The following is a 71177-nucleotide window of genomic DNA, read 5'->3' as shown; positions in this document are numbered from 1 at the left end:
GGTCCGGAGAGGAGCCGGAGAGACGCGCTGATGTCTGCAGATAGCAGCGAGTTTGTTCCAACAGGGACTTAAAATCTGAATTAGCTCAGAGGAAGGGATGCGCGTAAAGTGTCCAAATGGATGCGGAGTCAAAGGGTCAGGACTCGTTTCTTTAGGAAGGACTATTGCGCCTTTAATGCGCGCCTGGCTGAGAAGCAGACCGTCTCCTGTCAGACTTTCTTCTTCCACCTTCTCGCCTGAATCAGGACGAACGAGCTTCTGGAGCGGTTTCAGTGGGAGATGATCCCGCGTGTTTGCTCTCAGCCTTAGCTGCTGCCTCACACCAGGACATGAGTGCGGGTGTAATTATACAAGAATGGGTTTTTTTGGAGGAAACAACTGTTCTCAGGCCGGAGGAACAATTAGGCGCAGAGGGGGAAAAACAGCAATTGATGCTTTTCTCCTCCCCCCCCAAAAAAAACCTCCGCGATCGTTGTTCCAGCAAATAAGTTGTCAGGGGAACAGAAAGTTTTGGGGGTGAGGTGAGAACCCTGCGTGGGATTTTTTTTTGTTAGCCCTCATTTGACGCGTAATGGCTAATTAACAGCGCCAACTGGGCCGCACGACGACCGGCTCCTGTTTTTAAACCAAGTTGGATCTCTGACTGAAGTCTGACCTGATCACTCACTCATCGAATTCATCACACGGCTAAAAGTTGTGAAGGAAATCTGAAATAAACGCTTGATTTTGGCTGACAAACAGTTTAAAAAACTAAAAAAATATGGAATTTGAATTATTTTTAAACGAAGAAAAGAGAAAACAGCAAAAACTTGATTTAAATCCAACTTCTAAAACGCAATTTTTGCGTTTTAGAAGTTGGATTTAAATCAAGTTTTTGCTGTTTTCTCTTTTCTTCATTTCGCTTCAGAAATGACTCAAATAATTATTCCAGAACTTGCTTTCCATTTGATTTTTGGGGATCATTGAGCGTATTGAATCAACAGCCAATCACTGCAGGAGAATTACGTGACAAACACTGGATTCATAGCCCGACCAGAACATGCCGAACACCTCTGTCAGAACTGTACTGCGTCTTCTGCGGTGCGTAAAATCCCTTTCAGACACAAACATTCCCTCTAAACTCCAGTTTGTCAGATTTCCTTTCTGGATATTCATCACAGGATCGCCGGAGTCGTTCTCTGGTCCAGGATCAGAACTGTCACCTGTGAGAATCAGGTCGCTGTGGGCTGAAATAACACCCTTAAACTGAAATAATAGGCTACAGGACGCGACCCTCCCTCCCTCACTCCCTCCCTCCCTCCCTCCTCATCGGGCTCTCCCTCTCTTACAATTCCCCCGTCCATTTTCCTCATCGGGATAAATGGTGAAACTTGTAGCAATAATACCCCCTTCTTTCACACAAACGCCTCCCCGCTGCCATCACCTTCCAGCCCGGCTGCCCCTGAAGCCTCGCGGCTGGTGGTGGTGATGGTGGCGGTGGTGGTGGTGGGGGGATCTCGGAGAGCCTTTCTCCGGGAACAAAAAAAGCCTCCTGAAGGGGAACAAAAGTGACCACATTTTTCCTCCGTGTCCCCTTCTCCGCGCAGAATAACCCGCTGCCTGTCCTTCAAATGGGAATATTAGGACGTCAATCTCACGGCCCCTGTGCGCTTTTGTCTTTGCTGAGTGCCCGGCTCTGCCTACCACACACCTTTTGTCCGACAATCCAATAAGAGCCATTATTCCCCGCGCCTCGGCCCGGCTGCAGCTCGCTCTTTTAGGTGCTTAATCGCGTCCTTTAAAGGACCTCAAATGGAGAATAACTTCCTCCTTTCACGTCGCCTGGCACCGGGACAAAGAGTTCCTGTGGCCCCGGCCTCTTCCAGCAGCTCTCCCCTCAACATGTTCATGAGCAGAAATTTGCCCCCGTGCATGTGATTCATTTTATGGGCACAGTGGGAGCAATAATAGGCTATACTATATAATTACTCTTTCTTTTCCTTTTACAGGGGAAATGCTGTTTCAGTATTTATTATGCATTTCGAGTACTGAAAGTTTAACATCGAAAAGAAAACGTAGAAAACGTTTTGTTGTTTGTTTTGTTTTTGATACAGAATCAAACGCACCTTTTCTAATTTCTCTGATTTATTTGAATAGATGTGAAATAGACTAAAACAATTCTCTGTTGAACCAAAAAAAAAAAAAAAAAAAATGTTTTAAAGCAATTCAAATCTCTCCACAGTCTAAAAATATACCAGGTTAAAAACAAACATTTTTAAAAAAAAATCGAGTTCAGATTTGGAGAAATGCGCCAAACTCTGTGCTTCATTTCTCCTCCGCGCTTCAGTCCCACAGGTGCCGAACTGGAGCACCAACAATGTAGTTTCACACTGTCACTGTTCGGATGTCATCCAGCCTTTTTACGCACGCCAACATCGGCTCTGACACACCTGAAGAACCGGAAGTATGAGTGAAATTTCACCTCATCCGGCAGCTGAATCCAAACTCTCTCCGTTATATAAGAAAATACTGTGTTCTGGGGCGTTTGGACCGAGTTAACACACACACTTCTATACGGATGTGGTTGACCCAAATAAAAAGAGCTCCATAAAAAAAAAAAAAGAGAGAGAGAGAGAAAAAGAGAGACTAGTTCTGTCGTGAGGGAGGCTACCAGGCCCGGATCCCCTGCAGGGAGCCCTGGCAGGATGTGACCGCTGTCCCTTGGTGTGTTTGGGCCTGTGGGGAGCCGCCGAGGCCGCTCACGTTCCCCAAGTTCATGTTCATGAAGGCGTTGGAGGTGCTGGACGGAGGCAGGGCGGGGATGCTGGTGTACGTGCAGCTGTAGTTGGTGTTGTACGCGGGGTTGTTGTATGTGTAGGCTTGGTATCCGTTATAACTGTACGGGTTGGAGCCGTACGGAGCAGCGGCCGCGTAGCTCTGCGCGCCGCCCAGACACGGCTTCCCATCGCGGACCAGCACCGGCACGGCGACGCGCCGAGGCGGGGGAGGGTGGTGCTGCCCCGCCGCCTCCAGAGACTTGTCCTGCCGCTGCCGTTTGCACTTGTAGCGGCGGTTCTGGAACCAGATCTTCACCTGGTTCGAGGTGAGTTTGAGGGTGGTCGCCAGGTGCTCGCGCTCAGGGGCGGACAGGTAGCGCTGTTGCTTGAAGCGCCGCTCCAGCTCGAAGACCTGCGCCTGGGAGAAGAGCACCCGGGGCCTCCGCCGGCTCCTCTGCTTCTGCACCGGCCGCTCCGAGTCGCCCTGCCCGCCTTCCACCGCCTCCTCCCGGGACACCAGCCCGCAGCTCTCTGGGTGAGATAAGAAGGTCACATAAAGTCACAAAAAAAACCTACAAATATTGTTTTTTTTTACGCGTAGAAAAGAAACACTGTGCCAAATCTTTCACTCCACAATAAAAAGATAATATAATATGATAATATATCTGTCCGCTGCAAGAAACCAGACAACAGTCAGAACACGAGACTTTCCCTTCAAGATTTCCTTAAAAACTACAAAATGTTTTGAGCGAGAACCAACAAAACTCTCAGGAATTATTCCAAAAGTAAGAAAATAAGATATAAAAACAGAAGAGAGGCGGATGTAAAAAAAAGATACAACAACATATTTTTTCTACACAGTTTCAGTTTTGGTGCCTTTCTGAATTCAGAGCTCGAGATTTGAACTGTTTCAGTGATGGATGATCTCCTGCAGCGTGTCTCTGCCTCTCTCTGTTTATCGGCGCTACTTCGCGGTGTCATTTATTCCTTTTACAAGCCTCTTTAAACTAATTGTCGGTTTATGGTCCACACATCATAACAGACTCGGCAGAACAGGGACGCGCAGCTGAACCACTACAGAGTGTTTGACATTTACAGACTTCACTGGATCCGTCTCAGGCCCAGAACGCTGACTTCCACCATTTGATAGCTCTTTATTGGGATAAACGTGTGTGAAGGTTGGAGCAGGACCACGACAGGCCTCCGAGGACGGATACGGTCCAAAACCCAACCTGTTCACACTCTGTTCAACTCTAATTACACGTTCTAGTTTTTGCACAATTTATATTTGGAGCTCTGGGAGCGTTTCTTTGTAAATATTTGAGGATTATTATAATTTTAAAAATAAAACCCTGGAATAATGAGCCAACAGAACAGAAACTGACATGAAGCATGTTTTTCTTTTTTTTCCCAGCTGGCTCACGTTGTGTTTGACGCTTAAATAACCCCCAAAAAACATATTACATGTCTGTTAATCGGCTGTAAATAATTAGATTCTTAATAGATTAGAATAATAAACTACCTTGTGTGTAACAGTAGAGACATGTCCACAGCTGAGCCGTGACTGCAGCTCGGTTCAGTTGTTTTTGTTGCTAAACATGCAAATTATTTTGAAGCCACTTAAAATGCGAGACTGAACATTTAAATCAGCTGCTTGTATTCATGTTTTATGCTGAATCTCTCTGATATTTTCACTGTAAATCGCTGGAATTGTGTGTTTTTCTGTGATAATTATTGTTACACGTGTCCTTTGTTGCCTTTTGTCTGGCCTGTAGCAGCTCAACTCACTGCTCTCCTGCTCCTCCAGCTCGGCGGCTTCCAGCTTGGCTCCCTGCAGCCCGGGATGCACGTACATGTCCGGGGACAGGCTGGTCTCCCCGCGGTCCTCCTCCCGCACCGCCAGCGCGCTGAGGTACGCCAGGTTGTCCTCTCCGTCCGAGAAGGAGGGACTGTCCCGGGCCCCGGCGAGCATGCAGGACGGCGGGGTTTGGAAGTGCTGCTGGGGAGGAGAGCCGGCCAGCTGCTGCTGAGTGTGCGGCCGGTGCTGGAGCTCCAGGGCTCCGGACTGCTGCTGCTGCTGCTCCAGCTTGAGGATATCCTTGACAGAAAACGGCGTGGAGGTGAGCGGGCTCTGCAGCATCATGTCATCCAGCTCCTGCTGTGCAGCACCAAGGAAATGAAGCCCGCCGAGTAACATGCACACCCCTTCTCCTTTCCCACTCTCTACCTAACAAATAATTGAGCTTAATAGCCCCTTCTTTGGTAATTGGAGGTGCGTTAAGCCTCTGGAATCCCTCATCGCCGTAAATCGCCCGAAAAGATGGGTATTAGTCCCGGTTTTGTCCATGCAGGTCTCCTCTCTGACAGATATAATGTCGGGCTTTGTAAGTGGAGTTTGGACCGGGGCGAAGGAGCGCCTCTGCCTCCTCTGATGTCAGGGGGAGGGGTGTGTGTGTGAAATGGAAAGTCCGTGTGGGCTGGAAGGGTTTGGGAGAGAGAGAGAGAGAGAGGGAGAGAGAGACGGGGAGAGGGGAGGTGGAGCGTGTGACGTGTGTTCATGTACCCGGTTTGTTTTGTGTGAATATGGTGGACAGAGAAATCCGCTGAGGCCCTTCTGCTCCTCCACTGTCCTCCGCGTTTATCCAACTGTACTCACTGTGCCTCCTTCTAACGCATCTTTACGCACAGACGTGATTAAATGAAGCTCGGTGAAACCTTCACTCTGACAGAAAATATGTGGCCTGCACATTAACTTTTCTTAAACACGTTATGAGCAGTTTTCATTACCCCAGAGTCGGTCCCTAGTCGTTGGGGTTCTTGTGTTGGTTCGTGCGTAAATCTGTGCGCTCTTTGGAGAGCAGGCGCTCCATGCTGGCTGAAAAGAACAGTGGAGCGTCAAGGTCAACGGTCAGGTCAAGAGATCATAGAGTCAGGTGGGGGGGGTGAAACTACTTTGCCTTGTAGTTTTACTGAATGGTGGTTTCCATCATCACGCTCTGACCATCAGGACAAAACAAGTGCGGCTGATGAAGAGACGTGAGAATCTCCACAGCTCCACGTTTCTCCGGCCTTTAGTCGAGAGGTTTTAATTTGGCTTAAAGTGGTCAAATTCATTTAGAAAATACGGGAAATGTTGGATTTTCTAACTGCTGCCCCCATTCTTAATCTGAGAGCAGATTATAACATTTCCAAACACACCAGAAGAATCATTTCATTTCATTTTACGCAACAGCAAAGTCATTAAAATGTCCTTCCGGGCTTCCATATATCTGGAACACACACTATTTACTTTATGAATCGTCTTTCACTGTGACTCCATGTTGGACTCGACCCTCCTGTTCGGTTCCTGCAGCCCGGCCCGTCCGGCAGCAGCTGCTCTCGGTGTCTCTCCGTCCTCTTTATCGCGGGTGTTGTATTAATAACCGCCCTGGGCCGATAAGAAGGGCCCCCCGGGGCAATTAAGATTCCTCCAGGAAAACTGACTGACGTTTTTAGCTCGGTGTAATCTGCTCCTATCAGCTCCCCTTTCCGTTTTTTCCAGCGGGACCTCCTCGCCTCTGTCACCCGGCTGCCTGCGCTCCTCCTGCGGGCTTCTGTCCAAATTACAGCCTCGGAAAGTTTGACTTCAAGAAATCAATTTTAAACACAGAGAAATACACACATTTCGTATTTTATTACTTTTATTAAGACACTTTCAGACACTCACCAGCTGAATGATTCAACTAAACTTTCTGATTGTTTTCACAAAATCACAACATTTCTTGCACTCATTTCTCTTCTTTCATTAAAAACACTCGATCACACTGAATCTCTTCTCTCCATCGGCTCAATCTGTTGTCAATGTGATTCATAATATAACAGCTTTATTTCAATTCATCATCTTTACGACTAAAAACGTGTGTGTTTTTTTTTAAGTCAGCAGATTCTAAACTCCTCTTCGTGCTGTTAAACCTGCACAACTCTCAGCAGGATGACAGGATGTGACCCTCTGCTGGGATGTAGATTTCTGTTTGTGGTTGTTTTGTTGTGGACGTTCAACCAAACTCCAGCCGGATAAAGAAACATGTTCAACTGATGTGGAAATAAGAGATGAAATGAGTGGAGGAGGTTTAAAGGTCAGTGCAGAGACTGAGACTGTCATCTTCAGTAAGTTTGACATCAGATATCTTTTACAAAACTTTTTTTTTTCCTCTGAAACTTTTTGTCAGCACGACGAAACCTCAAAAACAGAAGTTAGTGTTGCACAAACTGTTTAAAGTTCGCGATCGATCACCTCTTGTGTTGGGATGTGAGGTGGAACGCTACGGAGGCCTTGAGAGGCCAATTAGAAGGGGAACACAATTTTAAAAGTCTGGTGTTGAATTTTCTAAATCCAAGAGATAATACTATTATATAATATGTTGATATTCTTTAAATTTCTGTAGAACTTTTCTGCCAATTCTGCTCAGATTATAAAAATAAAAACAATTAGGCATCCTGTTTATTTAAAACACATTTTTATTGAACAAAAAGTAAAAAATATTTCACGTTTTCTCATCTTTTCCACCTGAACCTCGTGATATAGAGCGCCAACAATCATTAAACTAAGCAGCTTTCATTCTGTTTTCACGCTCGAACAGATGATAGAGTCGCAGATTTTAAAGCTTTCTGTCAACACAACTAAATCACTTACGTGTTAAAAAGATCGTGACGTGGGTTCAGAGCTTTCAGCTCCAAATGACCCAAAGTGAAATGAAAACCTGAACTCAGTTTAAACTCCTCCGTCGTCTTTTGTGTTCTTCTTCTTCGGTTTTAAAGTCAAATCCTCAAATTTGGAAATAAGGTTGCCCAGTTTACACACACACATAAATCTGCAGTTTTCATTTTCATCATCCTTTTGTGTTTTGAGTCTTTTAAGAACAGAATTGTCGGTGTGTAAAGGGGCAACAGAGGCGGCTGTGGCTCAGGGGCAGAGTCAGCATCTTGTAACTTGAAGGTTGCTGGTTTGATTCCCTTGGTCTGCATGTCGATGTGTCCTTGGGCAAGATACTGAACCCCAAACCAGCTCCTGGTGTGCTGGTGTGCCACCGCCATCAGTGCAGGAATGTATGTGTGAATTACTGTTATTTGTTTGGACAGAAATGTGAAATATTAGATGTATCTTTAGACTGAAAAAACAGAAGTGGATCCAGTTGTGAGGCCTCTGTCTGTCCCTCCTGTGTGTCCCAGCAGGTAGTAAATATCCTGATGTGCACTTTCTTTCTATGGAAGCCGCAGACAGACAGATATACGTGCGTCCGTCTCTGCAGACTCCCCGGCGACTCTCCCCGATTCACGCTATATCATCATCAGCGCGTCCTCGTAAAAAAGTGCCAAACAAGGCGGGATAGTGTTTAGACTGGCACCCGGCCGCCTCCATTTACTTTAAATAAGCATTAAATCCAACGACGCCAGACTGAGCGCTGTGTGTCACGTGGAGCAACGCTCCGAAGCAGCTATTGGAAAGAAATTACAACTGTTTTGGTTTAAAGTTTAGTGACCGAGAGTTTGGTTTTTGTTTTCTGGTTGGACAGTTATTCCCGGACGAGACGTCCAAACTGAAGGTTCAGGAGTCTCCAGGAGTCCTTGAAAGGCTCCCAGGATTGATTTACAGGTTTTCTATAAACTGATCAATGTACAAGTTGTAAAGTCAGAGTTAGAACAGTGTGTAACTAAAGTGGCCTGTAAAGACGGACTAGTGAGTAGATGAGTCTCCGTGTTCAACCTCTGTAGTCTCATTCAGACACTCGTTAGCAACCGCTAACTGTTTTTAACACATGAAGAGCTTCATTAAAAACTGAAATAATTAAACTGTGGGACATTTGATGATGGAGTTTATGTCGTAGAACAAATAAATACCAGTTAACAGAAAATCAGGTAAGAAAGCAGATGTTTGCGGTCTCAGGACTGCAGAGCTGGACTCGTGTTTATAACAACGATGCTCACAGCTGATGGACGTGTTCCGACCATCCTGCTGCTGCTGCCATCATTCACCCTGACACAGACTCCAAAGATGCTCTACGTGATTTTTTGTATATTAATAACTTCATATATGTTCTGTAATTTGTGTAGCATGAAGACTTTCAATGTGTTATACAACTCTGTGTTTTATGATGACTAATAAATCACCTTGTAGCCTTTAAAACTTGACTTTTCTGACGGTAGGTCGAGGTGACAGCGGGGCCTTACCGGCGACAGGGATGGCAAGCCAGTGACCACAGTTCAAGACTGCGTTTCAACGTATGTGTGTGTGTATGTGCGAAACTACTGGACATCATTAAGGAGCGCTCGCGACAACTTCCTGCTGCGTTTACAGCAACGAAAAAAAGGCTTTTTAATCCAAAACGTGATATTTTTCTAACCCTAACAAAGACTTTTGTGTCTAATTAATCCAGATCATGAAAGTCACTCAAGTCAAAGTCAAGATTATTTGCCTCTCCATCTCTCAACCCTTCTATCTCAGTTTTTAATTTGGTTTATTTTCAATAGAATTCATAAAAACATAAAAAAGTTAGTTGACATTTTCTTTTCTTAGAAATGTCTCCAATAATCTAATTTAACTTACAGGAAGATCGACTTTTTAAAAACATGGCGATACACATCAGCATCCAACAACATGTTCAAGAGATTTAATATGACCTCATGGGCAACTTCTACTTTTTAAAGGTGCAATATGTAGAAATTTTAGCTAAAAACCTAAAGAATTTACTCAGATCATTATCAGAATGTGAAGAACAGTTCTGACGTTATGATTTCTATGTGCTTTGTGTTGCAGCGATGTCGACTCCAGCTAGCTCTGGCCCATCACGGCACAAGCTTCCTGCACCAGCACCTCCTGGCCTCCCAGTCGGGACCGTTAGCTGCACGGCTAACTGAGCTAACTCGTACTGGCAGCCACAGTTAGCAGCAGTTAGCGGTCACTCTAGTGATACAGTGCTCCCGATTTTCTTTCCAAATCGTAAATATTGTAAAGTCAAGACGTCACCTGAGAGTGCTTAAGAACCGTCCTTTAAAGGATGATGCGTTGTATAATGAAGCTAACAGAGTCGCATGAGGAATTAACAACTCACAAAAAAAGCAAAACAAAACAATAAAAAACAACACAAGAAGAAGAAGAAGAAGAAGAGAATTACTGGCTCACTTCCTGCCTGTTTTCTTCGTCACTCTCCAACATCCAAACATCAGAGAGTCATTCTCCACTTGCAGGCTCGTAGACTCGTGTTCATATTTGTGTGTTTTGTATTTTTTCCCTGACAGATTTCAGAATTGTTTCCACCTTCAGCCTCTTTTAGCTCCTTGTTTTGTTTTGACAACACATGTGGATACAATCTCGCCCGTCTCGAGCAGGAAGGCAGCTGCTTTTTAAGAGCGAATGTTGAATATTCTGATGACCAGACGTCTAAGAACCTCTGAGGTGTTTTGTCACGGTGTGTGGAGCGATGCAGGGAAACCTGTAGAGGACTGTGAGCTTCATCCAACTGACTGCAGAGTGCCACTCAGATAAACATCCATCAGGGGGAGGAGGAGGGGAGGAGGGAGGAGGAGGAGGAGGAGGAGGAGGAGGAGGAGGAGGAGGAGGAGGAGGAGGGTTTCCAGCTCTACAACCTGCCCGGTGCTGACAGAGCTGGAAGGAAAGACTGTGACCTTTTGTGGAGCTTCTGTTTGGGCCTTTATCTTCCACACAACCTGAGATTAGACAGTCAGTGACGAGCTAGCAGGAGTCTGAAGGGTTAAAGTACTTTAATACAGTACTTTATTTATAAAGTACTGTATCAAAGTACTGAGCTCTACTTCTGCTGACATTTACAACAACCACCAACTTTTTGTTGAGAGAGAAAAACTTCTCTTTTTGAATTTTGACCTCATGTTGCAAAATGGACTTCAGAGTCCGAAAGAGAATAAAAATCTTCATATAATTCTTATAATGTTAAAGTGATGAAGAGGATAATAAACAGAATATCACAACAAACGCTGATCAGAGGCACTTTTTCTCTGATTAAAAGCTGAAGATGAAATAATAACTTTAGTATTTCCAAGAAAGTATGTTGTTTTTGGGTAGTCGGAGGTTTTAAGGCCTTTGTGTGTGTGTGTGTGTGTGTGTGTGTGTGTGTGTGTGTGTGTGTGTGTGTGTGTGTGTGTGTGTCCCTGACGGGGGCAACAATAGGAAATGCTACACCTCTTGTCTGCTGTCATTTGCGGCCCAGCAGAGGCGCCAGGCGGCTCTGAATGGTTGGATGGAGAGAGAGGAGAGATAATCTCAGCCAGTGTGTGTGTGTGTGTGTGTGTGTGTGTGTGTGTGTGTGTGTGTGTGTGTGTGCGTGTGTGTAGTGTGTGTGACGTATGAACGACCGTCAGCCACCTAAAGAAACACTCAAACTTTATTAGGACATTAAACGTAACACACACACACTTGTGATGTGTATGTTAGAACAAACACACATTATCGTGGTGACGAAATACAAAGTCGGAATAAATTATTGAGAAAATAAAAGCCAGAAAACTTTTAAATCTCAAAAAAGTTTCATATATAAGAAAAATATGAATTAAGCCGACATACATCCGGGTTTTTTTTAAATACATGTTAAATATTATTTTGTAATGTAATTAAACAAACGACATGTGTTAATAGTTAAATCCGTCTGCTGAATTAAAGATGTCGGTTTTTTAAAGCACCATTTATTTAGAAAAATGTTCAAGTCACATTTAATTGTGAAGTTTTGGTAAATTTAACTTTTTCTTTTTACGCATTTTTTCTCATATTTCCAACATGCGATAAAAACATAATTCTGTTTTACGCTCTGAGATAAACACACGTGTGGTTCAAACAAACTAATTTATATTTTTCAGACTTTAAATTAATCGTGATCCCGCTTTCACGTGAACAGTTTACACCAGAATAATCACAGAAATAAGGAATTTAATTTACTTTCGTCGATCGTTAAAATGTTTTTTTTCCCAACAAATAAATTCCTGTTTTATTTTCTATATTTTGACATAAAGATTCTACATAGAAGAAAAATAAAACTGATTGTTATTATATTATAAAAGCTTTTCAGCGCAAAACATTTCATTTATTTTAAGAGAGTTCTGACGGAAACACTGAAATAATAAAACTAAACTCTCGTTTAAAACATAAATCATAAACTTATAAGATTTATTATAATATTTCACACGAGTAAAATTGACGTTAACATAAAATAAAAATAAAATATATTAAAAAAAACACCATGATTCTTCCTCAGAGCCGCTCCTCCTCTTCTCTCCGGCGGCCGTGCGTAAAAGGTCGCGCGTCCCGGTGACCAGTGGGGTTAAATGCTCGCTCGTGCACGGGTTCAATCACGCGTGCGTGCGTGTGTGCGTGCGTGATTGGTGTGTTTAGATAGCAGAGGCCTGCAGCCAGTAATAGCTCCATTAAGCAGAGTGGGAAGACGCTATCTCAGTGATCCGTAACGTCCACGTCCGCCCCGGCAGGACGCGACCGGCGGCCACACACACACACACACACGCACACACACACACACCTCCAACAACTGAAGAAAACAAAAACAAAACAAAAATAATGGGGCCTGGATTTATCCTGTTACCATAGAAACAGACTAATATGTAGATTAAATTCAGTCTGAACACTTTTCTGTTTGTCCGACGTTGATGCGTAAAAACCCGCAAAACCCGCACAAGAAGCTGAACAGAGAGCAGCTCCAGCTCGGTGCGGACGACAGGCCTCCGCTCCTCATTCAGACCTCTGCGACGTTACATTTTTGGGGACAGGCCTCTACATCTCACACACACACACACACACACACACACACACACACACACACACACACACACACAACCCTCCAAATACACCGCATGACGCAACCCGGCTCTGTTTATGAACCCGCCCGGCCTGCTGTATAAATTGTGGCGTTGAATGGTTTACCTAATGGGACTTCTGTTTCTCGTTTTCTGTCACCCGGCACGCCAGAGTCCGCTGACAAACGACCGACTTTTACCGGCAGAGGAATTCCTGATTTATGTGGGAAATGAAACGAGGACGAAGCGGTGTGTGTGTGTGTGTGTGTGTGTGTGTGTGTGTGTGTGTGTGTGTGTGTGCTTTTTGTTTTTTGTTTTTTTTTTCTTAACCGTGCAAATAAAGTAAATGATCTCCACCCCTGCGCGCATTAAGGCCGGGAGACTTGTATATAAACGCGCCAGAGGAGAGCAGGCGATGTCTTCAGAGTGATAGATGCGTGTTTTGTTATTTTGTTTCTCATATTGTGGCGCGATGGAGGAGGAATAAACTCGAGCTGGACGCGGCGGAGTTGAGCCCCACCGCCCCTGCGCATCGACTCCTAAAGCCTCCACTTCCATTGTTATTACTGCGGAGGAAACAAGTCGTTACAGCCGCCGCGCTCTGATTAATGACCGTGTTGTTTCTCAACTCAAGTAGAAAGTTCCAGAGAAGCTTGTTGCTCCTAATTTGATGAGAGAATCGCGCAGAGGCGTCTCCAGGAGTGGAAACAAAAAACAAAAGAACAAATGAGCTTTCAGCCTTATCACACCGCAGGGATTAATTTTCTCAGAGCTTTCGAGGACTGGAGCGTTTTTATGATGAATAATTTCCCCTGATAAACGCAGGCGGTGTGATGATGTGACTCCCGTCTCCTCCGAGCAGAAGTCGGTCTGTCTGTGTATAAACTTGGGGGCATTAGTGCCTCCAGGGTGGAGACAGACCACTCCATCACGGCGCAGACAGTCCGGATTCCCCTCCTGCACCATTAGAGCCCCCCTTTTTTCTATCTCTCTCTCTCTCCTTTATCAGCTCTCTATCTCCTAAACAGCGTCCAGCCTGGCTGCTTTACAACCTGCAGAGGGTTTCTACCATCAATCACTGCGGGGCAGGCTGAGCGCTGCCAGGCCCCCGGACCGGAGTTCTCCTGTCCGGGTGTCAGGTCGCTTCTCTGGTGCGTCTCACCCCGAAACACCGAGAGACTCAGCGAGGAAGCAACACACGCGTAAAGACAAAGAAAAGAAAGACTTTAAGAAAATGAGTCTTACTTTAACTTATTTTTTTTAGACAAAAAAACGGAAAAAGAGACGAAACAATCTTTTAAAAATGGAATCATAAAACTTTTCATCCACAGAAACCGACTCAATTTCGACTGAAGCTCTTAAAATCTTTTTTTAAAATCAGTTTTCAAACAATATGAATTAAAATACCCACATGAGCAGCAGAAGATGTGGCTGAGAGGTGAAAACGACCCTGAAAGATGAATTTGTTATTTGTTTTGTTCTTGGATACATTTCCGTCTAACATCACATTATTCACGAGATTCTCCATGAGCTCATCTCAGGGAGGCAGACTGTAAATGTTTAAGGCCAAAGAAGGACAAAAGAAGAAGACATTAAACCACTTTGTGTTTTTTTTTTAAGTTAAACACAGGCAGCTGAAGCGCGTTGTGCTTTCTTTATCTTTGATCCATTATCCCTCAGAAGAAATGCTTTTAAACTGAGCAGCTTCAACTTTGTAGCTTTTTTTTCTCCCTTGGTTTCCGATATCAAACATCCAAAGAGGAACACTGAAGGCGTCTGTGGACGAGCAGAATTCCTCCTCGTCCTCTTTATGATTTGCCCTCCAAAGCCGAAAAAAACATTACATGAAGAGGGATATATGTTCTCCAGCCTGGACACCACCCACCCCCGCCCACCCCCTCTCCTCCCGAACGGCTCTGCTGCCCTACAGGAACTCACTTGTTCAGAAAACGCAGAGAAAGTTCCCACTCACACGACCTCTGTCAGCCCTGATGAATTAACTCTGAATGAAGGCGGAAAAGATTCCCTCAAACTATTAAACCGCAGCCTGCAGAGACAGAAACAGAAGCGAACCGTCGATTCATTTTATTTTTTACAAACGCTTCCTGTGAAATAAGAACGTGTCTGAGGTTAAAGGTCTCCAAGTCATCTTAGCATCACACTCAACTCCAAAATCTCATTTTAACCTTTTACTTCCTTTATTTTAATTGTTAAATTGGAAAAAAAAAGAAATGTTTTTCAAATACTCAAAATAAAAGAGCGTCTGTGTGTCTTTCTTATTTCGCGCTTGATTCGCTTTTACGCACGGGTTTGGGATTTTACGCACAGGTACTGAGTATCTACCAGTGCGCGTAAACGTCAAATAATGCGCGTCCTCGTTGACCTGCCAGTCACCCCGCCTCCGCCGGAGGACGCAGAGCCGAGCTGCGGCGTGCTGCTGCCGGTCCCCGAGCGGCACTCCGTGTTTAGGCGGAGGAAGGGCCTGTTTCCTGGATCAGGCTAAACACGGGCCTCCGGAGCGCCGCGCTCAGGCGGGACCGGCCCGCTTCTGGCCGGACGGACACCGGCAATAGATCACTTCGACCACCGGGGCCCCCGGAGGCCGGGCGGGCAGAGGCTCACAGCTGGGAAGCCTCCAGACCAGAAGGGGGGTCAAGGGCCCCCTGCACCGCCGCTGCTCGGGAGTTTGTCATCCTTACGCCCGCGGGATGACAGCAGGGCGGACGGGTGGAGGATGTTTATTGCTGCTTCTCAGGGAAGCTTCCTGCAATTAACTTTCACTTTCACTTCCAGAGTGAAGACATTTACAAGGTCTCACCACAAACTGAGCGCAGGTCCCTGGATCAGTGTTCATACAGCAGGTTTGTCTCTGACACATGAGGTGTCTGAGCTCAGATCAGTGATTTATAGTTCCACCACAGCACAGTGAACAGTGATGCGTCAAAGAGGCTTTACTGTAACTTCATTTACCACCAGAACTGTAAATCTGCTCAGTGTCGTTTTGTTTTAAGGTTTGTGTTTTGAGAGAAAGTTGTAAATGAAGTTGTTCGTGATGACATCATCACGTTCTCATCACCTGGGGTAGGATGACCTGTGAGGATGATGAGTAAGAAGCTGCATGTTATCTGACAAACTGCCTCCAGTGACGTCGCTCAGTGGCAGTTTGGATGCAATATACAGATATGAGGGAGTGAAGACATCGATGCTGTCACAATCACACACAGGAAGGATCCAAATACGAGACACACAGGCGATGAGAGGCTCAAACTTCTTCAAGAAACAGCACAATGAGCCAGATCAACTTCTGAGGACCACAGGGAACGAGTTAGGATCCCAGGGAGCACATCAGGGCTGGAGAACAGGCACTGGATCAACACAGGCTAAAGTCCAAACTAAACTAAGGAGGGGATGAGATGCAGGCGGAGAGACACACTGAGAACAGGGCGGTGCTACTGAGGCTGATGGGAGAGAAGCGTGTGTGTGTGTGTGTGTGTGTGTGTGTGTGTGTGTGTGTGTGTGTGTGTGTGTGTGTGTGGAGGGGGATCAGGCTGGGCCGGAGCACAGGAACACAGGACGGAACCAGAACACCGAACACAGATCCTTGGTTTGTAGAAATGTCAGCATTTATTCAGGCGGATGTGTCGAGGCTTTCGACAGATCTCGAAACACAGAGAGAGGGAAACATTTTTGTAATTTACATGAACTGACCCTTTAAAATCATCTTCAGTACACACAAGCAGGAAGTTTGTTTTTGCTCAACGGGTTCGGATCATTAAGGAACCTCATCTGGTTCATGTGAACGTCTCCAATCTGCGTCGACTCATCAGCTCCTCAAGCTATTTGAGAGGTGTGTGTTTACATATGTGTGTGTGTCTGTACCTGTGTGGGTGTGTGTGTGTGTGTCTGTACCTGTGTGTGTGTGTGTGTGTGTGTATCAGGTGCTCTCGGGTCGAGTTTCCTCTGAGCTGAACTTGATGCTGTAACTCAGTCCAGTGAATCAGTTAATGAGCCTGTTGGACATGTAATTAGCCAAAGAGACGTGTAATGATGCTGGCAGCCCTCCATCTGACACCTGTGAGGATGTTTAGCAGCATGCTGAAACTCTGTTTTACTGTGAAGCTCCAGAAATGTTTGTGGACTACACTATGACACTTCACCTGACTTTATATCATCATGGAGGTGAGGAGAGGATGACTCCATAAATCAGCTCAGAAATCCTCAAAAAAAAAGTCACTCTTTAAATGCGCAGAACTTGCCTTAGAAACATCATGTTTTTAAGTTTTATTCAGTATCACAGTAACCCAGTGATAGGTGTCTGTACATCCACAGGTTCACTGCAAACAGGAAGTGCTAATAGATAATTCGGCTGAGTTTAAAAGCCTTTTCTTTGGTTGTTTTTCTGTTTTAGAACAAGTCTTAAGATACTTCAGTTGTCCTTTAATGTTAACACTGCACACATGGCTCCATCAGAGTTCATTACATTTGACACTGTAGTTCTGTATGTATGTAGAAAGTCATGTGAAGGGATATCTGTCAGGCTCTACATACATGTGGCGTGTGTCATATATGTGCATACACACTATGCCGTGTGTGTGTGCGTGTGTGCGTGCGTGTGTGTGTGTGTGTGTTTGTGTGTGTGTCTTCATCAGGCAGCAGGTTGTGTGTGACCTCGTCGACCTGCGCTGGATTAAACAGCTAATATATCTGTGGAATGATTCTGCAGGTCTAATCATAGCAGAAGTAAGGTGTCTGCACACACACACACACACACACACACACACACACAGCCTTGACAGGAGCCAGTAGTCTTGCAGTGCCGATGGTTTGATTGACATGTTTGTCAGTGCCCAGTGGGCGGGGCTTAATGCTCACACACGCACACACACACACACATTCTCCATGGCGTGTTTTTTTGTCCACACCCTGAAATAGTCCTCGGCCCAACAGAGAAAGAATGACACACTCACTCACACACACACACTCGAACACAAACCTCTGCAATGCAGTAGTGCTCACGTCATGTACAGGCCTGTCCTCTGCTGTGTGTGTGTGTGTGTGTGTGTGTGTGTGTGTGTGTGTGTGTGTGTGTGTGTGTGTGTGCGTCGGCCACAGAAGATCAGAGAGCTGGAATCATGACAGCGTTTCTCTCTCTAACCCATCTGAGCGGCGACAGGAATGTGTCGGCCATGTTACGAGAATAAAACCTTTCTGCCAGGGAAGGTTTTTTTTAAATGTGTGTTCACCAGCAGCGAAGCGAGTTTGACTGCAGGATGTTTCGTCCAGACCGACAGACACATTGAGGATGTTTGTCTGTGTGTGTGAATTCAGGTCAACCTCTGACTCCACTCAGCACTCACCAGAGACTCCGGTTCTCTTGCTTCTCTCTGTTAAGTCACATTCATGAAGTAAAGAATAAAGTCCATTTTCCCCTCCAGCTCCAGTCAGCACTCAGAGCAGAAACGCCCGACAATGGCGATCACCTCCGCTGATCACCGCTGCAGTCAGGCTGATAAACAGGATTGAAGACATGTTTTAGGGGCCGTCCAGATGAGGACGCTCTTTTGTGAAATCGCACATGTATTGCATCGTTTTGGCCGACCGTCCATACGGATCCTGGAAACACTCTTTTTTGAAAACGGGTCTCAGAGTGTAAAAATCCGAAAACGCAGCCCTCCCGTTTTCATGTGGACGGCGAATCCGCATACTTTCCAAAACGATGACGCCATCGCCCCACCCCGCGACGTCTCATAACAACAACAACAACAATGGCGGACTACATGCTCGTGTTCGTGCTGCAGAAGATATTGAGCCTTTCTTGCAACTTACTCGCCTTGTAGTTGAGTGTGAGTCGCAGCAGCAGTTCGACCCCATTAACGGTCCACACGAACGATTCTGGTTTCCTTGCACTAGCCATTTTCATCTTCTTCTTGTTGTGTTCGGTTTCTCCGTCTACTGTCTGTTTGTATACAGAGCGAAAGCTTTCTGCGCATGCTCCCTCTCTTCTTCTCTGTTTTTTGTGAATGTCAAGCGCCACCTATAGGCCTGGAATATGAACTACAGCGTTTTCGGTCGTTTTCGTGGATCCGTATGGACGCAAAACAATGCCGAGAAAGACGGAGGGAAAAAAGATTGTTTTCGTCCCTGTCAAGGTCAAGGTAAACTTTATTATCCCACAAGTGGGAAACTCATGTGGTCACCATTGCACATTACAAACAACAACAGGACAGACCAAATAACAAGAACATGAAAAGACATGACAGGCATGTGGACAGCCCCTTAATCCCAGAGGATCAAGAGTCATCTCTGGGCTCTCCTCCCGAAGGATCAGAACAGAATCTGTCGTGACTGACTGAAGACAAATGGAAGAATTTGCCATTTGCAGCTCCTCTTGTGTTAAAACAATCTGCACCACCGAACTTGAGCATCAAATTCACTTCAAAGATCAAAACGCAGCATGTGAGACTGGATGAAATGAAATTCCTCGCTTGATCTCAAGAGCAGCAGCAGCACAAACGCTCCGACTGCTATCAACACTGCAGCACACACACCTGCTGTGTGTCTGCTGGATCCTCGGGGAGTCCTGCGGTTTCCCACATCCTGCGACAGCTGAGCTCCCAGGTGCCCCGAGCTCGGTCCAGGAGAGCAGGAAGTGTGGGGACATTTGTTTTACTCCCCCCTCCCCCGGCAGGAGCGTCAACAGGGAAATGGGCCATTAAACGGGAGGAAGAGCCGAGAGAGGCCGACACAGAGGACGGAGGAGTTCAGGTTTAATGTAGTAACGTTTAATTGATTCCCAACGAGGGAAGTGTGTACATGTCAGGGGTCGAGGTCAGATCCAGAACAGCAATCCAGGAAAAAGGAAGACGTTCCTCACCTCCTCAGCAGGTTGGGAGCATGCTGTCTCTGGAAAGTCTTGACATGATGAGTTTAAAGTCGACGCTGACCTCGACTACAAGGAAAGAAAACTTCTATTTAAACTCTAAGTTGCCTGCCGACCTCTTACCTGATGATAAACGCCTCTTTTGAGCGTCTATGCCCGTCCCGTGGCCTGAAACAGCGAACGGCCAACAAGCGATCAGTAAGACGGGACAACAACTCGCTCTACGTTCTTGCTCCCTCCTGAGCCACTCACGTATCAGACACCGGATGATTGACACATCATGTAGCCAATGAGATTTCAATATGCAGTTTGTATGAGTTTTTTTTAAAGGACATGAACATGAAAATGGAAATTAAGCAATTTTAACGCAGAATTCCAACACATATCTTTAGATTTTGGGAAGAAATATACTGGAAATAAATCTGTTTGGCAACAATTTCATAATGAATAATGTTGTAAAACTTAACTTACTACGTTTGTATTCGCCTCTTAACACTTTACTTTTACATGTGCGATGTCACATCTATTCAACCTTAGAAGCCTTCAGCTGTTACAAACGAAGACACCAGTGATAGAATTTCATAATAATCGCGCTGAATCCAGTTTGTTCATGAAATTCTTTCCCTAAAACAAAAACTCTGCTTTTCTTTTTTACACAAACGTATTTGAAACACAAAAAACTGACTCAAAATGACAACAGTAGTTTTTAAAATCAGTTTATTACCAGACAACAGGTGCTGAAGTCGACTGCAGACGTGTCGGGTGAGAGTAAAGCTCAGCATGTGTGACTCTCACTTGCGGTTTTCATTTCAGGCTATTGAGGGCAAACTAGTGTTTACGGTGACTCCGGCTTCTTTACAGAGGATGAGTTAAGTTCCCAGTTTATCACTCATTATTCCACACTGAAAGAAACGCTAATCCCCGATTCACCGTCACTGTCATTCAGGATTTTAATGGAAAATCCTCATTGATCTGAGCATAAAGACGAGAACTAAGCTCCAAACGCTCATCACTTATGAACTCAGCTGCGACTGTGTGGTGAGCAGCCGTGTGAGTGTTTTGGGACATGAGAGAATAAATAGCAGTGATGTGACTCTGGAGCTGTTGGCTGGTTCTGGATTATTTTTTTGTATGTTTATGTTTCAACGACGTGTTTTCGCTGAATATCTGTGTATCAACTGGTGATATTAGGTTTGTTAGGAATATTTATTCAACATGATACTTTTAAAAAGTAGTTGATTGTTCAAATCCCGTGCAAATCCTCCTGCTTTCTGGGAGCTGTGGCTGAATGAGAAGGTTATATTGTGAGGATTTTAATTGTATAAAAGAGCTCAGAGAGTTTAAAGGCTCAGTATGTAATTTCTGCTCTCACTAACAGAAGATGCAGGTAGTGTCCTCATCGTTAACCAGCCACTGTAACTGAGGAAAATGTCTCTCCGTGTCTCAGATTAAGTTTTATTCATGTTTCATTTATTTCTCGTTTGCCTACATTACCCACAATGCACCTAAGCCACTGAGTGACATATCTGGGGGCAGTTTAAAGGGATATTCCAGTGTAAGTTTAATCCATGGTCTAAATCACCGTGAAACTGTGTTAGACTCCCTCTCAAGAGATCAAGTTAGCAGACCGCTAATTTACGGAGTTTTATCAACCTCAGAAACGACCGCACGACAACAATACACTGCAGTAAATGGATCCAAATATAAACCGCCACCAAAAAGCCACAAATAATGCTCAGAACAGCACCAAACTTCAGCAACAGTACAAATAGGGTCTCAGCACATAGTCCGGGGCATCTAACCTCCGCTAGCTTAGCTGGATTTCTACTGAAGAGCTGACTAAATTTACCACTCTTCTGCAGCAGCTTCCTGTTGACGGGAAGTCCCGACGAGTCGATTACCGAGTGCAGTAGAGTTCCGCGACTCATGGATGAAAATGTATGATTATGACTCCATGGAAAAGCAATCAAAGTTCATATGTGTCTTACCTGCCAGTTTATAACAGTTATTATCGAGAGCGGACAGGGAAAAGAACGGAATTGAGCATTTCTAACCGCACTCGGTAATCGTCGCGTCGGGACTTCCCCGACCCGGAAGCTGATGGAGGAGAGTTGAAATCTGTTTTTAGCTTCACAATAGAAATCCAGCTAAGCTAGCGGAGGTTAGATGCCCCGGACTATGTGCTGAGACCCTATTTGTACTGTTGCTGAAGTTTGGTGCTGTTCTGAGCATTATTTGTGGCTTTTTGGTGGCGGTTTATATTTGGATCCGTTTACTGCAGTGTATTGTTGTCGTGCGGTCGTTTCTGAGGTTGATAAAACTCCGTAAATTAGCGGTCTGCTAACTTGATCTCTCGAGAGGGAGTCTAACACAGTTTCACGGTGATTTAGACCATGGATTAAACTTACACCGGAATATCCCTTTAAGTTTTATTCATGTTTCATTTATTTCTCGTTTGCCTACATTACCCACAATGCACCCACGCCACTGAATGACATATCTCTGGGCAGTTTAACAGATTATACGCAGCTTCCACATGTTATGTACTCCCTTTCTTCATATCTGTAGCTCTCCTGTGAGACCTGTAAACACACTTCAATGTGTTAAATTGGTGGAGTCGCCCTTTAAACCAGGTTTTGTTGTAGTTGCAGTCCATCGCATCAACAACTCTGAAGTACCAAAAAGGTTTTTCGGGGTTATTTATCTCAGATAATCGCTGTGTTTCTTCTTCTCTGGTGCAGACGGGTGGCGCCCTGCAGCGTCTCTGCAGGACAAACACTGTTTTTAAAAACCCTCCTTGACGCTGCGTCTGTTTACTGCCTCGCTGGCGTGAATGAAACCAGAAGCGAAGTGGAGCGCCTCCCGTGACCACAACCGAAGGGTCAGGGAGGGGTCGCCGCCGTCACGAGCGCAGAGATGGGAAACTATTATTGGAGCTATTGTGGAGCGGCTATAACTCATGTGAGAGGAAGTCGTCTTGTTGTGTATGTGTGTGTATCTGCATGTTCACGATGACTGTACGTTTACACAAATCTATCTATAGATCTCCATGGTGCTTCTGATTGATTGTGCTGCAGTGGCACTTTAAAAAAACTCCCATGAATCCTTGCTGCTGCGGGCTGAAGTGCACGGGATAACGAGCTGAGACAGCAAATGATGATTGATCACGCGCGTTTCCTTTTTGTGGTTAGAAGCTGTGATTTAATGAGAACGATGAGCACGATGATGAATCTGCATATAGAAAATATAAGGTTTCTAACGCAAGTGTGTGTTTGTGTGTGTGTGTGTGTGCATGGAAGTGTGTGTCCCTGTGCTCTGATGCGGCCTTGTGACCTTCCCGGGAGTAAACAGTGTTTCAGAGGGATGGACTCAGGCTGTTGCTCGCTCCCCCTGTGGCGTCGCCGTCAAAATGACAATCTGTTATTGGGAGAGACGTTGTGGCTCTTCCATCACACGCCAACGCTGTAAATAAAAGCGCTGCAGAGGGCTGGACGCTGCCGGGTTTGGACCAGAAACTGGACATTGCTTCCCTCCTTCCTCCTGAAAATGCTCAAGGGGCAGTAAACTACACATAAAAGTACAGCAGGAGTTAACACACACATGCAGCTGCAGCACAGCAGGCTCCAAGGTCTCTGAGGCGGAACACAACGCTCACCTTCCACTCCAGCAGGACGCCATCACTCTCCACACGCCGGGGCCGGCCCCAAGTTTAATATCTTCATGTGCTTTTTACACGTTGAACATACAGAGACGGGTGAAGTTCTCCCTTCTCTTCTCAAATAGGTCGAAAAATCATCTAATTTTCAGCTCATTTTCTTTTTACTTTGTTGTGTCATGTATCTCATGTCAGGGTGTGTCGCGGATCATTGTGGCGTCACAGCATCTGATTTTCATCAATGAGGCAACTTTCAAAAACATATTTCAAGTCCAAACATGATCTTTTTCAAGTGTTTTTTGTACTTGAACCTAAACAGAACAGAAGTGCAGCGTCGTCACATCATCAAATGTTTAAAAATGAGACCTAAAGAAACATAAAGTTGTTACGTAACGACATGTAGTTTTATCATATCGGTGGTTTGCAGAAATATAAATTGCCGACATGTATTCTGCTGCTCTGTAGCTCATTCCAGCCTGTCTGTATGACGTGTTGTGTGTCGGCTCGTTCCAGCTCTTCGCTGAAGCCGGATGATGTTCACATTGAAAAATTCAAACACAAGACTCCATGTTTTTTATGGCTTTCTTTTTTCTTTTTTTTTTGGGTGTGTGACCTTATCGTTAATCTTCTCCCAGAATTCAGCCTGACACGTTTGTTATCATGTGAAACAATACGTCTATGTGATTCATTGAGTTCAGGATGAAGGATGACAAATTCTTTCTGCACAACCACAGATGTGTTGAAACGTTTCTGTTGAACGTAGCCGTGATTTTGTCGATATGTAGAATGCAAACATTTTATTCTGCTGACTGGGCTCGTAGGAAGACAACGACACGAAGTTTAGCATCTGACCAACTTCAGTAAAGTCAGTATTTAAAAACAGAAGGAGAAATACAGGATTTAGTGGATTATAGATTCAATTTCTAATAAAATATCTGTTTTTTCTTGTTCTTTCTTTCTTTCTTTCTTTCTTTTGACACTTGATGTTTTTATCCTGTGTTCTATAGGACTCCTCAAGGGAATTGAGAAGTCATGTAAATATTACATTAAATTGACTTTTGAGATGACTGCCTTGTCTTTTCTCAACTGTTTTATACTGATTTTAATTTTTACATGAAGAAAATGCACTAAATTGACTTTCATAGTCATTAAATATATTGCTATTGTGACTATGAGTCTTCTACATCAGTAGCTCCATCTTCTTCTGGTGTTTAACCACTTTTAATTCTTGTTCTTTGTCAGAAATCTTCATATTCAGCTCCTGTAATCTTCTTCTGTCTCTTCTGCTGCTGTGTGTTTTGCAGAGAGACGCCCTCTAGTGGAGAACATCTGCAGAGTCCTCCTGACGCCGACTGAGACGGAGAAGTTTGCTGCTTTCGCTGTGTCTCAGAGTTGCGTGCCAAGTTTAGGATACACACACACTGACATGCACACACACACACACACTCACACACACACACACACACACACACACACACACACACACACACACACACACACACTCGATCCAGTTCCCATCAGCTGCTGGCGAAGGCCTTGTCAGTTCCCCTAAGAAAGTGGCCCTGAAGACCCAAAAATAGGAGCTGGCTGGCCCCTGAGCCGGGTCCATCTTGTAGCTCGGTAGCCTTGACAGCAACCGGCTGGCATGGCAACAATGAGGCTATTAGTCAGCCAAGGGCACGCCTCCCATTGGACAGTTCAGGGACCGGCGTGCATGGACGAGGTCTCACTTTATGCTCAGTGAAGCATCTGGTCTGGTATCAATGCAGAGACACATATGATTCAACAGATGATATTTGACTTTTCATCACATGATGGATGTAATTCTTGTTTTAAAAATCCCTTTTCAAGCTTTTAAAGAAAGACTTTTTGAAGACGTAATCGAGTAAAATGAGTGGAAAGTTAAAAGGAAGACGTGTGCGTCTCTGTCAGCGAGCTTCATCTCTGAGAGGAGATGATTCAGTTTCCTGAATAAAACTGTCGTTGCCTGTCAGGAGATTCAAACTCGCAACCTTCAATTACCCACCTCTCTTACCTCAGCCCACCTCTGTGTTGTCTTCAGGCGCTGCGCTCGCCGTCTTGTCTCCTCTGTCGGGTTGAGGCCCGATGACAGGACCAGCCTCTGGTCAAACAAACAGCAGACACGCCGCTGCTAAATGCCGTCAGTCAACGGTCTCCTCCCACGTCGACCTCTGACCCTGCTCTCCGCGTCCTCCCTTACCTCCACCGCCATCTCCTCACAGACTCGGGTCCTGTTTGTTGATGTGTACGCAGCGACACGGATCACTTCCTGTCAGAGATCAGCAGACTCAACACAGACGAGAAGGCAGCGAGGGAGCGCGACATACAGTACACACACACACACACACACGCGACGCGACCTACACGCTCCGTAAGGTCTTGATCCCGACTCTGCCGTGTAAATTACCGCGTTGACAAGTTGTTGTGCGCACACGTCTGACAGAGGAGGAAATGGGACCTAAAGCTCGCTGACAAACCACAGCTCATTAACTGTCAGTGGTGAACCACATCCACAGACACACGGAGACACACGGAGACACGGAGACACGGAGACGACCCGGGGAAGGTGGCGAGCGAAGACGCTTAGACGTTCCCTTCGTTAACTGGTCGGGAGCAGTTCTACCATCTTTTCTATGATTCTAATGATGTTCAGTTCCTGTTTGCAGGTCTTGTTGCAGTCTGTGGAATGCGTTCAGCCCATTTGTTCTGTCTTTCCGGGTCAGATCCCTTACATGGTGGATTCAACCTAAATGAAACAAGTTCCAGCATGACGGCAAACGTCGGCAGCATTCATCAAACTGAGGCTCCAGCGAGGTTTTCCTGTCATCCAATCAGCACGTTGCTGAGCGGCAGAGTATTCAAACCAGCGCGCCGACGTCGGGCTCATTTCCACGCTCCTCGAACGTCACTTGAACTGGAAGTTGTTCTGATCCGCCATTTGGCAGACCGCCCCCCCTCTGAAGCTCATGTTTCTGCTGGATCATGTTTAAACACTCTGAACAAGATGGCGGACGTCGCCCCACGTGACGGTTCAGAGGACAGGACGTCTCATTTTCTTGCTTCCTCCTGTCTCTTGGTGTCTATGTCTCTCTGTACATCCTCAGTGGGAAATGTGGACGCAATATAAGAGTCTTGGCTGTCATCGTGCTGCTCCGTAGCCCCTCCACCACGACCCGTGTCAAGACCCCTCCGAACGGGGATCTCTGATTGGCTGCTATTCACAAGGCTCTGTTTCTATAGGCCTACACCTTTTTAATAAATGGTACCAGTGCCTTAAAATAAAGCTTCAGCACTTATGTTGACTTATCTTTCCTGACGAATAACTTCTACAGCCCCGGTGATCATGTTTTCCAGTTCCCTCAGGAGATTTTGGACCCAGTGGAACCGGTCTCAACACCGCTGGTACCAACATGAACATTTTAACTGAGCTCGTGGATCTTAACTGCAGCTCACATCACGACGTGTTTTACCTTTTTCTCAACGCCATCATGACACATTCTCCCCTCCTCATGAAGAATTAATTGATATTGAGATGTGTAGATACATTCCTGTGTGTGTGTGTGTGTGTGTCAGAGCTTGTTGGAGTGTGTGTTTGTGTGTGTGTGTGTGTGTGTGTGTGTGTGTGTGTGTGTGTGTGTGTGTGTGTTTCTGAGCCTGAGCAGGCAGAATCTCCCACTAAGCAGCTGTCAGAGCAGCGCTGGCTATCGTCTCCCCTCTGGGGGTCGGCCTGTCAACTCGTCCCACTGACGGCTCCCCTCTCTCAGCCTCGGCCCGGGGCTTGCTAAGGTGTGTGTGTGTGTGTGTGTGTGTGTGTGTGTGTGTGTGTGTCCTGCTGAGGCCTCGGCAAATCTGATAATTACCGACCTGACAATGCTTCCCCCTGACCTGCTCCCTCCCTCCCTCTGCTCCTCGTGCCCAGACCTCCCCTATAGACGCTGAATGGTCTCCACAGACTCGTGTCTTAATACAGACGTACAGTGGTGGACGCACACACACACACACACACACACACACACGTCTTCACAACTTTTGGGGGGCATTACATGGACCTTTACTAAACCATCACCCTAAATTAACTCACTGTGGACATTCTGGTCTGATAGAAGGAGGATGGGTCCCCACAATGTGGCCGCGTAAGCTGATGTACGTCCCTACAACGTCAGTTTTACATGTCCACACACACACACACACACACACACACACACCATGGAGAGGAATGAAAACATCTGAAGCATGAAAGAAAGTTTTCGAGGGAGTGTGTGTGTGTGTGTGTGTGTGTGTGTGGCGGTGGGAACAGTATGAAAGTCACTATGCAGGTGTTTTGCCCCCTATGTGCCCTTGTGACACACACACACACACACACACACACACACACACTCAGAGGGCCTCGGTGCAGGATAACGAGTGTTGACTGAGAACAAGCAGCCGCAGCAGCTTTTGTTTTTCCAGCTGGAGGAAATCAGACTAATCCGACTATCACTTCACACTAATTATTATTATCGTTTCCTCCTGCCGATGGCTTTTTCATCCAGCCCAGCGGTCGTGGACAGTGGGAAAATCGTTGCAGTCACATATATATCAAAATGTTCAGCTCCTCCTTCCTAAATAACTCGCCGTGTCCACAAACACAACTCGTGAATTCAGGGGCGTGATTTATTTTTTTATTGCCTCGTAAATTGTGGTGTAGGAATCTGCAGGCCGTGGGAGGAAGCAGGTGTTTGGATGAGAGGACTTTGCTCCATCAGAAGCTCAGGAGTTAGTCGGATTGTTTGCTCTTCTCACTCCTGCAGTTATTAACAGTTTGTGAGAAAATCCAAATTTCAGTTAAAGTCATTACTGCATGACAGACAGATGTTCTTTTTTTTTTTTTTTTTATCTTTACGTAGTTGTGGATTAAAGTGAGCCGAAGTAGAAAGTAACTTTGCACAGCTACTTAATTGAAATGACATTTTGAGGAGCTTAAGAATAAAGATAATACATTTATTTGACACAAAGACTCTTTACATGATTAAAAAGCAGGATGATAAAAACAACACACTATAAAATAAGCGTGTGCTTTACTGGAGGAAATCTCCTGAACGACTGAATTAGCTGGAGACTTGTTTTAAAATGTAAGAAAAAACAAACAAAACATTTACTGATCTGAGGCTCTAGAAGCATGCTAACACTTTTAGCTTAGCAGCTACATTAGAAACTTAATTTAATCGTGCCATTTTATTAAATTCTTTTGATTAGTTTTGGGGTTTGTACTACATTTTAAAACAAGTCTCCAGCTGCTTCAGTTGTTTAGGAGAACATTTTATTCTGAAGCTAATTCTAATTTTTGGTTGAACTGTTCCTTTAATTTGAACCCTAATTCATCTTTTCACCAATACATCTTTAAATTTCCTTTGAAATGCCCACAAACAACATGAGCCTCTGTGTGAAACTGTTGTTTTCTATGCATGACATGATGTTCTCCACATGATGAAGGTGAAGTTGTGCATATTTGAAAGTGTGCCAGGTAGAAATCAACCTAAATAAATAACGGATCAAGTCAGAAGTCGATTCAAGATCTTAACAGGTAGAAAAAAACCAAACAGCTGGTTAGCTTTAAGGGTTAGAGAGAAAATACCGGCCTAGATTTTTTAATTTCTGTTATTCTGAAACAAGTTAATGATAGTTTTCCTCATGTGTACAGTGGATCTGGATTCATTTTAACACCGTACACTTTCCCAGTAGGTGAATTGTAAATGCGTTTGTTAATTACAAACCGTCTGTAGGTTTGGTTCCCCTCCGTCGCTCATGAGCAGTAAAACATCTCTTTTTTCTCTTTACTCCCCTGAAAAATACCTGAACAGCCTCTGTAGCCTGCAGTCAGCAGCAGAGCAGAAGCCGAGGCCACAAAACGTCCATCATGTCGACAAATTGACTCAATCGTCTTCGTGCGGGAGCATCAGCCCCCTCCACGCTTTGAAATTCAACACTGTTGACGGTTCAGCGGAGTGTTTCTGGAGAGGGAAAGGAAGAAGGAAAGAGTGGAGGAGTGGAGGAGAGGAGGAGGAGGAGGAGGAGGAGGAGGCCTCATCATCTCTGGCAGTGACAGAGTGAGAGTGTGTGTGTGTGCGTGTGTGTGTGTGGGTGTGCATGTGTGTGTGTTCTCATGAAAACCATTTTTAGAATTTAGAGATTTTTGGAGAAAGAGTAAGTCTCTCCTTGTTTGGGACCAAATATGACTGAGTGTGTTTATTACAGTTTTTCATTCATGGGAAATAAAATTGTGGTGTGTGTGTGTGTGTGTGCATGTGTGTGTGTGTGTGTGTGTGTGTGTGTGTGTGTGTGAGAGAGAGAGAGAGAGAGAGAGAGCGTCACACTTCACTGACACGAAAACATGCTACTTTAGCTACAGGAGGGCTGGAAGTGGAGGCTGTACAGAAGTGAAGCCGAGGCTATTCATCAAACACTTCAGATCAAACACAGGGGAGAGCGAGAGAGAGAGAGAGAGGAGAGGAGGAGAGAGAGAGAGGGAGGGAGGGAGAGAGAGGGAGGGAGGGAGGAGAGAGAGAGAGAGAGAGGAGAGAGAGAGAGAGAGGGAGAGGGAGGGAGGGAAGAGGAGGGAGGGAGGGAGGAGAAGAGACAAACACACCTGGATGTTTGTACAAAGTTTCCTCACAGTGTAGAAAAGGAGGAGAATCATTGACCACCTACAGAGTCCACACATGCTGCCTGTGTGTGTGTGTGTGTGTGTGTGTGTGTGTGTGTGTGTGTGCGCGTGTGTGTGTGTGTGTGTGTATCATACTTTTAGTCTCCACTACGTTTATTCATTAAAAACATATAATAGATTCATGAAATATTATTTAAACGCCCGACAGTGTGTGAAGTTTTCAAAATGATCTCAACCTGCTTCAACATTAACATGTTAAAATGAGGAATAGTAAGAATAATAATCCACTGATACAATATATTACAGTAGTAGGTTATATATTATGCTGAACACGGGGATATTTCTCACACTGTGTTACTATAAAATTCACTCACTGCAAGTAAACAATTTGCATATTTTTCAAAGGGAGACACAGGATTTAAACTTGGAGACAAATAATAAGACGCGCCTGTAAAATCTTTACTTCATGACATGTGACAGGCAGCTCTGCAGCACATCAAAGCCAAACTCTGGCTAAAATGTAACCAAGGCTTTTTTTGTGAATGTACCTGAGTCAAACATTTGTTTTATTTTTTTGGGTAAAATCATTTTCAGTGGGAGTGCTACGGGCACTTTTACGAAAGCATCAAAATCTCTATTTTTAAAACAGTAAGAAGTCTCGACACAACATGAAACTTTGCTGGTAGTATCACCAGGGTCTCTACACATGAACACGAGCATTGAGAACATTGTTTGTGTACACAGAGTTTACTAAAAAGAAGGTTTTTGAACAACTCACGTTAGCAGATGTTTTTTAGCTCGCTGCCGTCCTGCCAGTGGAGAAGTGTCGATCTCAGAATGCAGCATAACATGGATTTTGATGCTAACATAGTATTTGCCCGTAGCACTCCCATTGAAAATGATTTTGACTCGCAAATGAAAATGCGATCAATCTTAAAAGTGCCTCTTTTGTCATAATTATGCTTTTAAATGAACGTTTGACTCCGATACATTCACAAAAAGACCCTTGGTTGCATTTTTGTGAGAGTTTTGCTTTAACTGAGAGTAAAGCAGCGTAAAGAAAGTGGTAGATGATGAATTCCCTTAATTATTTCAGTGTCATGTTTTGATGCAGGAGTCAGATGGATAAGTAGGTAAGTGACAGATTTATTAGAATTTACGAGGCAGCTTTTGAGAGCAAGATGTCACAAAGTGCTGCAGAGAAGAAACAAGGCAGCCAGCACGAAAACAGACTGAAATAAGGATTTATAAAACTTAAATGAGAGGTCGCACAGCCTCCTACACTATGAACTCAGTGTTAAATGTGTCTTCTCGACAGTCATGTTGATGAAGCTGTTCAGCTGCAGTCATGCTGTGACTCTGCACTTTCCTCTGCTCGCTCACACTGACATCTGGTGGCAGATCACCGTCTTCAGATCCTCCCCGCTGATGTTCCCACTCAGCTTATCAGAACCACTCACTGCTTATCAGCCGTGTTTATGGAAAGCACAGATAGCAGACATAGAAAACTCTGCTGGGTTATTATAATGTCTTTTATGGTAACACTCATCGTATTTAAATACCTGTACATCTGTTTTCAAAAGGTGCATTTTTAGGAACATTTTTTAATAATGTCTTCCTACATTTATTTAATTAAAGAGATTATTCTAAAAACGTTGATATGACATTATATAACATTATACATTTGATTAGCTTGTTGAATTACCCAGGTACTGCTTTTATCTACAGAACTGAGATACTTGTACTTTACTGAAGTATCTCTAATCTACGTAACTTTACACTTTTTCTTCACTATATCTCTAAATATCATACTTTGTACTCTGCTACATTTGTATGACAGCTTAAGTTAGAGAGTTAGAGTTAGTTAAGTTAGAGGTTACCTCGGCCAAAATGAGCTCAAACTTAAAGATTAACAGCAGTAAAATCAAACACACACATTAACGCAGCAGTAATATTATTCACAGAACATCACATATACCAGTAAAAGACTGACAGGGAGCATTTTTCTGCAGAATTAGTATTATAACTTTTGACACTTTGGGGTAAATTGAGTTTATGATACTTTATTTGTGTTGACATGTTGTAACTTGTTTATTTGTATTGAATTATTAGTAAATATAAAACAAAAAAGTTCATAAAACTTATAAAATAAATACAATGATCAAATCTATATTATTATATATTAAATAAATAAATAAATACAAACTAAAGAAACTATTACTTCCATTACTGTGCTCTCATTGGCTCTTTCTGTGCTACGTCAGTGTTACGCGCCCTCCTATTGGCTGCCGTGTTGACGCCCAGCTCTCTGTGTGTGTCCTGGACCAGCAGCCCGCTGAAGGTGAACCCGGCCCCGTCTCTCGCTCTCTGCCCGTCTCTGGAAGCACCCTCTCCCCGTCTCCTCCTCCTGCACCGGGATCATCCGCTTGACTCTGAGCCATGTCCATATTCAGCGATGTCCCGCAGGCTCCTCCGGTGGCGGTCTTCAAACTGACCGCCGACTTCAGAGAGGACAGCCACCCGCAGAAGGTGAATCTGGGAGTCGGAGGTAAGAGATGAACGCTGCCTGCTAATGCTAATGCTAATGCTAATGCTACGTTAGCTTGCTGTCAGTGTGTCAGCCCAGCGAACGCTGCTGCCGCCGGCTGAGTCTGTTAGCTTCATTTAGCTCTTTAGCTTTAAGTGGCCCGTCGGCCTGGTTCTGGCCTGGTTCTGGCCTCATCGTGCTATTAAATATTAGCAGCTGTTTGATTTGACCTTCGCTATGAGCTAGCGGTGAAGCTAACTGTGAAGCTAGCCAGCTGGAGCACGAACTAGCTTCTCTTCATGTTGACAGCTAGCTTCTCCTGTCAGCTCAGTAAAAACACAACTGCTGCCACATCTCTGACACGGACAGACTGAAGTCTCCACCATTCACCCAACAAACACTCCTCAGTTAAAGACACTATGTTTATCACGCGTTAGCCTAAAATACACAGCAGGTGCCTCGCTGATACTTGTGTCCTTGAACGCATCATTCTCCACATGACCCCCTCTCACCTCCTAAAAGGTAAAACGCATCATCTTCGTCATTTTCAGGCCCTGCAGGAATATAAAGATTAGGATTACTGGTTTGGTAGCATCTGATATTAGCGGTCTGTGTATTTGACAAGCTAGCCTAACAAGTTCAGCTAGTTTTCAGATGATTGTGCACTTGTTGTAAACAGCTGAGTGAGATCACAGTCATCTAACTAACGCCTCTGTGGGCTACCTGAGAAACAGGTGATGTGGCAGGACAGCTTTGCATGTTTAGCTTGGGAAGTACTAAACTGCAGCAGGCTAGCTAAACATGCTAAATGTCAATATATCAACACTGAATATTGAAACACATGCTCATCCAAACTGCAGTTTCACCCTCTGCACCAGCGAGGTGACAGTATATTTAAGGCCTTATCTGAAGAGAAACAGTTGTTTTCTAAATATTAAATTGTTAACAGTAGTTGTATCTGGTTACCATGTTATTACCTTGTTAAACTTCTCTTTTGAAGTGCAGTTCTCTTCATGTTGTGTCAGTTTTTCTCCAACCCTGTACATTTTGTAGTTCTATGTCATGTCGTGTCAAAAAAAAAAGACCACTGAGGTGCATTACAATAAACAAAATCCTACATGACGTGTGATGTCATATCATGATGTTAACGCCATGCTAACTATTAAACCGAACCCCCGGGCGGTCAGTGATCAGGATCAGCACTGGGAGCTGCACTTTTGCACCTCGTTGCCAAAACATATCTGCGAGCGTCAAAAACCAGTTTGGCCTGGAAATAATCAACAATGGAGGAAAAAAAAAAAACTACAGTGAAAGCCTCACTTGTGTAACATAACCACAGGCCACAGCTTTATGTTTATGTCCCGCAGTATTATTGTTGATGGCCACCATAAATCCACCCAGGGGATCCACAGAACCAGAACCATCAGCCTCCTTCTTTGACCTTTTTTAAGTGCGTCTCCCCCTACAGCTGTGGTGAAGGCCTGATATCTGATACAGACATACAGTGTGAGGGAGCTCGAGTTCTTAAGGAGTCAAATATGTGCGACACACACTCACGAGGACACGCACAAGTAGTTCAGTCCGGCTGTGAGCGGTCACCTTCAGCGGGTGGGTGATATTTCAGTTAATTAAAAAGGACTGATATGTATTTTTTCTGTCACACAGACTTGTTCTTGTTGTCGTTATCACAAAAATCCTGCGTCCTTTGAAAATGAAACGTGCTTTGTGACCCCTCCAGCTTACCGTACCGATGACTGCCTGCCCTGGGTGCTGCCGGTGGTGAAGAAGGTGGAGCGGCTGATCGTGGAGGACGACAGCCTGAACCACGAGTACCTGCCCATCCTCGGCCTGCCAGAGTTCCGCTCCGCCTCCTCCAAGGTCGCCCTGGGAGACGACAGCGCCGCCATCCAGGAGAACAGGGTGAGACACACACACATTAAACACACACACACACACACACACACAACCTTGTGGATGTTTTATTCAAATATGGATGTTGACATGAGGCAGGTAATGATTTACAGAGCCGTGTTTGTGCTAAGCTTCTCTCGCCTGACTTGGATCAAGGATGAAATTTATATTCAGTCTTTTAATCCGACGCTTTTTAAAATGACAAGTGTGTGTTTCTCAGAAGTTGATTGCCAACTACTTTGGAAACTGATTAACCGAGTGAGAAGTTTTTCTAGAAAGCAAAGTTGAAATTTTATGATTCCAGCTTCTTAAATGTGAATATTTTCTGGTTTCTTTCCTCCACCTTGACAGTAAACTGAATGTCTTTTGGTTTGTGGTCAAAACAAGACACTTGACGACATTTGTAGCGGTTTTCTGACATAAAATAGACCAAACAACTGACCAGGAAACTGATGGACAGTTTACTCGTCAGTCTTTGGTCATTCTAATTATGCTTAATAACAGCCTTCGACCAGGCTTTTGACCAGATCTCTACATTCTTCTGCCGTCTTCTCTCTCAGGTGGGAGGGGTCCAGGCTCTGGGGGGCACAGGTGCGTTGAGGATCGGTGCGGAGTTCCTGCGACGTTGGTACAACGGCGTCAACAACACAGCGACGCCTGTCTACGTCTCGGCGCCCACCTGGGGTCAGTAGACGGCTGTAAAGAATGGAACTGACATTGATTGAAAAAGTTAATTAACAGTGACATGGATGGTAGTGATAAGCGTCACAGTCAGTCAGTTTCACAGTTGATTGATCTGCTGTTTGTTCTTCTTCCTCCCAGAGAACCACAACAGTGTGTTTGCTGACGCCGGCTTCAAAGACATCCGGCCCTACCACTACTGGGATGCTGCTAAACGGGGCCTGGACATCACCGGGCTCCTGGACGACCTGGAGGTGAGGGATGATGACGCTGTAGCTGCTCTGTTCCGCTTCACGCAACATATTTCAAGCCATCAGAGCATTTATGGGTTCAGGACCTGAGAAGCTGGAACCAAAACATAGCAGGCTTTCCTTTATTCGACCTTGTGTGTTTCAGGAACCAGAGCTAATCTGGCGATGACTCAACAAAAAGTTCTATCATTTAATTATTCACAGTTGGCGCAGCTCATAAGAAGTTAGATAACAAGTCATCTTTTAACACCTGGACAGCTGGAGGTGTTCTGTGATCGAGGGGGTGAAAGTTGGAACTTTCAGTTCTTCTCATGTCTGTAATCTTTTCCTGTTTTGGTCCCGTTTTCCTCTCACGTCACAGTGATGAACACATCCATAATGTTATTAATCAACAACTTCCAACATTTACTGACACTAAATTAAACAGTAGAATTAAGAAACCAGCACCAAGGATTCACTTTGTCTTGTGAATGTCTGTTTGGAAAATGAGTTTTCGTCTGTCGTGCGTGACGAGTGGTGATGTCGTTAAACAAGTTGTCCATTGCTCGGTGTCACGCGGGTCAACGACTCTTCTTTGCTCAACAGACCGCTCCAGAACGCTCCATCTTCGTCCTCCACGCCTGCGCACACAACCCCACCGGCACCGACCCGAACCAGGAGGAGTGGAAGAAGATTGCAGAGATCATGAAGGTGAAGACGAAGGCGTAGTGATCACAAACGTCACGTTGTCGCATTCTGACGGTTTTCAGGCTTTTTCATTACGTGTAGCTCAACTGAACACGTGCCAGTCTGCATTGTCAGATCCTAATGTTACTTTCTGCTTTGAATATTCTCACTTTCATTTAATGTTTTCATAAGTTTTTGCTCAAGGGTGATGTGTGTTTTAACTCAGATTGTGTTCTCGGGGTGTTTTCTCATCGTCTCTTTGTCGTTGTGTCTCTAGAGGAGGAACTTGTTCGTGTTCTTTGACTCGGCCTATCAGGGTTTCGCCTCCGGCAGTCTGGATAAAGACGCCTGGGCCATCCGCTACTTTGTCTCCGAGGGCTTTGAGCTGTTCGTGGCTCAGTCCTTCTCCAAAAACTTTGGCCTCTACAGTGAGTAGACACGAGGCAGACGCGTGTGTTTTCCTGGGTGGTTTAACAATTGTAAATGAGACTTTATAAAACAGTCCCTCTTTTCTCTGCCGCTGTTATCAGATGAGAGGGTTGGCAACCTGACCGTCGTTGCCCATGACAACGAGAACCTGACCCGCATCCTGTCCCAGATGGAGAAGATTGTCAGGACGACTTGGTCCAACCCTCCGTCTCAGGGAGCACGCATCGTCAGCAAGACCCTCAACTGCCCCGAGCTCTTTGCAGAATGGTACGCTGCCCGATCTGTCCAGGAGCCGCAGAGCTGCTGTCAGTGTCAGCTGACACACTCCTGCACCTTTAGCTGACGGTTGAAATGAAAGCTATCTTTCATTTTGATATTAAAACATTCACCTCGCATTAAATGTTGCAATGTCTTCTTAAACATAACTGGGTGAATTTCATTTTCGTTCTCGCTCGTCTCACTCTTCTCTCCTCCTCTCTGTAGGAAGGGTAACGTGAAGACCATGGCAGACCGTGTCCTGCTGATGAGGGATCAGCTGAAGGCCAAGCTGCAGGGTCTGGGCACCCCGGGGACCTGGGACCACATCACCCAGCAAATCGGCATGTTCAGCTTCACCGGCCTGAACCGTGAGTGGAAAACACACCAACACCCAGCTGTTAATATGTAATAAATACTGTGACTATCAGGGTTGTTATGACAATATTAACTCTTACAACCCTCGAGCATCCACCTGTCTCCACGTAGAATATTGATACGTCTGTTGATATTGGACAGCTAGTTGAAGGATTAAGTGCTGAGTTGACAGAAAGTTTTGTTAGAAAGCAGCCAGATCCACAAGACACCTTAAAAAAAAACCCCAGAACAGTAAAAGATCTCTCTGGTTTATACAAAGGAAAACTTGAGATCTGAGATCATGATAATCAAAGTGTTATACAAGTTGAGCTTCTTCAAGTTAATTTGTCCAACAAATACAAAACTTGGCTCTGTTTTTGCTCCATTTAACGAGTACAATGTTATTTTTATCACTGAAACAATGAGCCCCAATTTGAGTTTGAAAGTTGATTCTTGATCTTGAGGGTTTGTAGTTTGACCAAACATCATTTATTTAAGTTTCTTTTGCAGCTTTTTCGGGAGCTAAAATCTTCAAGCTCAGATGGCAGAGCTGGAGATGAATTCAGTTTTATTGTTTAGAAATGTTTAAAAGTCTTCAGTTTGTGATTCGATTCAGAGTTCATTCTTGAAAACTAAATTTCCAGTCTTCTGCTCCAGTAAACTGTGAGCCGAAACATTCGCTGAGGTCCTTAATCCACTGAAACACAAAATGAAACAGATAATTTAAGATAAACGATTCACTTTTCTACTAGAAAACTAAAGTATTTGACAGTCTCCTGCCTGTTTGACAATAACAAGGTGGAGGGCTGTGCTGTGTTGTCACTGACGTCATGTATCCAGCAGAGCAGCCTCTCTGCAAATCCATCGCTGTCCAAGATGCTGAACAGCTGCAGGGTTTTTGAGATGAAACCATCTGAGCACTGAGTTATTTTCTTCACCTCAGAGTTGGTTAAAGTTGTTTACTGCTGCATTGTTAGCTGGTTAACTGGTGCCATCACCCCGAAACATTACAGCGTAGAAAATATTCACAATATACTGAACGTTTTATAGTGTGTAGACAGAAAGTATATCGTAGATTGTCTGGTTACCTTCAGTTACAGTGACTCATGCGTCTAGATTCCTTCATCCAGCTTGAACCATCAGCTCTTCTTCTACACGTTGTGACCGTCACTGTGTTGTCATGTGTCCTGCAGCCAAACAGGTGGAGTTCATGATCAAAGAGAGGCACGTGTACCTGATGGCCAGCGGCCGCATCAACATGTGCGGTCTGACCTCCAAGAACATCGACTACGTCGCTCAGTCCATCCACGAGGCCGTCACCAAGGTCCAGTAAAGGCTGCTGTTTCTATCCGCCCACTTCCTGCCTCCTGTACGCCACAGGAAGTACCGCCACACGTGTGCCCTCGCACCCCCACCCCACCCCGCGCTTATCCTGACCTCTGATTGGTTGAACTGCAGCAGGGATTTTGAAGTTGAACCAATGGTCAGACCTTTTTTTTTTCCTGTTCTCACATGAAGGTATAAACCTTTGGGAGGTGCAATGATTTTAATCCAACACTTGAACGCACACAGTCAGGTCTCGCTGCCAGCAGAGCTTCATATGTTCATGTGTAGAAGTTGGTTCTCGTCCCTTCATGTGCAGGTTGTCTTTGATTTTGTGCGGTTCAAATCATTTCTGCTCACAAACGTCCACTCGGATTTTTGTTTGCCCTGTAATAACTTGTATCACCTCGAAAAGGATTTAACGTGACGTGTCTGTACTATTGAACAAAATGCTGTTAATGTAAATAGATGTAATCACTGTTGAAGGTCCCACTATGACCTGCTTAAACCTTTGAACAGCCGTCAATCATCACAAGTACAATATCTAATCAATCCTGTAATCTGTATCGGTCTATATAAGAAGCGACAAACTGCTCACACACACTGCTGGCGTGCTTTGTTTTGATTTTAAAGGATTTGTTGTAAGTCAACAGAAAGGCACAATCGTCTCATCAGGACTTATGTTTCACTGTAAAGTCGGCGGTTATCGTCTCTGTCACGTTTCCGGGCCGACAGATCACTTAAAGTTGTAACACGTGTGCCTGACGTTGTTTTTTTGCCTTGTCAGACAAGTGCAGCTACGTAGACGCTCGTAATGTGAGCTCTCAAAGCGACTTTGTGCCATCATTGAACAAAAAGAAAAACACCTCTCCTCGTTGTCTTTTCTTTTCTTTCCACCCCACAGTGTCCTTATTCTGTTACAGAACGCTTCTTTGTTAGAAACCCGGTTGTTGTAATGAGCCACTCTGATCAGACCTCAGAGCCTGCACAGAACTCCACTCCCATTGTGTGGCGTTGTTTGTAACGGCACTCAGCAGTATGTGTGTTCATACTGAAATAAATTATAAACCACATGAACCAAATCTTTGCTTTCTGCCTGTTTCTTCTTCCCCACATTACACAGCATGATAACGACGAAAGAGGCACTTTTAAGATTTACCGTATTTTCGTTTTCAATCTCGCACTTTTACGATAGCATCAAAACTGTATATTTAAAACACTAAGAAGTCTCGACACAACATGAAACTTTGCTGGTAGCATCACCAGGGTCTCTACACATGAACACGAGCATTGAGAACATTGTTTGTGTACACAGAGTTTACTAAAAAGAAGCTTTTTGAACAACTCACGTTAGCAGTAGCTTGTTCCGCTCGCCGCCGTCCTGCCAGTGGAGAAGTGTCGATCTCAGAATGTGACGTAACCTGGAGGACAGTTAAGGTGGAACTACTGTCTTCCAGCAACAACTATCCACACGAGATCTCACGTGACTTTTCCAGCTTTTGATTGTAGTATTGTTTCTTATATGAGGCTCCTTTTTCAACTTCAAGGTCAATATTGTTTTTTACTGACGACAAAACAACAAATTATCCGTGTATTTATATGGAACTAAGCTTTAGGAGTTCCACCTTAACTGTCCTCCAGGTTACGTCACATTCTGAGATATATCGACTGCCATGACGACTGGGAGCAGAACAAGCTACTGCCGACGTGAGTTGTCCAAAAACCTTCTTTTTAGTAAACTCTGTGTACACAAACAATGTTCTCAATGCTCGTGTTCATGTGTAGAGACCCTGGTGATACTACGAGCAAAGTTTCATGTTGTGTCGAGCCTTCTTAGTGTTTTAAACATAGAGATTTTGATGCTATCGTAAAAGAGCCCGTAGCACTCCCATTGAAAATAAGTTAGACACCAAAACCAAAATATGGTAAATCTTAAAAGTGCCTCTTTTGTCGTAATTATGCTTTTAAACAAAGGTTTGTCTCGGGTACATTCACAAACAAGCCTAGGTTGTTCATTTTGTAGCTCTCAGCCTACTGAAGATGCAAATATTTTTAAAAAGATGTATCTTAAATATCAAGTTTCATTTTCAAGTAGTAATCCAGTAATATCACCAGACATGGTAGATTTTCGCAGTCTGAGCTTCACTCTCGCCTCTTGCTCCGTCACTGCACCATTTTCTCTTCTTAGTTTTCTCCGTCAGCGCCGCCTTCGATCTCTTCACCTCTCAAATGAACAATATTTGCATCTTTATAGGTACTTCATCCTAATTTCATGAATATTAACAAGGTAAATGAATGTTATTTGAGGTAAAAAATCAAAGCAGAGCATCTTTATATATCCTAAAACTCTATTACCAGTAGAGGACCTGCTTTTGAAAAATCCTGCTCAAGTTAAAGTGCAGATGTATCATCAGGAAATGTATTAAAGTATCACAATTTAAAATAATCCTCAAGCGGAAAACTATGTTTCAGAGTGTCATAACAGAAATTACATCACTGGATTATTATTCAAGTTGAAGCTGTTTTCTTGCGGTGGAGTAAAAACACAGCATTCCTCTCTGACATGTAGCAAAGTAGAAGGTAATAAGAGATGAAACTACTGGAGTAAAGTACAAACACTTGAATGAAGCGCAGACACTGTTGAAGTTCAGTACCTGGCGGAGCTTTTTATATTTCTGTATATTTTGATGCAAAATACCATCACAGTTTCTTTCTATTTTTTTTTTTACAAGTGTCACATTCTCTTCCACTCGGGTCTTCCCATCACAAACAAAATGAAGCAAAACACAGCTGAAAACATTAGAAAATGTCTACTAAGCAGCAGTCAAGAGATTATATCTTGCTAAAAGCAGAATAAGTGAAAATACAAAGCTGATGTTCGACTCTCTAAGAGCCTCCGATGGATCCGCAGCAGGAATAAAAACTCAAATCTGATCAACAAACATCCTGCTGCAGAGTCGGTTACTGCCCGTCTTTGACCTCAAAGGATGGTTCTGATTGGCTGCGGTCGCTGCTCCAATGCAGCAAAGTGACTCAGCAGGTTTTCATATATTGCACCCAGGAGGGATGTTGTCCGCCTGTTACATTAGCCAATGAGCTGCGAGAGACGGCACCCCTCCTTCTTTCTGCACCGCCTGCTGTGGATCGATGAGCGTGATTAAAGACTGCTGGGAGAGGCTGCGCACAGGGATGTTTATTATATCTGGGATCTTTAAGTGAGATGATTGTCATTTCATTCTTTTATTACTATGTGAGACGTCAGACCCACTGAGACCTCTAAAACATATAATGAACAAACGCTTCTCCCTCATGCAGCTGACCCACAAAAATGATGTTTTTACAAGTGATGCAGTGCAAAAACTATGTTAAGACATCGAAGCAAGAAACATGAAACTTCAGACCTCTATCTGCATTTCCCCTCTCCATCCCCCCGCTCCTCCTCCTCCTCCTCCTCCTCTGTGCTGCAGAGGCACAAATGTGATCCTGCAAACGTAGTCAGGTGGAGCCACGCCTGTCCACGCCGTCCCCCTCAACACTGTGCAGACAAACACAAAAAGGTCCAGAGCTCTGCAGCTTCAGGGACACAGTCACAGACAGAACTGAAGGATTCTGCGTTCTGAAGGAAGTTTTTGCTACTTCATAACATCCAGCAGCTGCAACCAGATCCACCGAGGGAGAGCCGGGGTCAGTGACAGAGAATTAACAGATCTCTTTATATAAACTAAAATGTAAATGCTGACTGAGGCATTAAAGGAACAGTTCACCCACACATGAAAGCTCAGTCATCATCCCCTCACTCACATGCTGATGAGAAGTCAAATGAAGTTTTGTAAGTCCACAAAACATTTCTGGAGCTTCACAGCAAAACAGCGTTGCAGCAGAGCCTTGTTTTAAATTGTAAAAAACAACAAAACAATTAAAAAAAATGGCGCAGTCAGCGCAATTCAAGTCTCCAGGACTGATTGAAAAAATGTAATTTACACCCTCGTGCAGCCACTGTAGATGGAGTGCGTACTAATGCTGTTATCTCAGTGGCTACAGTTTAAAAACAGGCGTAAATAACATTCCTTCACATAAATGCTTGATCTCTGGGCTCTTGACAAGCTGTATGGAGCTTTTTTTGTTGTGTTTTAACCTTTTAAATCAAGCCTCCAGCTACTTCTTCTGTTTCTGTTCTGTTTAAGACAATGCTGCAAGGCTTTGCGCTGCGCAGCTCCAGAAATGTCTTGTGGACAACGAAACTTCACCCGACTTCTAAAAAACCAAGACCAGTATCAGCTCCTCTTGGTGGTCATCTGAATGTTATGAATTTAGAAAGCCAAACATTTTTAATCTCAAGCCTCCAGAATTAGTTACAAAGTAACGCTGTAATAATGAGAAGGTGAATTATGATTTTTATGATTTTTCCAGTTAACAGCAACTGAGTTAAAATCCCCATTATGTTGATTTTAAACAAATCAAATCAATCTTTAAATCTGTGCAGTAAGAAACATCCCCCGTCCCTTGGAAAAAAACTGTTATCAGGGGAAAACATGGAAGAAACCTCAAGAGGAGCCACAGAGGAGGAATCCCAGAAATCTACAGACTCATTGTTCATGCTCTCTCCTCCACAATCTGCAGGGCTGTCCATGTTAATAACATACAGAGCTTTAAGTATTTTCAGTATTGCTGTTATACACAAAGTGAGCAGCAGCTGAGAGTTGCTGCAATAATAATAATTTAAAAAAGGAGTCAATCTCAGTAGAAACATGTAACGATATAACCTAAAGCGCATCGTTCTCTGCATTCAATCATGCTGGAAGATTCATTAGCTTCATCCAATAACCCTTAAATCTACATTCAGATCCATGCAGCCAAGAGGGGGAAGGGAATATATATATATATATATATATATATATATATATATATATATATATATATATACATATATATATATATATATATATATGTATATATACATATATATATATATATATATATATATATATATATATATATATATATATATATATACATATATATATATATATATATATGTATATATACATATATATATATATATATATATAGGATTCTGGAAACTTTTTTTCATTCTTCAATTCTGCCAACATTTGTGCTGCCAATGTCAAATAAAAAAACAAAAACAGACCCTACAGGTGAATATAAAATAAAAAAAAGAATAACAATAACTTCCACAGCTGAATAACTTACATTAAGACTGATATTATATGTTAATTTAATAATATGTAATGCTAATGATGTATTATCTAATTAAATATGCACTTATTTTGACACATTACCAGAACAGAAATCTGAACATTGGTTAAAGCCAGGTTCAAAATTCCTGTCTAATTTTCTTTTGTTTTATTAGAGTCAAAGGTTTTTTTACAGAGGAAAAATTTAAATATCTAATTTTATTACTCCATAATCACTCCCAACAGACATAAAAAAATAAAAGTCGCCATAGTTTTTTTCCTCTGTAAAAACCTTCTGAATATACACAGGAATAAATCTTTAACATCTGGTGTATGTAAGTGGAGATTTATGACTCATTAAAAATTTGTTGTGCAGCTCCAAAAGAAATATGAATATGGCAAAAATAAGTAAATTAATAGATGTCACCAGGAAACTTCCCTTCCCTGAAATTAAGACAACTACTGTTGGGATTTCAAGTATTCTGATAATTTATGTTTAAACAAACAAATCAGGGTTATTCATCATTTTTCAGGACCTGTTATTTGACAGAAAGACGGAGGAAGGACCCCCTGATAACTCTGACGCATTAAACTGGGCTAATGTTAGCCACGTTAGCTTCACCTTCTGCAGTTTGTCTGGTGGGCACTGAGGGGTTGTGATTGTCAGAGTCTAACTGGTTAACTAATATATTATGTCTCACGAAATTGTCCGTACACATGTGATAACCAAGCAAATAACTGGCACATGTGTTTCAATAAATAGCTGTGTAGAAGTGCCACTCAGCCGTAAGGTTAAGTCAGATTACTCACAACAACGGATTATAAAAAGTAAAACTTACAAAATGATAATTAAAAAAAAGTTGGCTATGAGGACCCTCCAAGAGACGCGGACCCCCTGTTGAAGACCCTGAATCTGATTCAATATGCACTAATTTGCATAAATTTTCCAGAACAGTGATCTGAACATAATTAGACCCCATGATGTGTGTTTTAGGGGGATTGTTTTAGCAGAAAATCCCCCAAATCTCCGAACTAACCTGTGCATGAAAACACAAATGTTTTAATCTGCAGTATCTCAGATATCGCAGATATATCCGGGAAAAACAAACCGCTGAAGCTGCTTTTGTCTACATGTTCTGTATGTTGTCTGGTTTGAAAATAACTCATGACACTGATAAATCTCGGTGGATATCATAAACTAGAGCTGTGTGGGTCCATAATAACATATGTAAAGAACAAAAGGGCGTAGAAGCAGCACGTCCTGTGTGTTGATGATCAGTCGCAGCAGCCAGAAGCTCAGTTCTGCTTCACCTCCGATAAGCAACAGCCAGAGCAGATGACATTCATTCATAATTGAAATGAATCTAATATAAGCGGCTCAGCTCGAGCGATGATTATTTAACGAGGTTCAGTGGTCACAAGTCGTGTGATGAATAAAAGTGGAGTGAAATGAAAGGCTGGCGCAAGATTTATAAAAATCTATATGCAGACGGGCATCTCCGTCTTTTATCCGCGTCTGAGCCTCAGTCTGAAAGTCCTCTACGGTCCAAATGAAAAAAAAAGAAAAGAAGAAACAAATCTAATGAAATATTTATGAGGCATAAAAATGCAATTCAAATCTCGGATGATGAAAAAACGAGAGCCCAGACGGGGAAAAAGAGGGAGTCGTTTGTTACGGTTACAGATTTTTCACCACAAAGCAGAAACAAGAAAAACTAAAGGAATTAAAATGTGTGACGATCAATCGTCGGATCGTCACTGAAAAACAACGTGGATGATCAATCAGCAGTCGTCTCAAACATCACATCCAGATGTGACTGCTGAACATCTGCTGCTGTAACAACCTCCACTCTTCTTCAGGTGGTGAAGACTTCCTGTCCACTAGATTTTGGGACCTGGCTGAAGCGATTAGCGTTAGTGAAATCTAACATTTCCCCCTTTTTCCACCAAGTTAGTTCTTCTTCTTCTTTCTGGGACGTCGTTTTAAGAAGCTGACACAGTCTGAACTTGGCCTGCTCGTTTGTGGATAAAAGAGTTAAAGAAACTGTTTCTACTCCGTGTTTTAGACTACAAATCTAATTATCAGGAAATGAGTATTAATCAAGCGACCTTTCCAAACAAAAGCCCAAACACAAAGCTTATGTCTGTTTCTGTGCAACTTTGGAGCAGTTTGTACAAAACAGCAACATCTTTGGTGTCTTCCATCCGTTTTCCTGTTTGGCTCCGTTAGAGAAGTGATCACATGAGGGAGGGTGCACCGTGTATAAAAACTAGTTTTACTACAAACCTTGTACATTCACAGTCATTCGTTTGTATACGAGCATCAGCATGAAAAACCAGTGAAGATGAGAAGCTACGGTTTAATGCATAATGTCAAAGCAGCACCCCTCCACCCCTGTACTCTCATAAAATGGTTTCTTCCATCCATGTGTTCAGGACATTCCAGATGACGGGTCCACACTATAATCTCCTACAGCGGGGGGGGTGTGCGGAGTGCGTCATCTTCAGATAAAACTCTGATAGCTGTAGTTCATCAACCACATCGTCTTTACAAACAGCTTAAAGAACCATCAGATGATGGAGAGTTCACACACACACACACACACACACACACACGCTCTGCTAGGTTTTCACCAGCGGCTGCTCTGAAATGTCCTCTGGTGTTTTCTCTCCTTCGCGGGATTTTTTCCTCTTCTTGTGGCCTGAGGAGACAAGATATGTTCTCGGTTAAGGCTGAACTCACATCTACAGTCAGGGTTGTAGCTCAGGTCGAGTTTATCAGATGTTATGTTTTTGTCAGATGAGGTAATAGTCTTTAAAATCGTTGACTTATCTGAGAAACATGGCAGAATTAGCTTACAACTCTGACCAATCAAAGCTTTCAGACGTGCAGTGATCACTGGTGTTTGGAAGCCAAGAACGGTCGTGCTTCGAAGTATTCTTTTAATGACGTTAATGAAGATTTCTTAAAATTACGAGAGAATTCATCACAGGAAAATGACTTCATGCACCGTTACGTAGCATTCTGGTCTGTGGGTTCGAGAACCCAGAATTAAACCCTGGCCGTCGCAGGTCTTTTCTGCACGGAGACACTTTTTTTTCCTCTTTTTTTTAGCTTTTGTTTTGTTGTGCTTTCTTGCTGGGTCTAGTTGTATCCTCAGTTGTGGTTTCTTGGTTTATAATCTGCTGCTAATCTGCTTTGCAAAGTGGTCACTGATGTAACTTGCAGAAAAAACACTGTTGTGGTCCTTTAAGAGGCAACGTGGAAGTGCCAAGTGGGCGAACCGGAGACAATAATGTATTTAAGTGGGAGGATTCTGGAGGGGAAGCTGAGTGTGTGTGTGTGTGTGTGTGTCGTGCACTTGTGTTTCCTATGGTGGTTGTTTGCATGTGAATGAACACTGAGGAGGAAAGAGAGAGAAAGGCATAGAAACGGTGGGTGAATGAGTGGTTTGCGAGTCTTTGTTCGAGTGTGGGTGGGAGGAATGTATTGCTGTCTTTGTGAGGACAGTGAGTTTTTAGTTTTTTAAACATCTCTGCATGTCTGAGTCATCACTACTTCAAAGCACAGGTAGATTAAGGTCTGGGTTCGGATATAGGTTGCAATGAAGCATTTAGTTGTGATGGGTACTGATGGGGGCTCGGGAGTAGGTACTGCGTGATGGTCCCCACAAGTGTAGAAAGACAAAGATCAGTGTGTGTGTGTGTGTGAGATACTGACTGAGTTTGAGCAGGAGTTTCTTGCCGAGTGTGTCCTCTGAGCCACTCAGCGAAAGGCTGCTGATGAAAGGAGACGTGTCCGTTTCTATGGGAACAGAGGCCATGTCTGAGAGAGAGAGGAGAGGGAGAGAGAGGGAGAGAGAGAGGGGAGAGAGAGAGAGAGAGAGAGAGAGAGAGAGGGAGGGAGAGAGAGAGAGAGAGGGAGAGAGAGAGAGGGAGAGAGAGAGGGGAGAGAGAGAGGGGAGAGAGAGAGAGAGAGAGAGAGAGAGAGAGGGAGGGAGAGAGAGAGAGAGAGGGAGAGAGAGAGAGAGAGAGTCATGACCCTGCCAATGATAAACAGCTTCAGTTGGAGGAGAGGTTAAAGTCCTGTATGACTCTCAGCTAACTTTGCAGACGTTCTGCTCGATGAAACACTGGGATGTGAAAGTTGAATCTCTTAAATCAGGAGGGTGCTGACGTTAGAGGTGTCTCTCCTTGTTCGGCTCCACATGGTGAATATCTCTGCTCATGCACAACCTTATTCTTTCCAGAATCCAGAACAAAAGACACAAAGAAGTGAGAAAACTTTTTACGGCACTACGCCACATGCCACCAACGATTTCAGTGAAAATAGATCATGTTACTCTAGTTCTCTAGTTTTCATGGCTAGATTAACTTGCTGCACCATCTGTACCAAGGATGTTATAACTGTGCCAGGGAACATTCATTTCTATGCAAGCTGCTCAGTAGTGCATGAAACCAAATGACTCGTCTGTCTTCTGCATAAAATTATTTAATCCTGCTGCTCTCTTTTGGACTTTTGGACTTTCACTGACGCTTCTTTCACAACGTTAGCTTAAAGGAAAGTCTTTTTGGGCCCCAGTGCATCACGTGACAATGTAATTACACTACAAAAACTGGCTTCACAGCCTGGAACTCTTCCTTGGTGCCTGAACTCGTACCTGTCCTTGGCTAGTTAGCTCAGTTAGCCGTGCAGCTAGCTGACTCTGTCTCGGCTGGGCTTGGAGCTGGGAGCACCGGGGGGGAGGTTTTACATAAATGGGCACCAGAAGGAGAACCAGGCGACGGAGACAAAGAGACTCAAAAGTAAGTTTGCAGACGAAGTGAAGATGAGAATAAGAAAGAGTTCATCCCAGATTGGTTGTTAGTCTAGGTTTGCAATCATAGTAAGCTCACGTGTACAGCTAAAAATGTGGGGACGCCAATGTCCAATTCTTACATACTGTTAAAACACTGGTAGAAATGATTAATAGTATCGTTGTGACCGGCTGTCTTGTCTAAAAGCAGCTGTTTACATATATATTTAGATGTTGTACCGGTGTGTGTGTCGGTCTCAGCTCGGTCCTCTCTGATGTACGGGATCTCGTCCATCCTCAGGAACACTGAATCACTGGGACTCTTCTGGCCGTCAGACTTGCTGCCTGCAGCACAAACAAACATAACTGAATTAATAACATATATATATTTATACAGAATATATGTCACATTTGTCCATTTACTACATGCAAACCTGTTTTTCAAAGCATGTCATGGTTGCCAAGTTGTCATAAATGTATAGCCAAGAAGAAATGGCCTGATAAAGACTAAAGTTTTAGTTTGTAAAAATAATTTCCCTGCTTTCATTTTTGCTAAACGTTGCTTAAATAAATATGACAGATTGGGATGTTTCTTTAATGAGACTGCTGTTATCTGATCGTTCATGATTGGTTTTCTTAATCAGCACAGACTAATTACCTTTCTTCAGATTAACATCATTTACACATTTGCAGTTGTTCTTCCTGAGATGCTTCATGCACTAAGCTAAATATTCTCATTCAAAACGGGTTTATTCTCATCAGGTTTGCCTCCATTGCCTTTAAAATAATAACGATTCTTTCTCAGCTCCAGTAGAATAAAGGTTTAATATTGTAGCAGCTATAAAAATGACTGCTGCACAATATCAAAGTCATAAAACCTCGATATGAAGTTACAGAAGTGCGATACGTTAAATAAATGTGAGCATCCCACTTTGGGATATCAAAACCAGATGTTTTAAGCAGACGTCTGGACATTTTGCAGCAACATAAGCAGGAGTTTTAAGCCAACACATGATCTTTTCCTGATCTAACCAAGTGGATTTATGCCTAAACATAACCAGACCAAACTTCAGCGTCCAGTTTTTTGTTTTCGGTCTCGTTTGTATTCAACCTGTCAGTCTGTTTATCTTTGCTCAGACTGTGTCTCTGTCATCAGGCTTTTAAAAGACCTCTTTGCAGCTGGAGCTGACTGAGGTTATTGAACCCAATTCATCCTGAATATTATACTCTAATGGATTCAGAAAACCTCATTTGAAGGAGCAGCCTTTGTTCGTCTGCCTCCGAGGGCACGAATCATCTTTTATTGACATCAGTCTGACTGTAAACCTGCTGCAGGATTGTCATTTCCTCTTTGACTCTCTGTTTGGGGTGTGACTCCATCAAATGTCTCTGGAGCGCAGGAGCAACACATTTACCAGAATAAATGTTAGTTTTTCTGCAGACCATCAATATTGTGGTTGCCATTCTTTTTCTAAGGTTACATTTTCAATTTTGTGTTGTGAAAATGCTGCGCTCGTGGTCTGGTTATTATATTTCAGCTTAAAAAAACGTCTTTAACGCCACAAACACGGCTGGAGATGTCTCCACGTTTTGTTTTAATGCCCCATTGTTTTTTTTAAACTTACAAATGTTGAACCGTGTCTTGAACAGTGGTCTCTAGCTTCGCAGCCTTCTCACCTCGCTGTATTCTCACCTTCATCCTCCAACATTTCATTCTGGCAACTGGGCCGTGAGGATACTTACGGACGATGCGGTTCTTCTCGTTCAGCAGCGAGGTGCTGTGTGTGACGCTGGACTGCTGTCCTCGTGTTCGGGCAGAGCCGGGCCGGCTGGGCTCTCTGGGTGGGGGCATGAGGGTGGTGGTGGTGGTGGTGTTGTGTGGCGGGGGCATTAAGGTGGCCCCGTGCTCTGTTGCCGGAGGATCCGGGGTCAGCTGGTTGCCCTCTGACAAACGGGCGTCGGCGTCGGGCGTCTGAGGAGAGCTGTCCATCCGGGTGGCTGTCACAGCGTTCTGGTAGTGGCTCCGCGTGATCTGACACACAGAGCATCAAAATATCATACTGAGAAGATTTCTCTCAAAATAAAAGTACCTTTGAAATCCAGCTTGAGCTCACGTGAGATTCAGGTGTTACCTTGATGATCTGTAGGTGTGTGAGCTGTCGGACAGAGTAGTCTGGTAGGTAGACGTTCCCACCTCCGTTCAGTTGGCCCATGCTCCCTCCGTAGAGCATCGACTCAGAGCGGTCCAAGCCGCTGCTGCGAGACGGAGACCTGTGGACTGCAGAGGACACTTTAAATATTTAATGAAACACTTTCACAGGCACAGACAGGAACTGGTGCTGTCAATCAGTCACTGTCACATCAATAGTGAGCTCAGGGACGCTACCTCACTTCACCCTGCTTAATATGCTGACGGTCATTCGTCTTAGTCGCTTTACTCGATTGCTGCTTTCAGCCGTTTGGCAGTTAAATGACTTGAAAGTGTTTCAGAGCAATTTGACTGAAGAGTTTGTTTTCTTCCAATCACTCGTTAAGTGCACATCCACAAACAAACACTCCTTCAGATTTTGTATTTTTTGCAGGACAACAGACAGAATAAAATGTTGACAGGTAACAGCATTTTTGTAACAATACGTCAGACATATTGTATCCAGATTACACGTAAATGATCTGACTCTCACGACGGAAGGGAATGGTGGTGGCAAGACAGGATTCCAAGCCAGAGACCGCTGTTCAAGACTGCATTTCAACATTTTAAAGTGTGAAACTACGGGATATTTTTGACAAAAACACAGATTGACATTTCCAAAATCCTAATTTGCATCTATAAACATAACATTTCAGACTTAAAACTGAACTTAATGTGAATAATCAACTGGGGAAGTTTCATAGCGATATCTCAAAGTTAAATTTGACTTTGTTCAGTGTTATTTTAACTACAAACATTGCCAGTTTATTTTAGTGATGCAGCTGCTCGGGGACTGGACCGCCTTCATCGTACCGGGAGATTTAAATTGAAATATAAACACGTTTAAAGCTGTTCTGTTTTTTTATGGAGGGGAATGGTGTAGCCAGAGACCGCTGTTCAAGACTGCGTTTCAACATTTTAAAGTGTGAAACTACGGGATATTTTTGACGAAAACACAGATTGACATTTTCAAAATCAACAGATTAAAGGATTTGTAAGAAAAATTATTCAAAGCCCATCAAAACCTCAGGATGACAGCTGACCCGTCATACAATCCCAAAGCGTTGTTATGTCAGAAATGAGACTCTAAAATCTACTTTTCTTACAAAAACCACCTTTAATTGATAATTAAGAGAAGTCCAGCCCTGTAGTTTGGTTAAAACAAGGATTAATTGGGGAGGAAGGAGGTTTGGTTTGTGGGCTACGGAGAGGTACGTCACAGAACGTCCTCATATAAATACAAACACAAGGTACAAATGTGTGTATTTGTACCTGTTGGCATGATGGCCGGTACCCCAAAGTAAGAAAAGGCTCCATTCTCAAACTTCAGCGCCTCTTTACCAAACTCCACCTCGACTCGACCCTGAAGAATCAGACGAGAGAAACACAGTAACATCATGTGAAAATATCAGTTGAAATATTTACCAAGGACACATCCGTGTATCATCAGTTACTTCAGATAAATCCTAAAAGTGTCTAAAAGATGAAGGCGGGTACCTGCAGCACCAGGATGAAGTAATCCACCGGTTTGTTGCGCTGGAACAGGAAGTGCTGCTGCGCTCGCTTGTTCTTATCATCAAACTTGAGTTCCTGAACCACGCTGGGGTGTTTGATGAGCCGCAGCAAGATCTTCTCTGAGATATGAGCTGGTTTGAAGGGCTCCACCTCTGATGGAGGACACAGACGGTCACAGTTACCGAGGCAAACAAAATAAAAGCTAGATGTCGAACAATCAGCAGGACATAAGAAGCCTGAACTTTTTTCTCAGGTCTTGAAGGACGTGAACTTAACCACTGCGAGATTTCCGTCATCATTTAATCCTAAACCTGGACATTAATTCTGAACCAAAGACCCCCATGAAGAATTGAGGCCAAGGAAAATATTCCCAGTTTGGAAGATTTTCCTCGTCTTGTCTCTGTTGTTTGTTCCCTAAAGACAAAGATACGACAGCACAGACACACGAGCTGATTGGTCGTTACCTGTGGAGAGGAAGCGGTGCGTCGCCAGGAGAAGCTGAGGAGAAATCTTCACTTTCATCTCGTTCTCCGACAGTTTGAAGATGGAGAAGTCCTGCTGCTTCCGCTCGTGGTGAGAAACGCGACGCTTCGAGCGATTATCAGCTGCAGGGACAGACACACATGATGAGAAACAAACACTCTGTACCACAACTCGAACCTGTGAGTGTTTTTTCACGCGTACTGTAGAGGTCCGTCTCGTCCAGGATCTCTGACTTGATGATCTCCTCGATGACGTCCTCCAGGGTGACGATGCCCATCACCTCGTAGAACGGGTCGCCCTCGCCCTCGTTGTTCACGCGCTGCACGATGGCGAGGTGAGACTTCCCTGGAGGAGAGAGTGAACCAGTGTCACTTTGAACCGAGCTCAGCAGAAGGTGCGAACAGTAGCATGAAACATGACGCGTAAATGAGCGGATATGATTATTGACCATCAATAAGAACATTGGCAACTTCAATATCGGTAAAGAAAGAGTAGCTCCTACATGCACCAAACTTTATTTCAATCATTCACTCTTTGTTTCTGTTAAAGGGATATTCCGGTGTAAATTTAATCCATGGTCTAAATCACCGTGAAACTGTGTTAGACTCCCTCTCGAGAGATCAAATTAGCAGACCGCTAATTTACGGAGTTTTATCAACCTCAGAAACGACCGCACGACAACAATACACTGCAGTAAATGGATCCAAATATAAACCGCCACCAAAAAGCCACAAATAATGCTCAGAACAGCACCAAACTTCAGCAACAGTACAAATAGGGTCTCAGCACATAGTCCGGGGCATCTAACCTCCGCTAGCTTAGCTGGATTTCTACTGAAAAGCTGACTAAATTTACCACTCTTCTGCAGCAGCTTCCTGTTGACGGGAAGTCCCGACGAGTCGATTACCGAGTGCAGTAGAGTTCCGCGGCTCATGGATGAAAATGTGTGATTATGACTCCATGGAAAAGCAATCAAAGTTCATATGTGTCTTACCTGCCAGTTTATAACAGTTATTATCGAGAGCGGACAGGGAAAAGAACGGAATTGAGCATTTCTAACCGCACTCGGTAATCGTCGCGTCGGGACTTCCCCGACCCAGAAGCTGATGGAGGAGAGTTGAAGTCTGTTTTTAGCTTCACAATAGAAATCCACAGTTTCACGGTGATTAGGACCATGGATTAAACTTACACCGGAATATCCCTTTAATGGAGTGATTCAAAGAGAGATATTCAAAACTCTACAAAAACTTTTTATAACAAAAAAACGACACAAGAATGAAGTTTGGCTTCAATCCAACTTCAGATTTTTGCTCTGAATACTGTTTAGGATGCAAATCAGTGCGTTTAAATTAGACAAGGCCTCATTTGCATCTATAAACAAAACATTTCAGACTTTAAACTGAACTTAATGTGAATAATCAACTGTGGAAGTTTCACAGTGATATCTCAAAGTTAAATTTGACTTTGTTCAGTGTTATTATAACTACAAATATTGCCAATTTATTTTAGTGATGCAGCTGCTCGGGGACTGGACCTCCTTCATCGTACCGGGAGATTTAAATTGAAATATAAACACGTTTAAAGCTGTTTTGTTTTCTCATCCAGGTTTCTGGGAAGGAAGAGGAGGCAGTTTAATAATTTTAACATCGAGGTATCCACACAAATATAACCAGTCCTCTTAAAAGAGCACTATGTAGTTTATCCAAAGACATTTTTAATCAGAAGAGAAGAATCTTCATTGACTGATTCTTTTTCTGTCTAAACAAACTAAATCAAGAATCTCTCTTTGTTTTTCATGACTGAATAAACCGAATAAACAAACTGACCTTAAAGGACAACATAATGTATACTGGTTATATGTGGCGGACCCTGCCGCCTTGTTTCTAGCTTCAAACAGTGTTCTGGGACATTATTTTCCTCTGAGAACAGCTCGTTTATTCACTAATTGCACTTAAACGTTTGTTTTATTACCTCGTTATTATAGTAAATATTAAAATTCAGAGTTTAAATTTCTTCTTGCCCCTTAAATTGCTTTTTCACAAATAATTGGAAAATGCTTGATCACATTAATTAAAACCAAGAAACTTGATTGGATGGTCGGCAAAACTGACAAATCTTCAGTTTTTTTGAGGTGTTTCTATTTTTACTGCCAGCGAGCCGAATGTAGTGATTTCCTCAGCAGCGTCACAACATCAATAAATCAAAAACTGCAGCAGCTGTAGAACACTTTTTTTTTAAAGGTACAGATGCCTCATGAATAAGTTACACTATACAACAGCTGTAATTGTTAAAATAAGATGTTAGACTTTATATTTAGAGTTTGGATTAGCGTCTATGACTCACGCAGAGTGGGAGTGCAGCTCTGCGGGCTGATGTCGAGCTGAACGGAGTGGGTGTAACAGCAGGGAGGACGCAACACGAAACACACAATCCATCACACACACTCGGTCCGCAGCGCTTCTGCTGTGTTTACCTCCAGGATGATGAGTGGGTGTGTTTTTAGAGGAGGTAGAAAATCTTGTGGCGCTTCCAAAAGATAAATGGGATAATTAATAATCTGTTCAAACACTGCTGGATGAAAAAACTTGTTCAGGGGGAGAAACAGAAAACAGAGCAGCCTTTACTCAGACTTATTTAATTTACGGTGGGGGGGCTGTAAACGAAAAAAAGACAAAAAAAAGAAAAGAGGGATGGCTTCTCTTACTGGCTAACGAGACACTGCACTGCATCACTCGCTCCAGCGTTACATAATCCACAACTTTCCCGTCAGCAGAACATGTGCACAGAGACACTCGTGCACTCCCTGCACACGTATATAACACAAAAAAACAGAGTGAATCGTTGTTTGTGGCTCCTCCTCAACAGTCTGGCTCCAAATCAACTTCCTCACTGAGATTCTTTCTCTGCTTCGACACTCCCTGCCTGCCAAATACTACCGCTCACACACACAGACTCACACAGACTCACACAAATGCACACAATTCTGGCAGAGCTTGCTTTCAGCTAAATAGGTCAGCCTTTACATACAGAACAGACTGGAAAGTGGGAGAGAGGACGGCGTTTTCCAGCCGATGTGCTGAACGTTGGTTCTGTCTGAATTCTGCAGATTTAAGAACAAAATCAGTTTTTTTGTTGTTCTTCTTTGATTTCCTTGATTTTGCCCTCAGCTGCCGCAAAAGTTGTACAAATATCAAGTTTTTTAGACTGTAAGAAAATCATGTGAATTGGATGATAAATCATCTTACACACTGTCAGAAAAAACAGCAGAGAAAATAATATCTCGTATAAAATCACACATTTTCTATGGTTAAAATACTGTTTTTGCGTTTAAGAATCAATCCTTCTGTTATTGTTAATGGTCACTAAGTTCATCTTATTTTCATAAATAAAGTAATTACAGTTTTAAACTGAAACATAAGAGTTCCATCTATTAAATAGCTGTAAAAACAGATTTTTCATGTTATTTTAAATTAGATACTTAAACTCACAGCCTGTTTTTGTAATTTCGGGGATATTTTCCTGTATCTAAAAAATACAGGAACAATCTGTAAATTAACAGGAAAATAACTGTGAAATTATAAGTTGTTTTTAAAAAAATTAAAATGAGAGTATCTAACATTTTCTGTGGACACACGGGGCAAAAAGAAATCTGATTTTAGATGATAAAGAGACAGAAGGGATGACGCGAGTTAAAGGTTACGAGCTCGAGCCGTGTTTTCAACTGTTTATCTAACGGATGATTTTCTGCATAATCCAGATAATCCGTCCACTGGAGACTCTATCCTCTGTTTTTATTCAAAGTCAGGATGTCTAGACATTGTTTCTTGCTGTTGTCTCTCCTGTGGTTCGCCGTACATCCACCTTTTAATGTAACTCGATAGGTAACAAAAGCCCTTTCACGGGCTCAAGCGGTACCGAGGGATACCTTCCATTCTCAGCTTAATGGACTTAATTACAGAGATAATGTAATGTGGTGCACCGTGTTCACATCTGACATGTCTTTATTCGTCTTTCCAGGCTGGAAGACTGTAATTAGAAGAGAAAAATCATATCAAACCAGATTTATTCAACAGTTGTCCTTCAGTTTGGAAGACGCACTTTGTCATATGTCTTAGAAGGGAAAGCACGGGTGTAATTAACACGATTAATTACGACCCAGATCCACTTAAGTGTCCCAGTAGCCTGGCTGTGAGTTTGCATCCACAGCCCGAGGGCCCAAGAACCGGCACACAAAGCTGGTGTGATTAATTATCTACACCTGTGATTTTCCTGCTGTGAACACGACGGTGCAGAAGCAGAACGGAGAAAATGATCATGTAATAAAGACAATCTAATAGTAGAAGATAATAAAACTCGACGGAATGGATGAAAGTCACAAGAAGATTAAAAGGAAAGTGAACTTCTCCTTCTAAACAGCCTGATCGCTCTTTGAAAAATGCTTTATATGACTGTGGACGACTACATATAACACTTTATCACACCACATCCACTCGTGTTTGCAGGGTACGAGCTGATCAGCAGATCTGTGTAATAAATAACATTAACACAGGGAACAGATGGCAGGCAGACAAACTGGAAAAATGGCACACTGAATATTTTATAGTCGGCCTCCTGGGAGACTGTAACTGTGACGGGGAAGAGAAAATAAAGAGCTGTGGGCTCGACATCGATCTCTGTCGATAAAGAGCAGGTTAAATAAATCAATTCTTCTTTACAACAGCTCTCCGTTAATTATGGGTCGGATCCAAAACCTTTACAGGTACATTTTCCATCCAATTTTATAACATAACGTCAATGTAAAGAGTCGTATCTAATGCAGTAAATGTATATAAAACTGTGTTTGTTTAATCAACACATAAACGGTAAAGGGGAACTTCTCTTCTTCTAATGGGATTTTCTTTTTTTAAACTTGAATTCATACTGCCAACAAATCGGGGTTAGCATTTCACCCGAGAGTGTCTGCTAACTGCTGCTAACTGTATTCCTTTTTATACATCTATGACTGTAGCTACCGTTAGCTCAGTTAGCCGTGCAGCTAGCCAGACAACGAGGGGGAGTGTTGGAGCTTTGGACCGCGGGGAGAAAGAGGTTTTCAGGGCCCGGCGTTAGCTGGTTAGCATGCTAACGTCAGTAGAAATCTCATCAACAACATACATAAAAAATTAATTAATTTAAGCTGATTTTTTAATGTTTATAAACCCAAGAATACTTACGTACTTTTGTCTGTATTAAGCACAATCGGTACCACCTAACGCTGCGGTAAGTTTGGTAAGTTTGGACCCTGACATGAAAACTTTTTCCTGCTTTTCCTCTTTGGAAATGTTCTTGAGTTAGTCGTGAGAGGCTAAGAGAGACGCTTGAGGTCTCACCTCACCACAGATTATAACTGTGATTAAAGCACTCTGAGACTGGATGCTGTTCTTATAGTATATTCTGGCTCGACGTTGAAAGACAAACTGTGGTTTGAGCTTCCTGGCAGAGCGACGCAGACTCTGGTCCAGGATTTTGCGTATGATGCTCTCCGTTCAGCCTCCCATCTGTCTAAACAACATCCCCCTGGCACTGGAGAGGTTCTCCGTACCACTACACAACTGCTGCCGCTGTGCGCAGCGGGGAAGGTGTTACTTGGCCGGCTTCATTTGTGGCAGACAGACCGTTTTGCATTCAAGCCAAAGAAATTCTCTGTAGTCTCGGCAGATCGGCGGGCTCTCTGCTACACCTCTGCAGTGTCTTTAAACGCAGTCAGATCAGTGTTTCTCAACTCTTGGCAGACAAATATATGATTTTATCTCTGATGCAACTCTTTTGGCAGCATCTACTGCAGCTCTTCCTACAAGCATGGATTTGTTTTTAAATATGTGTGACATAAACAGCGGCCATTGTTTCAACATCATTTCAGACACCAATAATAATGCCACCAATCTGTCAATAATCACAAATTTAAAGTCCAGTTTCCATCATTATGATTGACTGTCATCACTTTGTAAGACACTCCATCAGTCCTGGCAGCTGAAGGAAGGTGACTGATTGGACGGTGAAAGGTGATGTATAAAAAAGTGTGTTGTTCTAAGCTAGGTTACTTTATTAGCCTGTTTCTAGGAATGTCAGTCCAGTCAAAGAGGTGCGTCCACAGTCACAGGTACACAGGTTTGGGCAAGTGTCGTTTAAAAGTAGCCAGAAGTCAAACTTTAAAAGTAAAGATATCGCGTAAAAAATATCACTTTGAAGAGCTGAATTTCTTTGAGACGTTTCAAATAGACTTTGTTCTGAAAATTTCAAGTGGTCGCAGAGAAATAATAAATCAAGAAGCATCTAAAATCATTTTATAATCGCATCTTTATCCGTCTGAACTGATATTAAAGGGACAGTGTGTAACGATTTAAGTAATTTATTAACTCAAATCAACGTCTTCATTCATAAGTAAGTCCTCATTGGTGTACAATTACCTCTGCCAACAATCTGACTTATCCTCCTGAGCGAAGAATTACCTATCTGAATATACACAGCACGGGCAAGCTCTATGGAGGCCGCCATGTCTTTCCGGTTTTAAAAAACTATGGACTGCCAAGAGGGACACAAAGCACTACGTGGTACTACGTAGTAAGGCTAACTGCGTTTTCGCTCAGAGCTAGCTTGACTGCGGAACTGAGAGGGAACCTCTAGTTTTATAGCCTTAATAACTAACTACATCTTTACCTCATTACTTGAATCACTAGAAATACTCGACGCTGTTGGGAAAGAGTCCATATTTTGAAAATGAATTTCTTGTCCGTAAGGGCCACCGTAGCTTCTGGAACGTCTCCAACGTCTTCAGAACGGGAGGGGTGAGCAAAGGAGTGTTGCAATGTAGAACCTCACAGCTAGATGGCGCTAAATACTTGATATATTACACACTGTCCCTTTAAATCAAATCGCAAAGTGGCGAGAGAGTCCAACACCTACTTTGCAGATCTTTATCTTGCAGAGAATTACGATGTTTGAGACGGCGTTTCGACATCTGTGAGTGTAAAACACTGGATATTATTAACAGGAGGTAGAGAGGTTATTCCAGAACTTCCAAAATATCTTATCCCAGCTCCAACCCGGTGGTTCTGAACCTAAACCCGGTGGTTCTGAGCCTAACCCGGTGGTTCTGAGCCTAAACCCGGTGGTTCTGAGCCTAAACCTTACAAGGCCATAAGCACCGAGCTGTCACAACACCAACACAAAGAGTGGTAACGCTTCAACATATCTGCGGTTTGCAGAAATGTACACACATGGCCGTTATTGTTTCTGGTGATCTGGTTGATTTCTACAGTAGAAGAAGAAAACAGCACCAGTGTTTGAACACAGTGTTTTTTTTTTGCTCGGTGTTGCAGTCTCCACTGCTGCAAGGCTCTCATTGAGATGAACGAGAGAACCTGTGTTTTTCTGCCGCAGTGCCTGAAACTGTTGTTACAGAGAGAGAGAGGGAGAGAGGGAGAGGAGGAGAGAGACGAAGGGAAAAAAATACCTAGTTTATAATCCTCCGGTCTGTAGATTATCTCCTCCGGATCCCTCTGTTCACAGTGACACGCCTGTGTTCATCCTACAGCTCTGATGACATCCAAACCAAACGCTCCACAAACACAAACACATGTTCATCCTGAGATCACACAGGACGACTGGATCCTGCTTATATTTAATATTTCTGTGTATTCTATATGTTTACCCTGCTTCTGAAACGTTTGCAGACTAGAAATTCTTCTGAAGTCATTTTGATGCTTTTTTAAAAAAAATATGTAACGAGGTCGAGCTAAACGCACGCATCACCTTAAAACATGTGACACCAGAGTTTAACTCAGTGCTCATACGATGAGCACAGATGTGAATAATTCAGCTGTCACTTGTTTCCAGTAAACAGACGCAGCCCGGGTCAAGGTGTCCTTCTCTGTTTACTTCCTGTCCTCGCCACAAACCCCTGCAGAAAACGCTGACTATGCAGAGTCCCCGAGCTCGCAGCGAGGCAGCGATGAAGAGCGGCGCCTGTGATTGGCCGCCGAGCACCCCACCCATCAGACACTCTACAATAAAGCAGGAGTACCAGCTGACTCCATACGAGGGGGGGGGGGACAGTTCTGCTGCAGCAGCGCCGCAAACTGGGGCCTGACTGTGGTTCTGATGCAGGGAGGGGCTGTGCAGACTGCAAACTCTGCCTCAGCTCAGAGACACACTCTCAACACCGAGCTGTTAGCTGAAGAACGACCTGACAGGAGCAGATAGAGGTTAAAGAAAGGTGCGCGGTGGAAGCCTGGACGTCCACAGACTCACAAACCAGCAACTGTTATGTCACATCCTTCTGTGTTCTGTGGTTTCTGTGAGGCTGGAGACAAAAACACGATGACCTTCTGAACATGTTATCATCCCAAACCGAGCAAAACACACATAACAATTAAGAGAAGTGTTCAGACTGTGAGTGTTTTTGTCTCTCGGTGAAAAACAGCAATCTCACTGCGACCACATGGAAGTTGTTTTGAATTTCTTCTTCAAAATCCAGTCATCCTCTCCTCCCTCCATGTTGATATAAAGTCAGGTGAAGTTTCTTAGTCCACAAAACATTTCTGGAGCATCACAGTGAAACAGCGTGGCAGTGTTCTGCTAAACACCTGAACATAAACCGGCTCCATGCAGCTCGTCTGGCATAATCCAAGTGTCGCCCCGAGATCCAACACTGATTTAAAAAGAGGTTATTCACACCCTCGATGTGCGGTCAAGCTTGTGGACCCGCTCCAGACGAGGTGTGCACTGATTAAGCTTAATAAAGGGGCGTAAATAAAGTCTTTCCAAATAAATGTAGGTTTGTGAGCTTCTGGACGAGCTGTTTGGAGCCTGTTTATGTTTTTTTAAATCAAGTCTCCAGCGGCTTCAGTTGACAAGAGGTCAAGCAGATGACTCCTGACATCCTCCCCTTTATATTTCACCTGAAGCTTCTGATTCCTGAGCAGACGACGAGCCGCTGTCAGCCGCTCCTCATGAAAGCTGACAAACAACTCAGATCTCTGGAGTTTCTAAACTAAACTAAACGCTCAGCCTTCCTGTTGTGTGACTTCTTACACATTTTAAAAATGATGACACGAATGTGACCCGACTGCTGAGCACCGGATGAAAAGAGATCGGGGTTGAACACATCAGTCAGCATCAGGCGCCCTCATCTAAAGGTTACCATGGTAACTGAAGACCCACTTGATGCCAGGCTGGAGGTGGGCGCTCGCTGCTGCAGCTGTGAGAAGCTTTGACACGCCAGTCACGAGCGTGAGACGGGATTAACGTCAGGATCGAGACGTTTTGTGTTACATGCTGCACGTCCACAACACCAGCACTGAGTGCAGCATAATGTAAATGTTAACGTACTTTTACTTTTGATACTTCAGTACTTTCATCGCCAGAAAATTACTTTACCCATGAACACGTCATATCAGATACTTTCCCTCATTTCTTACCTCTTTGTTTCTTCCATTCATCTTTCCTAAACATCTTTTCCTTTCCTTTCAACCCCCCATCAGTTTCCTCACATCTTTACCTGCCTCCTTGTTTCCTCCTTTCCTTCCTTTTCTCCTCCTCTCCTTAAAATACTTATTCTTTCTTTTTGTACCAACTTTTTTTTATACCTCCCTGCTTCCTTCTTCCCTCTCACATTTTATTTCCTTTCCTTTCCCTCTCTCTTTCCTTCCTTCCTCCTCTCTCCTCCCTGTTTCTTGCCCCACAGCCACAGAAGTTTGTCTTCTCACCTTTCTTGAACTCCTCCAGCATGGCGTCCAGCTTGGTGTCGTTGAAGACGCAGTGCAGCGGGTGTTTGTAGAACTGGGTGATGGTCTTCAGCGGGGTGCAGTCGTCCGGGTCCACGAACGCGAGGTCCTTGACGAACAGGATGTCCACGATGTTGGAGCGCTCGTTCTCAAACACCGGGATCCTCGTGTAGCCGCTCTGCATCATGTCCGACATGGTGTTGAAGTCCAGCACCACGTCCGAGGCCAGCATGAAGCAGTCGGTCAGCGGCGTCAGGACGTCCTCCACCGTCTTGGTGCGCAGCTCCAGCGCGCCCTGGATGATGTTGAGCTCCTCTTTGACCAGGTCGTGGTACGGGTCCGTGACGCGCAGCATCTCCAGGAGTTTCTCTCGGGTGTAGAAGTTGGAGATCTCCTGGTTGAGGATGAGGTCCAGCAGCTTGCTGATGGGGTAGGAGACCGGGAAGGAGAGCACCATCAGCAGCCGCGTCACCCAGATGGTTTTGGAGGCGATGGCCAGACCGTGACGCGACGCCACCGAGTGTGGAAGGATCTCCCCGATGAAGAAGATCCCGAAGGCGCAGATGACGGTGGAGAGCCAGGTCATGCCCAGGATCTGGCACATCCACACGGCGAGCGAGGCGTTGATGATCGCGGTGCCCAGCAGCAAAGTGCACAGGACGTAGTTACCGTGCCGACGCACGGACTCGATTTTACGCGCGTAGTTCTGCTCCTTGTCGGTGCCGCTGTTCTGGAGGACCTGCAGCTCCACCGGGTCCAGCGCCAGCAGGCTCAGGTTGAGCCCGCTGAACAGAGCTGACAGCCCGAGCAGCAGAACCGACACCAACACCTGCAGCCAGAGCTCCGGGACGGCCGAGCGCTCCGCCACGGCCACCCAGAAGTCCCTGGTCCGGTAGTGTTCCCATTTGGACCCGTCGAAGGCGCACATGGAGTAGTATTTGATCTTCTCCCCCCGCCGCAGGTCTTTGGCCAGCAGCTCCACCAGCACCGAGTTCTGACTGGAGGCTGACTTGAAAGAACCCAAAACCTCGATGTCGGACGTCCTGGCGTTCTTGTCCATGCACATGTTCCTCTTCGGGTGAACTTGTCCCTCTCTCCCGGGAGTCGGCTCCTCGATGAAGGCGATCCAGGGCGCGGCGTTGTTGGCGCGAGTCCCCGCGGTGCGGTTGAGCCTCTGCGGGGAGGTGGAGTAATACACCCGCAGCATGAAGCGGGTCCCCTCGGTGGCTTTCAGCACCCCGTCCGCCACGGACAGCTCCGCCCCGGTCTCCTCCGGCCGAAAGCCGAGCAAGCCGAGCGCCGGGGCGGGGAGCAGAGAGGCGGCCAGGACGAGCAGCAGCAGGCGGGACGCAGAGAGCGGAGCCCCGCGGGACGGCAGGGCTCCGCTTCGGAACCGCGCGGCCGCATCCTCCGCAGCCATGATGCGGTGTGAGCTGCTCGTTCAGTCCAGGACTCCCGGGTCACGTGGTGCTGCGTGGTTCCGGTCCATGTGTGAGAAGGAGGGACCCGCAGCTCTCCGCACACGGCGGTGATTCTGATGTTCGGCTGCTGAGATGCGCGCTCCACCGAGCCGTGACGTAACTTTCTATTAATAGCCTCGAGCTCATAGCGTGACAGATGACTACTGGTGAAAGTACTAAAGTAATCCCGGACGTTACTCTTTGTTTAGTAGTGGATTCCTTCAGTTCTGTGATGATGTGCACCTTGTATGGAGGATTCAACCTGCAGACTCCGGACACGTGGGCTGGTTATTAAATGATCTAAAATACATTTCAAAATAAAAGGAGCCAATAGTTATTTATACAAATGTGTCATAAATAGATGTTTTTGCTTTAATTCGCCTCTGTATTCATTAACATTTGTATTAGTTCAACTATTTATTTAACATTTGATTAATTGATTTTATTTTGTATTTTTATTTCTTTACTTATTTCCTGTTTTGGCAGGTTCAGGCTTCCGTACTCTCCTGGTGCGTCTCCATACACAGAGTTCACATCGACTGTTATATTCTGGCTAACAATGACTGCAATGATTTCACTATGACAGTGAATTATTTGACTTTAAACATAATAAACATGATTAATAAATAATAAATCCAGGCCATAATCCCAAAGCATCATTTTTTGACGAGTTGGGACTCAAAAAAATCTACTTTTCCTACAAATGACATCCTCAAATTGTAATTAAAAGTTAATTAAATGCTTTATAAACACTTTATTGACCTTCTGTTTATTGTCAAGTTGTAGCTGATGTTAATAAACTGTCACCACCACTTGATAAATGGTTTGAAATGTGTTTTATTGCTTGTTAACAGTTAACTTAAGTTTAATTAACTATCCTCAATCATGGTTGTTAATAGTCATTGACCAGCTGTTATGACGTCACACATGGTGGTGAGTATTTAAAGGGTTACATGTGAGTGCAGCAGCCAATTAGAAACATTTAACTTAACATTAACATAAAGACTTTTCACAGCCGGGAACCCAAAAGTGTTTATTATAGTTTGCTTGATTTATTTTTTCTGTATTGTCTTTGTCTATTTCCAGCTACAAGCAAACTTCTGGAGGAACTGAAGTGTGTTTCACTGCAGGTTGTGTTGTATTGATCTGTGTATGTGACAAATAAAGACCGTTTGAACCTTCAGCTGATCTATAAGGAATTAGTTAACGTTAATTAACTCACTAGTGTTGTCTCCGTAAACAGTTGTTCTGTTCGACTGTAGTGGTCGTATAAAAGTCAATCTCTTGTTTGGAAACTTCAGATTTTATTAATTCAGATTCTCACATGAAAAAAAAAAACATCATAAAGTCTTCTTCAGTTAAAATTTATATATGACGAACTAACTTTCCTGTTTGTTTATTAGCATGTTTAAAACAAACATATCTGCTTTTTATTAGTCATGATAAAGTGCTTATTAAAGGAGCACTACGTAGTTTGGGGAAGAAAAGAAGGATCGTCAATGATCTGATTATTTTCCCGTCTAAACAAACAAAATAAACTTTCTTTGGAGGACTCAACTTTACACAGCTGCACCGGGAAATTGCAATTAGTCAATTTATCGCGACAATAATCTGCTGATACGCTGACGATGACATGTTGTGCACGACTAGCAGAAAATGGATTCACTGACTGAACATGATAGTTGGATGCAGCTCTGATGTCTGTACTCAACACTGAGAGTTTAACTCGAGACCACAAACCAGTTAAATTAAAGGAGCAGTCTGCAGTTTTGAGAAAAAACATTTTTAATCAGAACTGACTGATTATTTCTTCTGCCTAAACAAACTAAACAATCAAACTCTCTTCGTTTTCATGTCTGAATAGACGGAATAAGCAAACTGACCTCAAAGTACAAAATTATACAGTTTAACTTTGTTTATGTGTGGCGGACCCTGCCACCTTTCTATCTTCAAACAGTGTTCTGGGATCTTATTCTCCTCTGAGAACAGCTTGTTTATTCTCTCATGGAAAAAATTAATATTTCCGAGCTTGTATTATTAACTTGTTGATATTGTGAATATATAAATTCTAAGGTTGAATTTCTTCTCCTAAAAACTACATACTGCCTTTGAAACAAGACCTTCTAACTTATTGATTTGTGAATGAAGATGTTTGTGTGTTGAGTCTCGTCCTCAGGTCATCAGATGCTGATGCAGTCTGAGCCGGCTGTGTGTCCAACAGTACGTTCAAACGTCTACAGAGAAAATCTAATTAAATGACAACAGTCTGTTCTCTGGGTTTTTGGGTTTCATGGTGCAGACGACCGCTAAGAATTCACAGCAGGAGAGATTTAAACTGGTACATCCTGCAGGGAACACGAGTTGTGTTGATATAAAGTTTAATCAGCAGTCTATTCATGCTCATTTAAAGTGGAACTCATCAAAAAGCAACCGAGGCTTTATTTGTGATTGAATATGAGTCAAACCTTCGTGTAAAAGCATAACTACAACGAAAGAGGCACTTTTAAGATTTACTGTAGTTTCGTTTTCGGGCAAGCTAATTTTCAATGGGAGTGCTACGGGCACTTTTACGATAGCATCAAAATCTCTATTTTTAAAACAGTAAGAAGTCTCGACACAACATGAAACTTTGCTCGTAGTATCACCAGGGTCTCTACACATGAACACGAGCATTGAGAACATTGTTTGTGCACACAGAGTTTACTAAAAAGAAGGTTTTTGAACTACTCACGTTAGCAGTAGCACCTCCGGGGCGCCGCTATCATGGCAGACAAAAAGTGTCGATCCCCGAGTGCGACCTGACAGGTAGGAGAGTAATGGTGGACCTCCTGCCTGTCAGGTCGCACTCGGGGATCAACACTTTTTGTCTGTCATGACAGCGGCGTGCCCGAGATCGAGCTCCAAGGTGAGTTGTTCAAAAACCTTCTTTTTAGTAAACTCTGTGTACTCAAACAATGTTCTCAATGCTCGTGTTCATGTGTAGAGACCCTGGTGATACTACCAGCAAAGTTTCATGTTGTGTCGAGACTTCTTAGTGTTTTAAAAATGGAGATTTTGATGCTATCGTAAAAGTGCCCGTAGCACTCCCATTGAAAATGAGCTTGCCCGAAAATGAAACTACGGTAAATCTTAAAAGTGCCTCTTTCGTTGTAGTTATGCTTTTACACGAAGGTTTGATTCATATTCAGTCACAAATGAAGCCTAGGTTGCTTTTGGCGAGAGTTTCACTTTAAGGATCCCCATGAGAAGACACATAATAATAATAATAATAACTTTATTTATATAGCACCTTTCAAAAGCATGTTACAAGGTGCTGAACAACAGAAAATAAAAACAGAAATAAAAACATACCAAATACAATTGCAACAACAACGACAACAAAAATAAAAAAAATAATAAAATAAAATAAAAACATTATAAAACCGCCAAGAAATAAAATTGGAATAAAAAATTAGAAATTAAAAATCACACATCCTCAACAAGGTAATCATACAACGAATAATAAAACAAAATTAAGAGAAGGCCAATCGATAAAAGTGAGTCTTTAGAAGAGATTTAAAAGAAGCCACTGATCTTGCCTGCCTGAGATCGCTGGGCAGGGAGTTCCACAGCTGTGGAGCGCGGACAGCGAAGGTCACCTTTTGTGATGAGACGGGACCTCGGGACCGTAAGCAAAGCTGTGCCTTTAAAGACAAGTAGTAAAATCTTAAAATCAATTCTATAACTCACAGGCAGCCAGTGGAGAGCAGCAAGGGTTGGGGAGACATGGATCTGCCTCCAGTCCTGCTGCTGTCCCACATTTATAACACAACACAGACTCACAATAAAAAGTCCAAAATACTCAAAATTAGGGAGGAAAATTTAAAGGAATTAAGCAGGAGGTGATGGTGAAACAACACACAGGTTCAGAACAAACAGGGAGGAAAGACAAATGCTAATGTGGAAAATACAAACTGCTTTAATTGCAAACCAACAGAAGTTCTTTGTGTTACATCTGCTTCTCCACACGGGGGCAGTAGTGTCGAGGCTATCAGAGGCCGAGCAGCACCATGGTTAAAAATCCCTGCTGATCAGTCATTCTCCATCCTCTCCTGTGTTCCTCTTGTAATTCAGTTCTTTTGTGTTAATTCATATTTGTTGTCTTGTCTTTTGTCGACGTTTTGTTAGTTGTTGCTTCAAACCAAGAGGTCCGATAAAATCAACTGCGGCTCATTTCTTAACAAAAGTCATGATTTCTGTCAAATTCTCACGACTGTCCTGTCATTTATAAAGCTGACGCGCTTATATATTTATGTTTTCTATTATTATTATGATGGAATAAGTTCCATATAAATTATAGTGATATAGAGATGGAATGTGCATTTTACAGAAGAGAGTCCGGGTCAGAGGTGAGAAGAAAAAATGAGAGGAGGAAGGATTTTCATCACGCGCTTGAAGAAAAAAGTGGAACTCTTGACTCTTCATCCAACAAACTGAGTTGAGGTAGTGAAACTGTACTTCAGTATCAGCTTCAAAAACAAAGGCAGTATTTCTCTCTCAGCTCATAAACAGTGAAGATGTCAGAATGAACCTTTTACTCCAATGATGTGATGTCATTCAGTGGCTACGTTGCATTGTGGGTAATGTAGGCAGCAGGTACTGAAAAGCAGTTTAACAACGAATGATCACAATCGAGTCAGCAGAACCAGAAACATCACTTTACTACACGGCTCTTCTTCTTTTACAACACCTGGTGCCTACATTACCCACAATGCAACCTCGCCAACTGATATCAAGATTAGTGGGTCTGCACAGGCATAAAGTGATCTTTATCCGAAGCGTCACGTTGTTTCATGTCACAAATGCAACAGAAAACAATGATAGGCCACATCCCGAGTTCCTTCTTCATTACAGGCCTTCGTTTGGCAGAATATACTTTAGAATTAAGCGCGTTCACTCGGGTCTTAAGTTCAGACCGAAGCCGAGCCGAGCTGATAAAAACCCGGGCCTGCTGCAGAGTCGGTGGGCCCGGGTGCACATTCCCGGCCTGATCTCAGCGGGTGTAAATCGGGTTCCTGACCCTGAGGAGGGTGTGAGTGACGTCACTGGAGGAAATGCATCAGATACATGCAGCTTCCTCCGGAGCCTCCAAACTCTTCACACCACCTCCTCCACAGCGGCAGCAGCTCCTCCCTGCATTTCAATGCGTAAAATTGGTGGATTCGCCCTTTAAATCGCAGCTGTCCCTGCAGCCTGTGAACATTAACAGACTTTTCATTAACTGGTTCACATGCTGACGGCAGAATTTGGTGTCCCGGGACCTGGTTTTGTTTGATGATCCCTAACTTCCTGTGGGCGGAGCTTTGGATGTGTTGCGTCACATACACACAAACACACTTGGAGCTGCTAACACTGCGTGGTCAAACACGTGTGTTAGCTCCAGATCTTCTTCAAACAGGTGACAGCTGAGTGACAGTGTCCGTCACGCAGGTGCTCGCGTGAAATCTGCAGAAGAAAACGCGCGTTTTAACACCGCGCGGTGGCTGCGCGCGTGCGTGGCGCGGGTCAGTGACGCGGGTCAGGTGAGGGAGAGTTGGGACGGTTTCAAACTTGCTCAGAAACTCTCTAACTCGGGTCAATATTGACAGAAGCGGGTTAGTGATTAACTGTGCTCGGCTGCAGCAGCTGCTCTCTGTCCCAGCGCTCCCTGCGTCACTCTGTCCGCTCCACCATGCAGTGCGCCCGGGCATGGAGAGGTCTGAGCCCGCTGCTCAGAGCAGCGCAGCAGGCAGCGCGGACACGAACCCAGAGATACACAGCAGCTGCCGGGATGGACCTCAGCGGGATTTACCCGCCGATCGCCACCCCGTTTACCGCCACGGAGGACGTGGATTACCAGAGACTGGAGGCGAACCTGAAGAGATACGCAGAGATACCGTTCAAAGGTTAGAACCGAACAGGGCAAAACTTCAGGTTCTGACCCGCAGAAGTTCTGAAAAGGCTCCTGAAGTCTGAGTCAGGGTCCAGCTGGTCCAGTGAGATCATCAACAGTCAGGTTAATGGGTCCAAATCAATGTTATTCTGCAGAACTGTGGTCGAACCTGAAGGAATTTCAGACATCAGACATCAGACACACTTTAAAGGGCATTCCTGCAAAACCAGCTGAGGCTCTCAGTCAGTCAGTCAGTCAGTCAGTCAGTCAGTCATCAGTCAGTCATCAGTCAGTCAGTCAGTCAGTCATCAGTCAGTCATCAGTCAGTCAGTGTGCTGAGGGAGCTGACGGAGAGGACAAAGTTCAGCATGGAGGAAGAAACGCACACTCACCTGGCGGTCTGCAGGTGTGTGTCTCCCTCTGCTGGTTCTTCATCACCACTGCAGATGTAATATTTCCATCATTTGTAATAGATTACACCACCATAGTGTTGTACTAGTGGTACAGTATTATTACACTCCACCAGGGGGCAAAGTAACTAGTTACAACTACTCCAGTTACTCCTAATGAAGTCATTTATGAGTTTCTTTCCAGTCTAATCTGTAATCTACTTCTTTACTTTTAAAATCTTGTTTCTTGAGTTCAGTTCAGATTAAAAACTGCATTTTTATGTTTGGTTTGTAGCCAGTAACACTGTCTGAAGAATACTGTAACTGAAGTATTATTTTAATACAAGTAGTTTACTTGTAATTGAGTAACATTTCAGCAGTGCTCAGTTCTCTCTCCACCTTTTAATATCATTTCTACTGAAACCATGGTAACACATCCACACCGTCGACTAACTCTGACCTTTGTTACACTTTACTGGACTTTTACTGGTATTTTTCATTCAGTACATTTGTGTAATAAAGTAATTTTGTAGATTACAGTAGAGGCCTGGACTGCCTGTGTTTTGTGCTGCAGGTTTGGTGGTTCAGGGCTCCAACGGTGAGTACCCGTACCTGACGGAGGAGGAGCGGGTGGAGGTGGTGAAGACGGTCAGACGATCACTGCCGGCGGACAAACTGGTGATGGCCGGATCGGGCTGTGAATGTGAGTCTGCGTGTGTGTGTGTGTGTGTGTGTACAGAGTTAACTGCTGCAGCTATTTGATAGTAATTGTGAGATTTTAATTAAAACTTGTTCCACGTTCTCAGAAACTGACACTTTGTCACAGACGCTGGAATTAAACTCATTATAGAGAAACAGTCAAAACACACAGATCCGCTCTGAGACGTTCGTATAGATCCTAATTAACGAAGATGAGCGTGATGTCGTTCAACTGAAGACACAAGTCACAGACTGAACACAGATTTTTAGACGCAGGAAAGGACAAAGAAATGAGATCTTTGACAACACTGACACTTCTTTAACGGTGTATGTAGAACAAGTTTACTTTCTTTAACGCTCACAAAACAAAACACAGAGCTGTCAGTCTGGGAGCTGCCTGCACATTCTGTCCATTTCTTACAAATTACACCTTTAATAACACTTTATTTCACTCAGAGCTACAAACGAACAATTCCTGGATGTCGGTGACAGCTGACAGACCAGACTGACAACACGTGTGTTTCCATTATAGATTTCAGCTCCATTAAAGGGATATTCCAGTGTAAGTTTAATCCATGGTCTAAATCACCGTGAAACTGTTTTAGACTC

The 71177-nt window shown here is 43.8% G+C and overlaps 4 protein-coding genes across 4 annotated transcripts in view; 2 read left to right on the top strand and 2 right to left on the bottom strand.

Annotated features, from left to right (window-relative positions):
- Positions 1-2106: 2106 nt before the first annotated feature.
- On the bottom strand, positions 2107-5223 carry LOC115587372 (homeobox protein Nkx-2.3-like). The gene is made up of 2 exons (XM_030427214.1): positions 4545-5223; positions 2107-3287 (listed from the first exon to the last, which is right to left on the bottom strand). Exons 1-2 carry the CDS (start codon positions 4951-4953, stop codon positions 2647-2649), a joined length of 1050 nt encoding a protein of 349 aa, XP_030283074.1. The 5' UTR covers positions 4954-5223; the 3' UTR covers positions 2107-2646.
- A 26844-nt stretch (positions 5224-32067) lies between these two features.
- On the top strand, positions 32068-39250 carry LOC115587338 (aspartate aminotransferase, cytoplasmic). The gene is made up of 9 exons (XM_030427165.1): positions 32068-32316; positions 34034-34215; positions 34767-34890; positions 35029-35141; positions 35724-35828; positions 36082-36232; positions 36335-36500; positions 36717-36859; positions 38039-39250. Exons 1-9 carry the CDS (start codon positions 32208-32210, stop codon positions 38176-38178), a joined length of 1233 nt encoding a protein of 410 aa, XP_030283025.1. The 5' UTR covers positions 32068-32207; the 3' UTR covers positions 38179-39250.
- Positions 39251-43410: 4160 nt separating this feature from the next.
- On the bottom strand, positions 43411-63804 carry LOC115587174 (metal transporter CNNM1-like). Its single transcript, XM_030426839.1, has 10 exons — positions 62092-63804; positions 52547-52690; positions 52327-52467; positions 51845-52014; positions 51620-51710; positions 50292-50437; positions 49903-50191; positions 48400-48504; positions 47085-47189; positions 43411-46065 (listed from the first exon to the last, which is right to left on the bottom strand). The coding sequence occupies exons 1-10, from the start codon at positions 63527-63529 to the stop codon at positions 45986-45988; spliced, it is 2709 nt and encodes a 902-aa protein (XP_030282699.1). The 5' UTR covers positions 63530-63804; the 3' UTR covers positions 43411-45985.
- Positions 63805-68951: 5147 nt separating this feature from the next.
- The window catches only part of hoga1 (4-hydroxy-2-oxoglutarate aldolase 1), an 18547-nt gene continuing 16321 nt past the window's right edge, over positions 68952-71177 (top strand). Inside the window, exons 1-2 of the mRNA XM_030427218.1 lie at positions 68952-69493; positions 70444-70572. Coding sequence (XP_030283078.1) covers positions 69280-69493; positions 70444-70572 — 343 coding nt within the window. The 5' untranslated portion in view covers positions 68952-69279. The remainder of the gene's footprint in view (positions 69494-70443; positions 70573-71177) is intronic.

This window comes from Sparus aurata, chromosome 1, assembly GCF_900880675.1.
Source record: "Sparus aurata chromosome 1, fSpaAur1.1, whole genome shotgun sequence".
In the NCBI taxonomy this organism is placed as follows: domain Eukaryota; kingdom Metazoa; phylum Chordata; class Actinopteri; order Spariformes; family Sparidae; genus Sparus; species Sparus aurata.
This window is presented reverse-complemented; position numbering and strand designations above follow the sequence as displayed.

Excerpts from the sequence above, each read along its gene's own strand:
- LOC115587372 (XM_030427214.1), bottom strand. The coding sequence starts at position 4,953 with ATGTTACTCGGCGGGCTTCATTTCCTTGGTGCTGCACAGCAGGAGCTG. Across the intron at positions 3,288-4,544 it reads GCTGGAGGAGCAGGAGAGCA|AGAGCTGCGGGCTGGTGTCC; the intron begins GTGAGTTGAGCT and ends TATCTCACCCAG.
- LOC115587338 (XM_030427165.1), top strand. The coding sequence starts at position 32,208 with ATGTCCATATTCAGCGATGTCCCGCAGGCTCCTCCGGTGGCGGTCTTC. Across the intron at positions 34,891-35,028 it reads CGTCTCGGCGCCCACCTGGG|AGAACCACAACAGTGTGTTT; the intron begins GTCAGTAGACGG and ends TCTTCCTCCCAG. Across the intron at positions 35,829-36,081 it reads AGATTGCAGAGATCATGAAG|AGGAGGAACTTGTTCGTGTT; the intron begins GTGAAGACGAAG and ends TTGTGTCTCTAG.
- LOC115587174 (XM_030426839.1), bottom strand. The coding sequence starts at position 63,529 with ATGGCTGCGGAGGATGCGGCCGCGCGGTTCCGAAGCGGAGCCCTGCCG. Across the intron at positions 52,015-52,326 it reads GCACCGCTTCCTCTCCACAG|AGGTGGAGCCCTTCAAACCA; the intron begins GTAACGACCAAT and ends GTCCTCCATCAG. Across the intron at positions 46,066-47,084 it reads GAAACTCCTGCTCAAACTCA|GCCACAAGAAGAGGAAAAAA; the intron begins GTCAGTATCTCA and ends TTGTCTCCTCAG.